This window comes from Salvelinus namaycush, chromosome 35 (genome assembly GCF_016432855.1).
Source record: "Salvelinus namaycush isolate Seneca chromosome 35, SaNama_1.0, whole genome shotgun sequence".
In the NCBI taxonomy this organism is placed as follows: domain Eukaryota; kingdom Metazoa; phylum Chordata; class Actinopteri; order Salmoniformes; family Salmonidae; genus Salvelinus; species Salvelinus namaycush.
In genome coordinates, this window is record NC_052341.1 from 10,804,949 (window position 1) to 10,877,037 (window position 72,089).

The 72,089-nt window shown below is 43.9% G+C and overlaps 1 protein-coding gene across 1 annotated transcript; it reads right to left on the reverse strand.

Moving 5' to 3' along the window:
* Positions 1-7,183: 7,183 nt before the first annotated feature.
* On the reverse strand, positions 7,184-46,256 carry thbs2a (thrombospondin 2a). Its single transcript, XM_038975176.1, has 24 exons — positions 46,204-46,256; positions 45,863-45,883; positions 45,244-45,315; positions 43,887-44,446; positions 43,041-43,125; positions 34,764-34,972; positions 32,733-32,873; positions 32,400-32,493; positions 31,169-31,339; positions 25,711-25,887; positions 24,868-25,041; positions 23,019-23,146; positions 22,254-22,406; positions 15,493-15,711; positions 14,899-15,006; positions 13,784-13,943; positions 13,201-13,319; positions 12,687-12,921; positions 10,626-10,853; positions 9,879-10,150; positions 9,610-9,707; positions 9,203-9,342; positions 8,899-8,932; positions 7,184-8,266 (listed from the first exon to the last, which is right to left on the reverse strand). The coding sequence occupies exons 1-24, from the start codon at positions 46,223-46,225 to the stop codon at positions 8,263-8,265; spliced, it is 3,624 nt and encodes a 1,207-aa protein (XP_038831104.1). The 5' UTR covers positions 46,226-46,256; the 3' UTR covers positions 7,184-8,262.
* Positions 46,257-72,089: the final 25,833 nt, after the last annotated feature.

Below are 72,089 nucleotides of genomic sequence, written 5' to 3' on the forward strand. Positions count from 1 at the left end.
CATAAAGTAAATGAAAAAGACAAAATATGCTCTTTCATTTTGAATGGGATGTTGCCTATTCCTGAGTTCCTGGCTAGTTTGCCTGGGGAAGCATGCACAGATGGTTGTGTGGAGGAGTCGTCATAATCTTGTTTGAGAGCAGTATACTTGCTGAGTTCTATTTTCTAAGGGAAAAAATGTTTTCCTCTATTTGGAATCCTCATATTTCCTTCCATGTTATGCTGTGAAGCATCAGCCACACACCAACTACATGTATTTATATCTTGACTGGCTCAGAGAAGAGATGAAGCAGGGAGGGAAGGGGAGGAGAGGAAGAGAGACAGCATGGAAAGGAGCAGCCGTGTGGCGAGTCGGGAAGAGAGATAGGAGATGGAAAGCGAGAGGGAAAGTGAGAAAGAAAGAGAGAGACAGAAAGGGAGGGAGGGAGAGAAAAAGAGAGGTGGCGAGCCTGGGGATAAGAGACTGGAGACAGGTAGGTATTTCACACCACTGTGTCTGAAGGAGAAGAACATCACACAGGGCAGTTTTCCCTTTAAACCTGTTTGGATAAGAGATTTCCCTTCCCTTTTTCTCCCTCAGTCAGTCTGGGACCAGGGCTCTCTATGTGTCCAACATGGTACTCTATTCCCTATATTGTGCTCTACGTTTGACGAGGACCCATAGGGCTCTGGTCAAAAGTAGTGCACTATGTAGGGAATAGGGGGCCATTTGGGACTTAGCCCATGGTTCTCTGCTCTTGCTGGCTGCTGTGTCTGTCTCCCTAGCCTGGGCATGTTTAGACTGACGTTGTGGTGCCAAGGCCCACATCCGTCTTACTGTAGCCGACCTAGCCAAATAGGACACGCACGCATGCACACCCACACATGATCTCACACCTACACCCACAAACACACACACACACAGGGTTGGGTAGGTTACATTTCTAAATGTAATCTGTTACGGTTACTAGTGACTAGTGACTAGTGATCAATAATGTAATTTTTGGATTACCCAAACTCAGTAACGTAATCAGATTACTTTCATTAACATTTGGTTAACTTTCTTCTGAAGACGCATTAGAAGAAGACAAAAAGGATCCATCAAAGACTCGCTCAGGTGGAACAAACTTAAACTTGTGCCTTTTTTCAATGCTGAATTGAATGTCATTAAGACATTTTTTGCAAGCATCCTTTCTGAATTTATAAGTAATCATCTAGTTTTTCAGAAGTATCTGCAATCTGATTACAATATTTTTCTACGGTAATTTAACTGATTGCAGTAATCAGTTACTCCCCAACCCTGTAAACACACTGACATGTCTGGAAACCGGCTCAGGGTTGTGGTTGAGGCTAAGGTTAGGGTCAAAATGAATGTAGACTTGAGCCAGGGTTAGGGTTGTGGTTGAGGCTAAGGTTAGGGTCAAAATGAATGTAGACTTGAGCCAGGGTTAGGGTTGTGGTTGAGGCTAAGGTTAGGGTCAAAATGATTGTAGACATGAAGCTAGGGTTAGGGTTGTGGTTGAGGCTAAGGTTAGGGTCAAAATGATTGTAGACATGAAGCTAGGGTTAGGGTTGTGATTGAGGCTAAGGTTAGGGTCAAAATGATTGTAGACATGAAGCTAGGGTTAGGGTTGTGATTGTGGTTGAGGCTAAGGTTAGGGTCAAAATGAATGTAGACTTGAAACTAGGGTTAGGGTTGTGATTGTGGTTGAGGCTAAGGTTAGGGTTGAAATGGATGTGGACATGAAGCTAGGGTTAGTCATTTGCTCAAAGGACTCTAAATTACAGCCAGATTTGAGAACACATTTCAAACAGAATACATAAATAAATATTTTGGTGATTTCAAATGGTGCTCCAAACCTCTCTAAAGAACCACCAGGAAAACTCTCTGGGCCCGGTGCCAGGACCTTGCGGCCGACCCATACCCAGGCTGTGGTGCATGCCACGTGGGCTTATTCAGTGGGCCTTAGCCCTAAGGGCTCAGACACTCAGCCACACAACCACAAATATAGCTTTTTAACCTGGGATGGGGCTGGAGAAATATAACCCCTCTCATCAAAAGTGGCAGTGTGTATCAAAGAGAAGGCCTTTATTCTCCCTTATATCAATCCATTCCCTTTATCTCCTTCCCTTTTTTAGGAGTTAACCCATATGTCTCCTTGATCTCGACACACCTCATGGACAGATGGTACAGCATGCATTTTACATGTGCTCTTATCCAGAGCAAATTACAGGAGCAATGAGGGTTAAGTGCCTTGCTCAAGGGCACATCAGCAGACTTTTCACATAGTCGGCTCAGGGATTCAAACCAGCGACCTTTCAGTCATTGGCACAACACTCTTAACCGTTAGGCTACCTACCGTCCTGCAGACTCCTCAGACTCCTGCAGACGCCTCAGTAGTTAAGCCCCCATTGTTCCACCCCTCCACCATCCTTTAGTGTTTTCCTGTTCCTACCACCCCCGACACTTATCAGATGCCACAGATTCTTTCCTGGTGCTGATGCTCCTGTCACGAAGACCTCACAAAGACCATCACACTATGCAACAGCAATAGACTGTACATAGACTTCTACCACCCCTCTGCAACACATGTACAACAGCAATGTACAACACACATAACACTTTATCTATTTTCTGCTGCTGTTTTCAAACTATTTACCCTATCACTTTGGTCCCATATACTGTAGAATAGAATATAGTAGAATAGAACGTGCTGTTTGGCTGTTAGTTAGGGTTTTTCATGGTCCACTTTGGGTTTTTCATTGAGGATATGCTGCTACTATGCCACAGAGTGCATGAGTAAGTCATTCTGTGTTATTATACTAGTGATGTGTAACGAAGGCCTGAGCAGCAACGTGACAAGAAAAACCATCTGAATCCCATTTGCTGCTGTGCATTCCATGGAACACAATTGCTTGTGCAAATGGATGTATAATTTAGTGACTGCATAATTCTCTTTTAAATGGTTACGTTGTTTTTTATTAGCGTTGAACTTGACAATGATTTGTGTGCATGCGTGTGTGTTTGTGTCTGATCTTGGAGCAAAGACCTCTTCGAACATTTCTTTGTTTGGATTTTCACAGCAAGGTCAGATAAGGAGCTTCTCTCTCAGAGATATTGTTTATTGCAGTGGCGGCCCGCCCATTAAGGCGTTAGGGGCGGCACCTCACTTGTAATTGGTGTGTACATTTTCCTGTTTCAAAAATATATTGTTCAAAACAAGCTGTTCAGTTACTTACTACTCTGCCTCTCAGTGACTCTGCAAGAAGCAGTAAGCCGTGCGAACATTGCTTGAATTGTTTTGCCAGCTATTTGCTATGGGGGGGACTGCCCCAATGAAATCGCAGGATTTTATAGCAGCAATTATAACAGCACAAAGTAAGTGCTTGGGTGCTCAAATCAGAACTTCTGGGTCTGCTCTAATCTCTTTCTCAAAAAGTCTCTCACGCCAGTAGGCTTATATCCGCACGTGAGATGAGATCTGCTATATCAGGTGCAGATGGCGCGAAAGCAAAAAGCTAATTTTAATTAACTTGTAAATAAATAATCATAACAGTCATGGCAGCCTGGGACCTGATAAACTGGACATCTACATGCAACAAGAGTCGAAGGGCAGAGGAATACACTAGCTAGAACCTTCGAATCACGGATCTGATAGGACAAAAATGCATGAATGTGGCTGGCCAATTGTATTGTTTCCCCCCATGGTGTTCATCAGGTTCTACTGTAGGTGACAGGACAACATGTTGTGTGGACTAAAACAGCATAAAACCGCGTGTATCACAAAAAAAAAATCAAATGAATTAGCCAGCTACAGTAATTTTGAGAAACGTTGAGAGATAGTTAGGTAGATTTTTTGGGTCAAATTAACCAGTTATCTACCTTTGATAAGCAGCTATCTACAGTGCAGTCAGAATGTATTCAGACCCCTTGGCTGAGGTCCTAAGTGCTCTGGAGCAGGTTTTCATCAAGGATCTCTCTGTACTTTTGACTAGTCTCCCAGTCCCTGCCACTGAAAAACGCCCCACAGCATGATACTGCCACCAATATGCTTCACCGTAAGGATGGTATTGGCCAGGTGATGAGCGGTGCCTGGTTTCCTCCAGATGTGACGCTCTGCATTCAGGCCAAAGAGTTCAATCTTGGTTTCGTCAGACCAGAGAATCATGTGCCCTTTACTGAGGAGTGGCTTCCGTCTGCCCACTCTACCATAAAAGCCTGATTGGTGGAGTGCTGCAGAGATGGTTGTCCTTCTGGAAGGTTCTCTGATCTCCACAGAGGAACTCTGGAGCTCTGTCAGAGTGACCATCAGGTTTTTGGTCACCTGACCAAGACCCTTCTCTGTAGGAAGAGTCTTGGTGGTTCCAAACTTCTTCCATTTAAAAATGATGAAGGCCACTGTGTTCTTGGGGACTTGACATGCACTGTCAACTGTCGAACCTTATATAGACAGGTGTGTACCTTTCCAAATCATGTCCAATCAATTTAATTTACCACAGGTAGACTCCAATCAAGTTGTAGAAACATTTCAAGGATGATCAATCGACACAGGATGCACCTGAGCTCAATTTGGAGTCTCATAGCAAAGGGTCTGAATACTTATGTAAATAAGGTATTTCAGTTTTTTTTGTAATACATTTGTAAAAATGTCTAAAAACCTGTTTATGGGGTATTGTGAATAGATCGATGAGGAAAATAAATATGTTAATCAATTTTAGAATAAGGCTGTATCATAACAAAATGTGGAAAAAGTGAAGGGGTCTGAATAGTTTCCAAATGCACTGTAGCTATGGCTAGCTGGTAGCTTGCTGGCTAGTTAACTCCCATGCCAATTTCAAGTCTTTCTAAACTAATATCTGACTTATATCCACGAGCCAAGTGATCATGCTTTGTGACATTATGTTAGCTAGCTATCTTCAGTCAGATAATGTGTTTTCACTAATTGCATCTGCATGCTTGTTGCATTCTCCCTAGTGCACTCGTTCGTTCGTGAGCTGCCTGCTCATTCTAAATAGTATAATCCAATCTGTTCAAAACTGTGGCAGCATGTTTTGACATGCAACAGTGAAATAGGCGTATTTATGCTGTTGTTCAAATGCACAGATCGCTTTATATATCTTCTCAATGAAACTACCAGTAGTTCAAAACTTGGCATCAAATTTCTGTCATGTTGCTTTGTTGACAACTCCAACCCCCCAACCCCCTGCGTCAATGTCGTTTCATGGAATGTGAAAGGAGTTAACTAACCTGCTAAAATGTCCCATCTTTAGCATCCAGCGTGGGACAAAAACCTTTCTATCAATGTTGACTGCCACATTTAGAGCTTTTAACAGTTTCCAAGTTTGGGAAATGGTTTACATAATTTTACATTTAGTCATTTAGCAGACGCTCTTATCCAGAGCGACTTACAGTAGAGTGCATACATTTACATAATAGCTTTGAAATGATAGTTTTCAATCTCATCTTTGTAGAAGCTAGATTCATATATCATATATATTTTCTCTTAATACTACTTAAATTATTTGATATATTCATTAAATAATGAATCGATTTAGGGTAAAATATAAACACGTTTTCATTTTCTTCCATAATTGTCATTATCTCAATGAAAAAGACATGGTGTACAAACAATTTATTTATGAAACAAGATAATTTCTTTTAAGTGATAGACTAACAAAAAATGGTTTGTAGACAATGTAGATCTAACAACAAAGGAAAAGCGGAAAAATTGACATTTATGCATTGCAAAATCCCTCACAAAATACAACAAAGCTAGTTACTAACTATGAAAAACAAAAATCGACAACAATTAACGCTATACAGACTAACAACAACCAAAAAGCTATACATTGCAAATATCCTTGATCCATATAAGTCAACCAAAAGTTACAAGAAACCTTTTTACTAGATTTTTGATAGATTCTAGAATGGCCTTCATCTGGTTACATTTTTCACTCATTCAAAGCAGAACGTTCTTTCCTCATCCATCTGTGAACAACACATTACATTTACATGAAGTCAAATGCTCCCTGTCACACCAGGCATACACACTCAAACCTCAGACCATCAGTTGTCAAGGTCAAGGATGCTGTGAACTGTTAACATAATAATCACTGTTGCTCTCTCACACGTACTACTACTACATCTAACCCCATACATGACACTCGTACCATTACATCAATGTTTCACTCTTACGTCATCTTCACTTCCTCAACACTTAAGGCTGTGTTCCAATGTCCATACTAGCTTAGAATGCATGCACAACATACTATTGCTTCATTGTAAGGGGTATGCTAGAGGGATATTGGAATAGAGTGGTACAACTATCCCAAACTATAGCTACTACAACTTCTTCTCTTAAAACCACTGCATTGTTTTGTATATTTTATCTGAGTGATTATAGGGCCTATCTTGATCATTTGGCTAACATATCCATCAAGTACACTGAACAAAAATATAAACGCAAAATGTAAAGTGTTGGTCCCATGTTTCATGAGCTGAAATAAAAGGTCCCAGAAACTTTTCATATGCACAAAATGCATATTTCTCTCAAATTGTGTGCACGAATTTGTTTATATCCCTGTTAGTGAGCATTTCTCCTATGCCAAGATAATCCATCCACCTGACAGGTGTGGCATATCAAGAAGCTGATTAAACAGCATGTTCATTACACAGATGCTGGGGACTGGGGACAATAAAAGGTGTGTCAAAAAGATGTGTCAAGTTTTTGAGAGAGTGTGCAGTTGGGATGCTGACTGCAGAAATGTCCACCAGAGCTGTTGCCAGAGAATTGAATGTTAATTTCTCTACCGTAAGCCACCTCCAACGTAATTTTAGAGAATTTGGCAGCATGTCGAACCAGCCTCACAACCGCAGACAACGTGTATGGCGTTGTGTGGGCGAGCGGTTTGCTGATGCCAACATTGTGAACAGAGTGCCCCATGGTGGTGGCGTTATGTTACAGGCAGGCATAAGCTACGGACAACGAACACAATTGCATTTTGTCGATGGCAATTTGAATGCACAAAGATACTGTGACAAGATCCTGAGGCCCACTGTGAGGCCCATTTTTTTAAGGTATCTTTGACCAACAGATGCATATCTGTATTCCCAGTCATGTGGAATCCATAGATTAGGGCCTAATGAATTTATTTTAATGAACTGATTTTCTCATATGAACTGTAACTCAGTAAAATCAATAAAATTGTTGCATGTTGTGTTTATTAAAATTTTTGTTCAGTATAACACATGGCATAACACTGCATAGTACACAAAGTTTGTGATAGTGTATTTTTATCTTGATGTTTGATACATTTTGATGTTGATATCCAACAATCTTCAATTGTGAAATTTCGTCAGTGTAAACAAATAAATAAATTATTTACAATCTCTAACAAAAAAGCAAACAAACAAAACAAACAAACCAGCAAGACATAAACTCGTGATAATAATTTACAGAAGAAATTATAATACAAACTTAGTATAAACATCTTCATCCCAAAGTACTTTAAAATGCTATAAGACGGTCTCACGGTCAACCTTTTTAGAGTTTGACAAACACTTTAAATGAGCAACTGAAGACCCTTTTAACAAAACTGCATTCCGGGTGGTATAAGAAACAATACAAAAAATAAGAACTTTGTTCAAGTTAGCGACGTACATCAGTGTGCTTTGGTATTGATTAAGAGTTTGGTGGATATTTGGCAGTTAATATTAAAATTGATCCAATGTTTCACTGTAGGGCTGAAACTGCTGAGGTCAGTACAGAGACCTTTAGTTGCTAAGCAACCTAGACGCCTTTATTGTACATTGTACTTAGTCTCAAGTTGATCTCTTTTCCAGCACAAACAATATCAATATTTATCGAGTAACAATAATTTTATATTTACTTTTGTTAATGTAAAGCTGTAGAAAGTTTGGAAGAAATCGGAGTAAAGCACATAAGTGGTTGTACAAATAATCCCTATAATATGTTGTCAACATCGGTTACTTAGTTTTTATCATTGCCAAGACCTTTTTCATTTGTCCACAAGGCCTTTTTCATTTGTCATCGGTTTTCATTTCTCAAGGATATGTCTTTTCACATAAGGCACTCAGAAAAACTGGAAAAGGCCTCGGCTGCCTCTTCAATGGAAAGTTAGAGGCAAAAATACTTTGGTCGGGCGAAGCTGAAGCTCCATTTCATTGGTTGAAATGATGAACGAATCAGCAAAAGGCTGATGATCAGGTTATGAGGTTTAGTGTCTTTAGCCATTTGAAGTTTTCACATCCAACGCTGTTCAGTTATCTAGAGAAAATAGGAGAACATGTAAGATTATTTATTCTAAGCACATTTATAACAAAAAAGCTAAGGAATAACAGCATATCCAGAGTCATACAGTATATAGAGTAATCTATACAGCCGTATACATACACAATATGGTATGGAAATATAGCCAACAATACAGCAACCGGTGGAGCATTGTGTTTATCATACAGTAAAGCGTGAACAAGCAATATTCTCGTATTTGAGATCAAAGTAGCACCTGAAACCCTTTTAGACCACACACCAGACCCCTCACACAGTGTCACACACACACACACACAGAGACGAACACACACACACCGAACAATCTGAACCACACAACCACACACATACAGTATGCACACAACATAGTCTAAGGGCTCTATTACATCCATATAGCCGAAATTCAGCATTACAGTGTGATTTAAATTGAAAGGCAATGTTCCCGCATCAGCGCATATTTCTATTGCGTAACCTGCAACGCTTCAGCGATCCAGACTGAATAGAGCCCTAAGTGTCTCGGTCATTGGAACCAGGCAAGGTGACGAGCAGAAACAAAAGCGTGACTTCTGTTTGTCTTAAAAAAAAAAAAATTGACAGCCGACACAAAACAGATACCCCTTTATGATTGTTACCTGATGGACAACACAGTTGGAAACTCCAGCTTATCTGAGTATTGGAAAAGATTTGGAAGGTTTAAAAAATACTTTTTTTTACCCCTTCATCTGCATTTTGTCTCCCAAAAAAGAGAGATCTCTTCCACAATTACCAACCAACCATTCTTTTCACAAACCATGGACTGTACTAGCCTGGTCCCAGATCTGTTTGTGCCATCTTGCCAACTCCTATGGTCATTGGCGTGACACCATAGGAGTTAGCAAGACAGCACAAACAGATCTGGGACCAGGCTAGAACGGTGTTGCTAGCGACATGACTCACCTCTACACTCATATTTGAGATCAGAGAAGAAGACCAGTTCCTGGGAGAAGACAAACAGGCCTAACCGTCCTCCAGCAAACGTCTTGTCGTACACTGGTCCTGAGTCTGCCAAGATCTGTTTCCCTTCATAGACCACAACCCTACAAAAGACAACAAGACAATACATGAATGATTGAAACTGAGTGGAGTGCTGGAGTGCTGTGCATTTGGACAAAGCACACTATGGACAAAACACCCTGGTTAACAGCTTAATCTATAGTATATTATCATAAAAAGTATTTTCAGACTGTTACTGAGGAAAGTGCGATGGGTGTGATTGGCTGGATTCAATCCAGGGTCTCCTACATACCACGAGACTGTGTTAGCCCACTGAGCTAAAGCCTAGGCATTAGGCTAGACCTGCTCACCTGATGAATCCAGTCTTGGGTCTGTGGATGAGATGCCACCTGTAGGCTGTGTAATCCTTCCAGCCAATGTTCTTTGGGTCGTGCCACAGAGTGCGCACCTGTGGACAACAGATGAGGAAACATTTTAATTATAGAAGATCTATGATTTATGATTACTTTATAAATTCGACTGGCTGATTGAAAGATTGCTTAATATAGGGTGTGGCTAAACCAGAGAAACCATATGATTTTTTTGCCTCTACAAAATTATATATTGGATCTTAGCATACCTGATTTTTTGTGTTGCCTGTGTGCCACAGGGCGTTTCTCAGGTTCTCCCCTGTGCCCGTAGTTGAGTTGACCACCTTCAGGGAGACACCAGAGATACCAAAGGCCTTGGAGGGTTTGTCTTCCCAGTAGGTCTGAGTGATCTGCTTCCACATCACCACGTAGAAGCGGCCGCTCGACTGGTAGCCGAACACAAAGCCAGCATAGTCGTCATCCCGGTCCGTGTTCACGTAGAACGTACCACTGAAGTCCACCGCGTTGAACTCATCAAAGCCTAGGACGGTGGAACAGAAAAAGTGAACACCTAGGATGGTTGGTGGGACACAAACATTTGAATAATACTTCTGCTCCTCATGATATTTATAGATCATGGAAATAGTTGGACATCTTGCATATGGTAACATATCAGATCTAAATTATCATACAACTGTATAGGGTTGCAAATCTCCTGAAATCCAGATTGCGGATTCCTGGAGTCAGGAGGGAATAAGCTGGGAGGGAATCTGGGATTTCTGAAAAATCTGGCAAAGGGGAAAGTTTATTGAATTTTGCTACCCTACAAGGGAATATATGAAAGTATCTGAGGTAAGGTTGTCCTGCTCTACTCGCCCACTTCGATGACAGGGTCAGAGTTGACATTCTGCACATCTCTAAACTGTAGTGAATTAAATACCTCTAATCTATTGCTAATATTTCTCTCTCTTTTACGGCAGTATAGGGACTACATATTGAGGTTATATCCTACTCACCAACAGCGATGCCAGGGTCAGAGTTGACGGTCTGCACCAGCTCCTTGCCCTGATGCCTAACCACCCAGTTGGGGTCGATCTGCGTGGTTCCCTTGGGGTCCAGGTGCACCATCTGAAACTTCCGGAAGTTTGTGACGCTGACGGCATTGTTCTCAGGACACACGTCAAGGAAGTCCGGGATGTTGTCGTTGTCAAAGTCGTCTTTGCAGGCGTCGCCTCTACCGTCGCCTGTTGATAGAAGAATGGAAGATGCTGGGTTAAAATACAGAGGCCTATTGTGAGAACTTTGACAAAGACTATTTTCTTAGTTTTTTTTTATTTAACCAGGCAGGAACAAATTCTTATTTACAATGACGGCCTACACCGGCCAAAGCCGGAAAACGATGGGCCAATTGTACACCGCCCTATGGGACACCCAATCACGGCCAGTTGGAATACAGCCTGGATTCGAACCAGGGTGTCTGTAGTGACGCCTCAAGCACTGAGATGCAGTGCCTTAGACCACTGTGTCACTTGCTGCGCCGAAACGTGTCACCTTTTTTTAATGAATAAAAGAGCACCATGAATTCATAATATATGGTTGTTGCTCTCCTATTCTTTTTTAATGGAACGATTGGTGAAAAATATCCATGGCGACTACAGTAGGCCTATATAACTCCCTAGTCTCTCCACACTAGCAATAATGTTGCAACATTCCTACCCCAGGGAAGGCAGACGTTTCACTCACTCTACCAAGGTTTCATAAAAAGAATCGCAAGAATTGCAATTCCTGTAGATTTTAATATGTCCGCCAAGTCCAATAAGGAGTCTCAGCCATCTGCATGCCGTGACAACTTCTACTGAAACATGTAACTATCTCAGAGCCCATAGTCTATTAGAAACAGACTCATAATACAGAGCAAAGGGAAGTTGCCAGCGAGCTGTAAAGCCTGTTTTCTCCACTTTCTCCTCGACTCTTCTGTAATTGCACAGGGGGCTGACTTGATTCTATCAAATAAACACCTTCTGATGAGGTGTTAAGAGGGTTAAGGGATCTGGCTCTAGGGTTTGTCTTTGAGAAGTATCTCATTCTCTTTCTCCCTCTCTCTTTCTCCATCGCTCTCTCTCTCGCTCTCTAGTTCCCTCTCTCTCTCTCTCCCTCTCTCTCTCTCTCTCTCTCTCCCTCTGTCTTCCCTACCTCTCCCCGTCTCCACACAGCCTGCTTCTAGTTAAAGCCAGTTACACAAACTTCAGGTAACCCTGAATGATGAAATTGAAATTGGGCACTGTGGATTAGCACAGATGCCCCCTTCGGAAATAAAACTTCATGGCCTGGCGGCTGGGTGGCTGGCGGATGATGCCCTCATGGGTTCCGCACAATAAAGTCACACGCTAATGACGTCATCAACCCTAACCCAGAAACACCCCTTTTTGTTAACTCCTTAATGTCTGACCCATCATACTTGCACAATAAAACTGCGGGAGCATTCAACAATTCAACAGTGTACAGATATCTGTATTTCTTTCATCAGTTTACTTTTTGTACCCTACACCTGCAAGTTCCTGGATGTGTGTACACTACTTCTAAACCGCCCACCATACTTCACATTTTGTAGAGAGAGAGAGGGAACTGGAACAAGGCATATTGAACTGTAAATATATGAATGAAAAGGTGGTTAAGAGGTAAAAGACACCCCATGTGTTTTTTATGGTGGGCAGATGCAGAAAAACGGTATTCCTATATCATACACAACCGCTGTTATAGTAGTAGCTATAGTTTACAGGACAATGGGACATGGCATGTTGACCTATATCTATAAAGATTCGTGTAAAAAGGAGGGTGGACAGGTGCAGGGAAGCCTCAACGGAAGATTTCTGTATCACAAGCAAGCCTCTGTGTGATGTTAGATAGTATCTATGGTAGTGTATACAGGGCTATTACAGAAGTCACAAATCAACCTACTGGATACTAATTCCTCCTCAGGCAGCTACAGCTATAGCATTCTTCACGGGCGTGAGGGTATTCAACATGCTGATGCATGGTGTGTGTATGTCTGTGTGTGTGTGTGTTGTCCCCCTTACCATCAGAGTCCAGTTGATCTTTGTTGGGTGTCAATCTACAGTTGTCCCTATCGTCAGGGATACCGTCATTGTCATCGTCGAAGTCACAGGCGTCCCCCTTGCCGTCCTTATCGTGGTCTGCCTGGTTGGAGTTGGCGACGTAAGGACAGTTGTCCAGGTTATTCTGGTGACCGTCTTCATCGATATCCTGGTTGTTGTCACACTGGTCTCCTACAAGGTCATTGTCTGTGTCAGCCTGTTAAAGAGGAGAGGAGAGGACAGGACAGGAGTGTTACAGTGGCCAGTATGATAAAAAAAATCCAACATTTTCCAGAACTTTTCCAAATGTTTTCCAAAAATCCCAGTTGCAAGACTCCCAGAGTGAGGAATAAAAAGGGTCATCCAAATCCTCCAACTGGGAATGTCTGGAAATCCTGGGAATTTGGGGAGCGTTTCTGGAATTTTGCAACCCTGATAGCGATGATGTCGTTTTTGTAATTACACAAAAGGCAAAGTGACTGTTCTTTATTCCCACCTGGTCAGGGTTGTGTAGCAGTGGACAGTTATCACACTGGTCACCGACTCCATCCATGTCAGTGTCCTTCTGGTCATTGTTGTATAAGTACGGGCAGTTGTCTTGCTCGTTTAGGATTTCTAAAGGAAAAGGGAAATGGACATTAAACAACATGCAGCGGTAATATCATGTGTGCAGGACATATCTGTAGTCATAATCCTAGATATTTGCTTGCCTGTGCTTGCATGTGGCATTTCACGTTCCGTGCTATAGAAGTAGCTAATGCTAATCAATCACTTCATAGTTGAGGGCACAAAGATTAATCGCAAATCCGTGCCAGCTAGTCATTCCTTTGCATGATTTACTATCCTGCAATAATCCATAAAATATATTCTGAGTATCCATTAAGAATTTTTTTTAAATGTCATGACTAGTTCAGAGCCAACTACTGTCAATAGCAATACAAATGAATGACTTTTAAATAATATATTACACAGAATATAAAAGTTATAAGAGTTGAAGGAGCCTTTCCCTGTTCTCATTTAATATCACTATAATACAGCAATGTATCATGTTTAGTAACATGGTAAGAAAAGTCTGGTACCATCTCCATCAATGTCGACAGCACAGGCGTCACCTTCCCCGTTGTGGTCGGTGTCGATCTGGGCAGGGTTGTGTTCGTAGGGGCAGTTGTCACAACGATCCCCCACATCATCCTTATCAAAGTCAAACTGTCTGGGGTTGTACATTAGAGGACAGTTGTCCTGAGGAGAGAGAGAGCATCAAGTCAAACTGTCTGGGGTTGTACAGGAGAGGACAGTTGTCCTGAGAGAGAGAGAGAGAGAAGAGAGAGAGAGAGAGAGAGAGAGAGAGAGAGAGAGAGAGAGAGAGAGAGAGAGAGAGAGGGAGAGAGAGAGAGAGAGAGAGAGAGAGAGAGAGATAGCATCAAGTCAAACTGTCTGGGGTTGTATAGGAGAGGACAGTTGTCCTGAGGAGAGAGAGAGAGAGAGAGAGAGAGAGAGAGAGAGAGAGAGAGAGAGAGAGAGAGAGAGAGAGAGAGAGAGAGATAGCATCAAGTCAAACTGTCTGGGGTTGTACAGAAGAGGAAAGTTGTCCTGAGGAGAGAGAGAGCATCAAGTCAAACTGTCTGGGGTTGTACAGGAGAGGACAGTTGTTCTGAGGAGAGAGAGAGCATCAAGTCAAACTGTCTGGGGTTGTACATTAGAGGACAGTTGTCCTGAGGAGAGAGAGAGCATCAAGTCAAACTGTCTGGGGTTGTACAGGAGAGGACAGTTGTCCTGAGGAGAGAGAGCAGCGAAATGGGAATGATTAGAGCGTCCGTTTTCTTGGAGAGGGCATTTGATTCCCTATTGAATTCATCTAAATACCCTGATGAAGGCATTTGCAGAAAAATGTGTTGGTTTTAACAATCAAACATTGACCTTTGAAGCAAACTTCCATTGTCATACACTCTTAGAATAAAGGGTTCCAAAACGATTCTTCGGCTGTCACCAAAGGATAACTATTTTGGTCCCAGGTAGAATCCTTTTTGGTCCCAGATAGAATCCTTTTTGGTTCCAGGTAGAACCCTTTTTGGTCCCAGATAGAATCCTTTTTGGTTCTAGATTGTACCTTTTTTTCCTAAGACTGTAGGAAGAGTTAATGAATCTTTTCATCCATCATCCATTTAACACATTTGCCTTATAAAAGGTATCTTACTCTTTCATCCACGATTCCATCGTTGTCATCATCCTGGTCACAAGCGTCTCCCTGACTGTCTTTGTCAAAATCTTCCTGTCCAGAGTTAGGCAGGTTGGGGCAGTTATCCTGTTAAATATTGATAAATAAATGGAAACAGTTTTAGAAATAGCCACAGGAAGAAAAATGTCAAAGATTGTCATACCGTAAGATTAGAAAATGTGGAAAATCTGCAGGTCTATTATTGAGGATAAAAGTTATTAGGACAGTTTCCTGGACTTAATAAGATTTAGCCTAGTCCTGGACTAAAGCGTATGCTCAATTGAGAATCTCAATTGAAAGTCCTTTTTATAGACTTAAAAATGCACTCCACAATCTTAAGCACAAGAAATGTGTAACATATTGCACGAATTGGATTGGTAACATATCACACCAAATGGATGACGTAGTACACAAAAACAGGGACCAGTTTTGGCTCGTGAGCAGCACTTTCAAAACTACTGGCTGAAATTATACAAAAGTTCAAGAGTGCATATTTAATTGGGGACTAGAGACTAGGCTTACTCTGGATGCAGGAAAGTGGCCCACAGAGAACATAAAGTGAGAGTCTGTTACCTTTTTGCAGTGATAGGTGGCGTTGGCACCACACACCAGGTTCTGATTAGGCCATCCATCCAGGTCTGAGTCCTCTCCACAGATGAAGCCATCACCAGCGTAGCCGATCCTGCACTCACACTTGTACATGGGTTCACTAAAGTGGCTGATGTAGATACACTCTGAGGACCGGTGACAGTTGTGGGTCTTGTCTTTGCAGGGGTTCTCTGGCTCGCAGACCTGGAGAGCGAGAGAGAGAGAGAGAGAGAGAGAGAGAGAGAGAGAGAGAGAGAGAGAGAGAGAGAGAGAGAGAGAGAGAGAGAGGGTGAGATCTTTCAAAGAGAGTCAGGTAGACATTAATATGGTATATTTTCATTTCCTAAGGAAGAGCATGATAAACGTTCAGTAAATCAGTGAGTCTCATTTCTTGGGGTGAAGTGTATTCTCAGATGTCATGTTATGTTATGTTCTGTCATGTCATGTCCCCTGCTCTGCCATGAACCCTGTGGATTCTGCTACAGTGTTTTATGTAGCTACGGCAAGAGAATCAAAGACAACACTGTTGTATCTCTATTGCTACAGATGCCCATCATTAGGAAGTGTCACGCCCTGGCCTTAGTTATCTTTGTTTTCTTTATTATTTTGGTTAGGTCAGGGTGTGACATGGGGGATTTATGTGTTTTGTCTTGTCTAGGGGTTTTGTATGTTTATGGGGTCTAGGTGTTTGTATGTCTATGGTTGCCTAGATTGGTTCTCAATTAGAGGCAGCTGTTTATCATTGTCTCTGATTGGGAACCATATTTAGGCAGCCATATTCTTTAGGGATTTCGTGGGTTATTGTCTATGTATTGGTTGCTTGTGTCTGCACTTTATATATATAGCTTCACGTTCGTTTTGTTGTTTTGATTAGTTTGTTTAAGATTTCTTCATTTCGTGTTAAATAAATAGAAGAATGTATTCGTATCACGCTGAGCCTTGGTCCTTCTCTCTTCCTCCATACGACGAACGTGACAGAATAACCCACCACAACCGGACCAAGCAGTGTGAAAGGAAGGAACAGCGCTTTGTGGAGCAATTAGACAGCAAGGGACCATGGGAACAGCCGGGTGAATATCGCCGCCCCAAGGCAGAGCTGGAGGCAGCGAAAGCCGAGAGGCGGCATTATGAGGAGCTAGCTCGGCAGCGCGGCTGGAAGCCTGAGAGGCAGCCCCAAAAATGTATTGGGGGGGATGCACACGGGGAGTGTGGCGAGTTCAGGTAGGAGACCTGCGACAACTTCCCGTGCTTACCGTGAGAAGCCGAAGATGGAACCAGAGCCAGTCGGGGTGGAATTGGAGGTGAGCAACGGGAGTGAAACAGAGACTGTGAAGGAATTAATGGGGAAATTGGAGGAGAGTGAAATGAGGGAGTTGCTGTGTTGGTGCATGAGGCACGACATTCGCCCGACGGAGCGTGTCCGGGATTTGATGTTACCTGAGTCAGCTCTCCATACTCGTCCTGAGGTGCGTGCTAACCGTCTGGTAATGACAGTGCCAGTCCCACGCACCAGGCCTCCTGTGCGCCTCCCTAGTCCTGCACCTCCTGTGGCAGCCCCACGTACTAGCTCTCCTGTGGCAGCCCCACGCACCAGCTCTCCTGTGGCAGCCCCTCGCACCAGTCCTCCGGTGCCGGCGCCACGAACCAGGCCTCCAGTTCCAGCACCCCGCACTCGCCTTGAGGTGCGTGTCCCCAGCCCAGTACCACCAGTGCCAACACCACGCACCAGGCTTCCTGTGCGTCTCCAGAGCCCTGTACGCCCTGTTTCTCCTCCCCGCACTCGCCCTGAGGTGCGTGTCCTCAGCCCGGTACCACCAGTGCCGGTACCACGTACCAGGCATCCAGTGCGTCTCCAGGGTCCAGTACTCCCTGTCCTTGCTCCTCGCACTCGCCTTGAGGTGCGTGTCCCCAACCCGGTACCACCAATTCCGGCACCACGCACCAGGCTTATAGTGCGCCTCGGCAGTCCAGTATGCCCTGTTCCTTCTCCCCGCACTCGCCTTGAGGTGTGTGTCCCCAGCCCGGTACCACCAGTTCCGGCACCACGCACCAGATCTACTGTGCGCCTCCAGGGTCCAGTATGCCCTGTTCCTGCTCCCCGCACTAGCCTTGAGGTGCGTGTTCCCAGCCCGGTACCACCAGTTCCGGCACCACGCACCAGGCCTACTGTGCACCTCCAGGGTCCAGTATGCCCTGTTCCTGCTCCCGTCTGTACAGCGCCGCCTGAGCTGACCGTCTGTCCAGCGCCGCCTGAGCTGCCCGTCTGTCCAGCGCCGCCTGAGCTGCCCGTCTGTCCAGCGCCGCCTGAGCCGCCCCTCTGTCCTGAGCCGTTAGAGCCGCCCTTCTGTCCTGAGCCGCTAGAGCCGTCCGTCAGTCAGGAGCCGCTAGAGCCGTCCGTCAGTCAGGAACTGCCAGAGCCGCCCGCCAGTCAGGAGCTGCCAGAGCCGCCCGCCAGTCAGGAGCTGCCAGAGCCCCCCGTCAGTCAGGAGCTGCCAGAGCCGCCCGCCAGTCCGGAGCTGCCTTTCAGTCCGGAGCTGCCCGTCAGTCCGGAGCTGCCCCTCAGTCCTGAGCTACCCCTCAGTCCTGAGCTACCCCTCAGTCCGGAGCTGCCTTTCAGTCCGGAGCTGCCTTTCAGTCCTGAGCTACCCCTCAGTCCTGAGCTGCCCCTCAGTCCTGAGCTGCCCCTCAGTCCTGAGATGCCCTTCAGTCCGGAGCTGCCCCTCAGTCCAGAGGCGTCCCTCCGTCCAGTGGCGCTCTCTACAATGGTCTTCAGTCCGGGACCCGCTGCGAGGGTCCCCGCTCCAGAGGCGCCACCAAAGCGGGTAATGACTATGGTGGAGTGGGGTCCACGTCCCGCACCTGAGCCGCCGCCGTAAGAAGGCCCACACGGACCCTCCCCTTCTGTGTCAGGTTTTGCGGCCAGAGTCCGCACCTTTGGTTTATCATTGTCTCTGATTGGGAACCATATTTAGGCAGCCATATTCTTTAGGGATTTCGTGGGTTATTGTCTATGTATTGGTTGCTTGTGTCTGCACTTTATATACAGTGGGGAGAACAAGTATTTGATACACTGCCAATTTGGCAGGTTTTCCTACTTACAAAGCATGTAGAGGTCTGTAATTTTTATCATAGGTACACTTCAACTGTGAGAGACGGATTGTTTGTATGTTTGATCACATTGTATGATTTTTAAGTAATTAATTTGCATTTTATTGCATGACATAAGTATTTGATACATCAGAGAAGCAGAACTTAATATTTGGTACAGAAACCTTTGTTTGCAATTACAGAGATCATACGTTTCCTGTAGTTCTTGACCAGGTTTGCACACACTGCAGTAGGGATTTTGGCCCACTCCTCCATACAGACCTTCTCCAGATCCTTCAGGTTTCGGGGCTGTCGCTGGGCAATACGGACTTTCAGCTCCCTCCAAAGATTTTCTATTGGGTTCAGGTCTGGAGACTGGCTAGGCCACTCCAGGACCTTGAGATGCTTCTTACGGAGCCACTCCTTAGTTGCCCTGGCTGTGTGTTTCGGGTCGTTGTCATGCTGGAAGACCCAGCCACGACCCATCTTCAATGCTCTTACTGAGGGAAGGAGGTTGTTGGCCAAGATCTCGCGATACATGGCCCCATCCATCCTCCCCTCAATACGGTGCAGTCGTCCTGTCCCCTTTGCAGAAAAGCATCCCCAAAGAATGATGTTTCCACCTCCATGCTTCACGGTTGGGATGGTGTTCTTGGGGTTGTACTCATCCTTCTTCTTCCTCCAAACACGGCGAGTGGAGTTTAGACCAAAAAGCTCTATTTTTGTCTTATCGGACCACATGACCTTATCCCATTCCTCCTCTGGATCATCCAGATGGTCATTGGCAAACTTCAGACGGGCCTGGACATGCGGTGGCTTGAGCAGGGGGACCTTGCGTGCGCTGCAGGATTTTAATCCATGACGGCGTAGTGTGTTACTAATGGTTTTCTTTGAGACTGTGGTCCCAGCTCTCTTCAGGTCATTGACCAGGTCCTGCCCCAAAGAATGATGTTTCCACCTCCATGCTTCACAGTTGGGATGGTGTTCTTGGGGTTGTACTCATCCTTCTTCTTCCTCCAAACACGGCGAGTGGAGTTTAGACCAAAAAGCTCTATTTTTGTCTTATCGGACCACATGACCTTATCCCATTCCTCCTCTGGATCATCCAGATGGTCATTGGCAAACTTCAGACGGGCCTGGACACGTGGTGGCTTGAGCAGGGGGACCTTGCGTGCGCTGCAGGATTTTAATCCATGACGGCGTAGTGTGTTACTAATGGTTTTCTTTGAGACTGTGGTCCCAGCTCTCTTCAGGTCATTGACCAGGTCCTGCCGTGTAGTTCTGGGCTGATCCCTCACCTTCCTCATTATCATTGATGCCCCACGAGGTGAGATCTTGCATGGAGCCCCAGACCGAGGGTGATTGACCATCATCTTGAACTTCTTCCATTTTCTAATAATTGCGCCAACAGTTGTTGCCTTCTCATCAAGCTGCTTGCCTATTGTCCTGTAGCCCAACCCAGCCTTGTGCAGGTCTACAATTACAGACCTCTACATGCTTTGTAAGTAGGAAAACCTGCAAAATTGGCAGTGTATCAAATACTTGTTCTCCCCACTGTATATAGCTTCACGTTCGTTTTGTTGTTTTGATTAGTTTGTTTAAGTGTTCTTCATTTCGTGTTAAATAAATAGAAGAATGTATTCGTATCACGCTGCGCCTTGGTCCTTCTCTCTTCCTCCATACGACGAACGTGACAGGAAGTGATTTGATGCCACTCCGTGAGCTCATATGGTACAACGTTACAACATTGTTACGTGATGATCAATAACAAGGCCTTTCTTTCTTTCATCAGCTCTGGGAAACAGATGAGACAATGAGACAATTCCCCTTTCCCCTTTCCTCAAATAAATTTGTACGATGTTGGCCTAGGATCAGAGCCAGTACAGTTTTTAAAAGCCAGTGACAAAGCAATGATTCACGAGGTCTGTTATGCAATGTTAGGGCAGAACAGCAGATCTAGGTTCAAATACTATTTGAGATCTTTCAAATACTTTAGCCTGTAGTTTTTTTACTATTCCATTGGTTTCATTGTGCCAGGCAAGCTCAATCAAGTCCAGATAAAGTATTGCACATTATTTTAAATAGTATTTGAACCCAGGTCTATTGGATAGTGGAGTGATGATTCAACTTTCCAACAACAAATCTGTGTGTGAACTCAATTATCATGGTTTCAAAGCAGAAACAATGTATGTATACCAAAACAGATGTTGTCAATTCTACGTCTATCCCACATTGGTTCGACGTAATTTCAGAAACAACGTTGATTCAACCAGTGTGTGACCCCTGGGAAATAGCTATTGACATGACAGTGCTGCATTAAACAGTAATACATGTGTTGCTAGAGTGGAAACGTAGATAACAACACAAACAACAACATCAGAGAGACATACACATCACTTTATAGTTCTCATTCCAGCTAAGACCTCCACTCATACTGTAACACCAAGCACAGGTGAACTATGAAGAGAGAAGTAGAGCAGATGTTTGCTATTATATATATATATATATATATATATATATATATATTACAGCTTAATAACATTCTCCCTCTCTCCTTATACAGGGTCAATGTGTGCTATGTTCATGCATAGTGGCCCAGAGTCCACCCTTGCAGCAGAGTGTACACTCATTCTAAAAACGCGGGCCACTAATAAATCACTGATGATGGGCGATTAGGCCTGGCTCACAGTTGGCGAGGTGTTCGATGGGGTTGAGGTCATGGCTCTGTACAGGCCAGTTAAGTTCTTCCACATCGATCTCGACAAACCATTTCTGTATGGACCTCGTTTTGTGCACATTGTCATGCTGAAACAGGAAAGGGCCTTCCCCGAACTGTTGCCACAAAGTTGGAAGCACAGAATCGCACAGAATCATCTAGAATGTAATTGTATACTGTAGTGTTAATATTTCCCTTCACTGGAACTAAGGGGCCTAGCCCGAAAAATGAAAAACAGCCCCAGACCATTATTCCTCCTCCACCAAACTTTACTGTTGGCATTTGGGCAGGTGGTGTTCTCCTGGCATCCACCAAACCCAGAATGTCCTTCGGACTGCTGGTGGTGAAGCATGATTCATCACTCCAGAGAACGTATTTCCACTGCTCCAGAGTCCAATGGCGGCGAGCTTTACACCACTCCAGCTGAAGCTTGGCATTGCGCATGGTGATCTTAGGCTTGTATGCAGCTGTTTGGCCATGGAAACCCATTTCATGAAGCTCCCAACGAACAGTTCTGCTGCTGAAGTTGATTCCAAAGGCAGTTTGGAACTCGGTAGTGATTGTTGCAACCGAGGACAGGCAATTTTTCTAGCACGTCAGCACTTGGCGGTCCCATTCTGTGAGCTTATGTGGCCTACCACCTTGTGGCTGAGCCATTGTTGCTCCTAGACGTTTCCACTTCACAATAACAGCACTTACAGTTGACCAGGGCAGCTCTAGCAAGACAGAAATTTGATGAACTGACTTGTTGGAAAGGTGGCATCCTATGACGGTGCCACGTTGAAAGTCACTAAGTTCTTCAGTAAGGCCATTCTACTGCTAATGTTTGTCTATGGAGATTGGATGGCTGTGCGCTCAATTTTATACACCTGTCAGCAATGGTGTAAATGCAGTCTAAATAATACACTAGACCTAAAACCGATGTTGAGTGACACAGACGTACCTGCTTGTTCTTCTTGGCAGCTTCCACCCCCATGCCGAAGGGCTGCGTTCCCTTGTAGCGGGGTGGGCAGGACAGACAGTGGAACCCTGGGTCTGTGTTGATGCAACGCGATGCTCCACCAGCTTTAAAGCATATGTCAGACACCATGTCACACTGAGGAGGAAGAGGAGCAGATCAAATCAATCAGAGAGCAGAGACCATGTCACACTGAGGAGGAAGAGGAGCAGATCAAATCAATCAGAGAGCAGAGACCATGTCACACTGAGGAGGAAGAGGAGCAGATCAAATCAATCAGAGAGCAGAGACCATGTCACACTGAGGAGGAAGAGGAGCAGATCAAATCAGTCAATCAGAGAACAGACACCATGTTACACTGAGGAGGAAGAGGATCAGAAGTAGATTATATTAAATTGATCAATCATAAAATCAATCAAATAAATTGATCTATCAGAGACCATGTGACAGAGAGGTGGAAGAGGATCAGAATGAGATAATATTCAATTGATCAATAATAAAATCAATCAAATTGATCGATCGGGGAACATGTGACACTGTGGCGGAAGAGGATCAGAATGAGATGTAGATTCTAAGTAGGGTAATAGGTCATGAATATGAATGAGTAAAGGAATATCCTAAGGTAATGGTTAGGCATAGCCTGGGGATGAAAATGTATTTAGGGCTAAGGTTAAGGTTAGGGTTAACCATTAGTTAGTGGGTTAACCAAGTATCTGACTTGTGTAACATGCTTCTTTAACCAAAAATTACCTCGTTGACGTCTTCGCAGTGGGTTCCGTTGCCGCGGAAACCGAGAGGGCATGGCCCACACTCCCAGGATCCGTCGGGGGCACTGTTACAGTCCACTCCTCCGAAGCATGGGTTAGACAGACAACCGTCTGACAGGGAACAATAACGCATTGGTTAGAAAAGAGTTTTAACAGAGTTAGAAAATAGTTAGAACTTAAGCAACCGTGTGAAGGGAAGCAATTCTCCATAGTTTGTTGGCGACTGGTTAGGAAGAGAACCAGGACATGCCTAATTGTCACGTTCCTGACCTATTTCTGTTAGTTTGTTGTATGTGTTAGTTGGTCAGGACGTGAGTTTGGGTGGGCATTCTATGTTTTCTGTTTCTATGTTGGTTTATGGGTTGCCTGGTATGGCTCTTAATTAGAGGCAGGTGTTTGGCGTTCCTCTAATTAAGAGTCATATTTAGGTAGGTTGTTTCACTGTGTTCGTTGTGGGTGGTTGTCTCCCGTGTCAGTGTTTGTCGCACCATACGGGACTGTTCGGTTTGTTTTGTTATTTGTCATTTTTATGTGTAGGCTATTTTCCCTGTTCGTGCGTTATTCGTGTTATGTGAGTCCGTCGTCCAGGTCTGTCTACACCGTTTGTTATTTTGTTAATTAGTCAAGTGATTTTCGTTTCGTGTTTTTTCCGTATTGTTTAATAAATCATGTCTTCAAACTCCGCTGCATTTTGGTTCAATCCCTGCTCCTCCTCATCGGATGAAGAGGAGGAGGACAGCCGTTACACTAATGCAGCTACGCTTGGACATTTGTGTATTGGTTTATTTAGAATATTGACATTCAGCTTCCCCAGGTTGTTCAGGTGGTTCACATCAGGTTGCTCTCTTCATTTCTCTCAAAGTTAACAGGTTTCAGTGCTTTCAAAGCTTGTTGCCCAAACACAATGTGCCTTCTACAAAGAGGCAAAACACATCCTTCCAGACTTTGTTATCAGCACAAATATTTGACAAAAATTTGCCTGGAGGCCATTCTCAGAACACTTATCACAGGAATGTTGAAATTAGAAATAATAACTCAACTGGAATGCAAGGATGAACTGGAATAACTCAAAGGGAGTGAGGGAAGGTTAAAATGACTCAAAGGGAGTGAGGGAAGGTTAAAATGACTCAATGGGAGTGAGGGAAGGTTAAAATGACTCAAAGGGAGTGAGGGAAGGTTAAAATGACTCAATGGGAGTGAGGGAAGGTTAAAATGACTCAAAGGGAGTGAGGGAAGGTTAAAATGACTCAATGGGAGTGAGGGAAGGTTAAAATGACTCAAAGGGAGTGAGGGAAGGTTAAAATGACTCAAAGGGAGTGAGGGAAGGTTAAAATGACTCAATGGGAGTGAGGGAAGGTTAAAATGACTCAAAGGGAGTGAGGGAAGGTTAAAATGACTCAAAGGGAGTGAGGGAAGGTTAAAATGACTCAAAGGGAGTGAGGGAAGGTTAAAATGACTCAAAGGGAGTGAGGGAAGGTTAACATGACTCAAAGGGAGTGAGGGAAGGTTAAAATGACTCAAAGGGAGTGAGGGAAGGTTAAAATGACTCAAAGGGAGTGAGGGAAGGTTAAAATGACTCAAAGGGAGTGAGGGAAGGTTAACATGACTCAAAGGGAGTGAGGGAAGGTTAACATGACTCAAAGGGAGTGAGGGAAGGTTAAAATGACTCAAAGGGAGTGAGGGAAGGTTAACATGACTCAAAGGGAGTGAGGGAAGGTTAAAATGACTCAAAGGGAGTGAGGGAAGGTTAAAATGACTCAAAGGGAAAGAGAGAAAGGGATGAGGGGTTGGGTCAGAGGTGCTGAATGGGACACACAAACACACACACTCACCGATAGGGCATTCTTGTTTGTTGCAGGCATCCCTGTCGTTGGTCTCCCCGGGGCACTTCTTGCCTCCGTACTGGGGTTCGGGGCTGTTACAGACACGGGTCCGACCCTTAACTCCACCCCCACAGGTTGCCGAGCAGATCGCCCAAGGCGACCATGGTCCCCAACCACCGTCAACTGCACATGGACAACAAATAAACAGTTAGTAGACCATCACAATGTTTGTTGATCTCTTAGATCACAATGGGGGCTAGTCTTCCTAGAGGATGTTTTACTACTTTACATGACTGTCTTATCAAGTCTCTTTTACTGTAAGAAGTGTAGCAAATAATTACAGTAGTAGTTGTAGGCCTACAGTCATACACAGGAAATACGCAACCACTTTGCATCCATTCTGTAGTGGCCAGTGCACTCTCAGGACTGTGTGGACAGATGACCTAAGTAGGGCAAATGTCGATTTGATTTGAGCTTGACGTTTTAGGAAAGACAGACACATAGCACTGTTAGCATGTGAACGGTGCCCCTTCTATACGAGTGGGTAGAGGTGTAAAACTCTTCTACTTCTCCCTGTTTGTAAATCCAAGTAAGTGGGTATGAATCAGACCAAAATACTTGTTCAAACTACTTTATACTGGGTTCAAACAGTATTTGATATCTTTCAAAAGAAAGAGTCTAGCTCAATCAATGTAGAGCTAAATTATTTGAAAGAAAGCTAAAATGTTGAACCCAGGTCTGGTATGGACATTGTGTCTATAGTCTCGCTCTAGACAGACTGGTTGCTTCCCAGGATGCAGGATTTCCAAGACAACATTGTATGTGTTGTCCCGCTTGGACCACCATACTCACTGGGACAGGGCTTGGCCTCACAGCGCTGTGTCTCTCTCCCCTGGCCCTCACAGTCCTTGCCCCCCAGTTGTGGTGTGGGGGCGTTGCAGTGGCGTATCCTGGTGATCTGGCCCTCGCCACACGTCACTGAGCATGATGACCAGGGAGACCACAGGCTCCACCCACCGTTCTGACGAACTGAACACACACAGTCAAGTCAGAGTATAGGGAAAAGACATACATGTGTAATATATTCAGATTAAAAAGGTCTTTATTATCGTATTGCTGGGTAATTTGGTTGCAGTATACTGGGTACTAGTGAGTCAGTGCAGGGTAGAACACCCTTTAGGGCTAATGGGATGGACACACCCTCCACAACCCTGCACGGGATCTATTTCCCATAACAGACAGACAGACACACAGACAGACAGACAGACAGACAGACAGACAGACAGACAGACAGACAGACAGACAGACAGACAGACACAGAGACAGACAGACAGACAGACAGACAGACAGACAGACAGACAGACAGACACAGAGACAGACAGACAGACAGACAGACAGACAGACAGACAGACAGACAGACAGACAGACAGACAGACAGACAGAGAAAGAGAGAGACAGATAAAGAGAGACAAACAAAGACAAGTCACAGGGTTTTGAGCCAGAGAGGGATGAGGTCTCTGTCCAGCCATCTCCACCCTAGCAGAGCAGCGCTCCTCTATATTTCTATTCAGTCACTCTGTCTCCTGTTCTATCATTACACAGCTGCTTCTACTGACATACATACTCACGTGCACGTGCACACACACAAACACACACACACTCTCACATAGCAACTGCAGGAAAATATTGTTTTTATGTTGTTGTAGCAATACCTTTTAGGTGGAGGCCCGAAGCTGAAAATTGTGAAGTTGATCGATCCCTGTCATCATTCATCATTCTTATGATGACTATAACATTTGTTGGCACCTTCAATTCTTGCACATTTTCTCATAGAAAATATATTTCAACACTATCTGCTCAGGCAAATTTGCTGAACTGCTAAATTTGCAACCAATCAGAACTCCTGTACATACCCCTCGTGACGAAGGCAGCCAACGGCCTGCTTCTATCTACGATGTAAACACAGACTCTTGTGAAAACATGAGCTGCTGTCTGATGAAGAGGAACAGATATAGCTAGCTAGCTTCCAAAGACTGAAATAAGATAAATATGTGTTTTCGAGTACCCTTGAAATATGCAGCATGCAATACGAATTGTCTTGATTGTATGAAGAGGTAACTCTGTTGACCATTAAACCAATTTATTGAAAGCTAGCCAATGTTACAGTAAATAACCATTTTTGTGTATCATTAGCTACTGTATCTCTCTGTCAGTTAACACATTTTTTTTAACCATGTTTTGGCACGATTGTGTCTAATTTCAATGTAACTAGCTGCAGGGTTAAAGAAACATTCAATCATATACTTCGCATAGAAACCCCAATAAAAGGGTGGGTGTGTGTGTCATGTATGCTAGAATAGAGGTTTAAAAAACGACAGCTGCATACACATATTAGCCAATAAATACGGCATAACCTACACATATAGGACACCTTGCAATACAATCTTCTCTAAAAACACAATGTGCTCTGCAATAAGATGACCAGAGTTTTCTAAATAACCAGAGTTGCTTTCTCAAAAAGCAGCTGCCCAACACCATGGTGGGCATGCATCACGTTGGATGCATTGGAACATAAGATATGGAGAAGGATAAAGAGTCTGCAGGATTATAGAACAAGCAGTTGGGAAATTAATGTTTGAGGTTCAGATACTACATGTTCAGTGAATGTGAGTATATTTAGGTTGTTTAAATGATACAATTTCCTACTAACCTTCTAAAAGTTGACGGTGCCAAAATCTTGGCGCTTGGTCAATCATTATTTTAGTAACTATGACTGAGTGTGAGATACAGTTGAAGTCGGAAGTTTACATACACGTTGGAATCATTAAAACTTGTTTTTCAACCACTCCACACATTTCTAGTTAACAAACTATTGTTTTGGCAAGTCGGTTAGGACATCTACTTTGTGCATGACACAAGTCATTTTTCCAACAATTGTTTACAGACAGATTATTTCACTTATAATTCACTGTATCACAATTCCAGTGGTTCAGAAGTTTACATACACTAAGTTGACTGTGCCTTTCAACAGCTTGGAAAATTCCAGAAAATGATGTCATGACTTTAGAAGCTTCTGATAGGCTAATTGACATAATTTGAGTCAATTGGAGGTGTACCTGTGGATGTATTTCAAGGCCTACCTTCAAACTCAGTGCCTCTTTTCATGGGAAAATCTAAAGAAATCAGCCAAGACCTCAGAAAATAAATTGTAGACCTCCACAAATCTGGTTCATCCTTGGGAGCAATTTCCAAATGCCTGAAGGTACAACGTTCATCTGTACAAACAATAGTACGCAAGTATAAACACCATGGGACCACACAGCTGTCATACCGCTCAGGAAGGAGATGTGTTCTGTCTCCTAGAGATGAACGTACTTTGCTGCGAAAAGTGCAAATCAATCCCAGAACAACAGCAAAGGACCTTGTGAAGATGCTGGAGGAAACAGGTACAAAAGTATCTATATCCACAGTAAACAAGTCCTAAATCGACATAATCTGAAAGGCCGCTCAGCAAGGAAGAAGCCACTGCTCAGGGGCAAGCCATAAAAAATCCAGACTACGGTTTGCAACTGCACATGGGGAGAAAGATCGTACTTTTTGGAGAAATGTCCTCTGGGCTGATGAAAGAAAATAGAACTGTTAGGCCATAATGACCATCGTTATATTTGGGCTTGCAAGCCGAAGAACAACATCCCAACCGTGAAGCATGGGCGTGGCAGCATCATGGTGTGGGGGTGCTTTGCTGAAGGAGGGACTGGTGCACTTCACAAATAGATGGCATCATGAGGGAGGAAAATGATGTGGATATATTGAAGCAACATCTCAAGACATCAGTCAGGAAGTTAAAACTTGGTCGCAAATGAGTCTTCCAAATGGACAATGACCCCAAGCATACTTCCAAAGTTGTGGCAAAATGGCTTAAGGACAACAAAGTCAAGGTATTGGAGTGGCCATCACAAAGCCCTGACCTCAATCCCATAGAAAATTTGTGGGCAGAACTGAAAAAGTGTGTGCGAGCAAGGAGGCCTACAAACCTGACTCAGTTACACCAGCTCTGTCAGGAGGAATGGGCCAAAATTCACCCAACTTATTATGGGAAGCTTGTGGAAGGCTACCCGAAACGTTTGACCCAAGTTAAACAATTTAAAGGCAATGCTACCAAATACTAATTGAGTGTATGTAAACTTCTGACCCACTGGGAATGTGATGAAAGAAAGAAAAGCTGAAATAAATCATTCTACTCTACTATTACTCTGACATTTCACAGTCTTAAAATAAAGTGGTGATCCTAACTGACCTAAGACAGGATATTTTTTACAAAGATTAAATGTCAAGAATTGTGAAAAACTCAGTTTAAATGTATTTGGCTAAAGTGTATGTAAACTTCCGACTTCAACTGTATATTTTCCATCATGTACGTTTCATGCATATACAGTCGAACAAAGAACACAATCAACAAATAGTGTTTCACCATTTATTGAGTACGGAGACAAATAGCAAAGGTGTCTCAGTAAGTATTTGAAGTATCTAAATATAGTGTAACCTACCTATCAATCTATATCAAGTGCCGTGGAGGGCACAATCTTATAATGTTGCAGTCCAGAAATGAGAGCTTTACTGTCTATGCCAATAGCCCGGACCTCTGAAGGACACTGTAGAACTGTCATCAACACATGATTCAGTATTCCCTTTTCTCTCTAGGAGTATTTGTGTGCCCAGGTCCTCTAGGCGTATCGAAAGGATCACACCCTGGTCACCAATGTAGCTGACCGATGTAGAGAGAGACAATTGCCTTAGCAGAATGCAATCTAAAGCTTGTGTGGTCCAGAGACGAGAACCCTACCATCTATGTCAAAAGCCTGGGCTCCTGACTGGGACAATAGAATTCTCCCCACTGCATGTTACAATAGTACAATTATCTGTTTTTCACCTCTTAAACTGATTCTACATTGAATGTTGTCTTTGAGATGCTCTAACAAGCATGTGTATCTGTAGTGGGTGTTCTTCAACTCCAAAATGCACTAGACTGTGTAAGACAAAACAGGCAAATGCATATGCAATCCCAATGCCTAAATAGTGTTCAAACAGCTAGTTCAAAGTGCAGTATGATGGTTCTCCTCATATGTGAGTGAATCAGCCCATGCTTGGTGAATAGCACTTGATCAATCTCTAAGAGCAGGACACAGGAGAGCTGAATAGATCACGTGAGACAAACGTGAGAGACAAGAATCAATCAAATAAATCATCACAGTAAAGAAATGTAGTTTGTGAGCTAGAAAATGAACTTACTGACAGTCTGAGGAAGGGTGCTCTGCAATCATCCTACTCCAACTATAGGATAATGTGACATTTCTTATTTGTCAGTATGAATGAAATGAGTGGGTCCTTCCTTGATGACTCTCTTAGATTTCACTACTTGTCCTATAGATTTTTGTAGTCTTCAATTATTACTGGGAATAAACTGATTGCGGAATGACATGCTAGCTAGTGATAAAGCAATCTGCTCCTGCTAGCTAGCAACATATCTACTTGTTGTAACTAGCTACTGTAGCTAACTAGCAAGCTAGCTAGATTACTAAGGTTGCTGTGTTCTAAGTTGGGAGTCATTTTACAGCTTGCATTGATGGTATCACGTTTCTCTAACTAAATAGGTACATTACAAATAAAATAAAAATACTTCACCTGATAGCAGTTTGTTGGATGGCGATCTCTCTCTAGATGTCACCAGCTTTTTACTACGTCAGATACGGATAACGTGATTGGCAGATGTGATTAGCAGAGATAGTACCATGGATAGTACACGAGTTGTGATTGGTTTACAGATTAGTACTCTGCGGCGTTAGTGTGTCCAGCTAGCGAACATAATAGTAAGTATTTAGAAAAAATATGCAAGAATTGACAACAAAAACCGAACTGTGTTAAGAAGAAATAAATATAATAAAAAACAGCTCCTCCCTCTTCAGAGATCGATCATCTCGAAATCTAAAGCGGATAGCTTGCTATGGCCCATCACCTATTTCCTGTCTGTAAACATATTATGATGCTGTTTTGTCTTGTTCTAAAACGACTCTAACTTAGTCAGTGGTAATGGTATGAGTTGGGAGCAAGCAGAGATACCATCGTGCTCACCCAAAGGTCCTTTGTTGGTCTAATCAAATCAAGTCAAATCAAACTTTATTTAAAGTGCATTTAAAATCGCAACACACATTAGAATAAAACAAGAAAACCAATAGTGTCTAATCAATAGAGTTCAGCAAACAACGAGGTAGGTTCAGACAAAGTGAACTGCAGCAGAGACGTTGAGACTCACCTCGGCTGTCACATTTTCCCAGGCTGCATTTCCTGGTCTGGATGGATGGTCCGGAGCAGGTGTTACTGGTGGCATCACATGAGCGTCCCCTCTGTTGAGTACCTGTCCCACAGGTGACAGTACACTCTGTCCACTCCGACCAGGGGGACCAGCCGTCCTCACTGTCCTTAGCTGGAGGTAACAGAAACACACAAGGGGTTATTGACAAATCATGTTTTTTTCTGGCTCTGATATTGAAACCCCACTTCCTTGAAAAATGTCTTTATTTTGACTGTTTAAGTAAGCTTTACAGGAGTAATCGCAATTACAAAACATGAAGCAAGGTGTGTGTGTGTGAGAGAATGCGTGTTACAGTAGTTTATTGATCAATGTGATGCCATTGTTTTTACAGTGCACAGGAGTCTAGTTTTCACTTCAGTATGGTTTGTAATTGCGATTACTCCTGTAAAGCTTACTTAAACAGTCATTATCTTTTTTTCCCCAATTCAATAAAATTTCAAATAAATGGAAACGTCAACAAAATAAATGTGCTATCTTTCTAAAATGAAGTCAACTCATTGTATTATTGCATCTTTTCCCCACCACACCCTCTCCTCTACAGTCTCTCGCATTGTTTGAGCTTGGAACGGTTCAAAAGCTGCAGAGAAACAAAGCTCTGGCCAGCAGTCTGCTTTGATTTGTAGGTTTTATATCATGGTTCTAATCCACAGTGACCATTTCAGAGTATGAAAGCATTGCAGCCTGTAGTACCACTGGTTTCATGTAGAACAATAAAACATGTGGTCGTCCCTTTACAGACCAACCGGTTTTACAACAATAACACTGCTATATTATTAAAGCGTAATATGCATGGTAACGTTGTTTCTCCAGTACTCAGATCTGGCATCGAAGGCCTTGTATCTAGAAAGGACTTCAGCCAAACATGAAGCAAGGTGTGTGTGTGTGAGAGAATGCGTGTTACAGTAGTTGTGTATTGGTCAATGTGATGCCATTGTTTTTACAGTGCACAGGAGTCTAGTTTTCACTTCAGTATGTTTTGTAATTGCGATTACTCCTGTAAAGCTTACTTAAACAGTCATTAAAGGTGTGGTCTGCAATTTGTAAATACATTTTTTGGCCACATTCTGCAATTTTTCCTGCTGTTCAATGGTCATGGGGCAGGGTTGGGCTGTTGAAATGGCAGAATGCGGCTTTAATAATAGAATGTTGTGTAGAATGGGTGACTACTTACACAGACACACAGGGCAACACTCTCCGTCGATGAAGGAGGGGCTAGCACAGGCCACAGGAGGACAAGTGATTTGGTGACACACGATCTTTGAGTCCTGTAATGAGAAAAAAAACTTTTCGACATTAGTTGCTATCAAGTGATAGGTGACCTATGTATGAATTAGTGTTTTGTAAGTCCATAGGAGCTGGGCACCTTTAAAAGGTGTAGGACACTGATTCATTTGGGATCAATAAATAAATCAACCAACCAACCAAATCTGTCATTCTATGAATAACCATATCCCCCTAGCACATTCTATGTCTCTCCATTTAAGGTGGTCTGTATGTCTCCTACCTGACAGGTACACGTGGTGCAGCTGTCCACCACCCAGTCCTCCTTATCTTCAAACAGCCGTCCGTCCTGCCAACACATGTGTTTCTCCTTGGAGTTCTTCATCTTCCCCAAAGCATCCTTCATTACTGTGTTCTCCTCTGTCTGGAGAGAGGAATCAGACATGCAGACATGAGGAGACAGCAACAGACAGACACATAGCTCATCACTGACACTAATACTAATCACTAATCACCGTTTTTTCCACTGTCTGAGGAGTGAAGAAACAGACGTATACAGACACAAATAGTCTAGTCTTAAACTCCTGCCTGAGTATACAACAACAGCCAGATAGACAGACATAGCCTACAGTCAAAAACCTCCCTAAAGAAAAAAAAGGACAATAAAAGCACATAGGATATGTCCATAACTCCATCCATATTGAAGGAAGATGTATGGAGCTTTATGTATCCTCTGTCCGAAGATAGAAAAACAGACAGACAGACAGACAGACAGACAGACAGACAGACAGACAGACAGACAGACAGACAGACAGACAGACAGACAGACAGACAGACAGACAGACAGACAGACAGACAGACAGACAGACAGACAGACAGAGTCCACAGTCAAAACAATAAAGGCACAAATAGCTCCATCCATATGGGAGGAAGATGTAGGGAGCCTGTTTCCTCTGTCTGAGGAGACCCCAACAGACAAATAGACGGATAGACACACCCTCAAATCAAAGAGCTTCCGCTACGGAAAAATTTAAATCTGACAACATATGGCGTAAAGATGTAGGGAGGTATAGTACTGCATATGTATCTTTTTAACCTCATCTTTTGCCAATAATTGAGAAAAAGATCAGAAATGTGCTGCCTGTATAAACGCAGCCTAACTACTTCAAGGAGGGCAACAGGGTCACATCTTTATTAAGTTGTAAAAGTTTGTGTGTGTGTGTGTGTGTGTGTGTGTGTGTGTGTGTGTGTGTGTGTGTGTGTGTGTGTGTGTGTGTGTGTGTGTGTGTGTGTGTGTGTGTGTGTGTGTGAGATGGTGGTAGTGTGCCGTGAGCTGCAGTGTTATGAGTGGTTATGAGACACCACTTGGTCTGGAAGAGCCTTGGGGACCATAACTGCTTCTCCTCCCAGTGAGCAGTTAGTGAGTTGATTCCCATGGATCACGCCAACACACACACACACACATAAATGCACACACACAAGCACGCACGCGCGCACGCACACACACACCCACACATGCACACAGGCACGCACGCACACATGCGCACACACACACACACACAAACAAAGAGGAAGGAGAAGGAAGCACATGGGCTGGTTAAACATAGCCAGACATCAGAGTGGAGAGGAGCCACTAGCTGGAGCCAATCACAGCCAAGGGAACACTTCCTATATCCACATGTTACATCCAATAAAACCCAGCCTCACTGACTCACAATCTGACTCTGACTCACACACTTAACTCAGCTGCTAAAGTAGTTTTAGAATGCCTGGCTTCATGACTTCAAACAGGGTATTTGGGTCGCTTTACCAGCAACTCTCTAGAAAGTCTCAGTTCTCTCATCTTAACCTCTAAAGAAGACTTCAACCTACACATACTCCCAATTTTCCCTAAACTTCTCGGTCACACCTAACAACGGTCTATCATTCTATAAACATTATTTTAAAGAATCAAAGTAACTAGTCAGCATTCAGTTCATTAAGTACACTAATTTGATCGCACACCCGGTTTCATAGAAAGCAGTACTGACAGTAGACATCAAAGACATATTATAAACTAGGTGGTTCGAACCCTGAATGCTGATTGGCTGACAGCCGTGGTATATCAGACCGTATACCACAGGTATGACAAAGCATTTAGTTTTACTGTTCTATTTACGTTGGTAACCAGTTTATAATAGCAATAAGGCACCTCTGGGATTTGTGATATATGGCAAATATACCACACCCCTTCGGGCCTTATTGCTTAAATAATGTACTATTTTCTTATTTTCTTGCCTGCTCCCCCTCCCGATTGGAGGACAGCTGTACATACCACTTTCTGCAGGCCGTCAATGAGGTTCCCCACTACAACCCGCAGTCCTTTGAGCTCCTGGAACATGGTGCTGAGTTCCTCACAGGATCGTTCACACATATCTGCTCCCAGCTTCTCTGTCTTTTGGCCGATGAAGTTAGTGGTGATGGCTGTGGAGGGACTAACACCCTCCATATCTGTGCTCTCACTCACCACCACGTTGGCCTCGTCTGACAGGGGGACAGGGGGTTCCAGATGGACAGCGAGAGAGGGAGATTGGATTAATGATCGATCAATACATACAGAATATGATGAACAATACATGTGATGAACACTACTGATGCCGGAGTGTGATGATGAGGAAAGCAGAAAGGACTTCATTACATAACTGAATGATTTTCCTCTCCTTTAAGATCACCATACTGAGTCCTTAAAGGAGATGTCAATGGAGCAGAAAAAGTATGGAGATTGAGGGAATGCATATGTTTGACTTTAGGAAATGAAATCTTCCATCTCAAATCAAATTCAATGTTATTGGTCTCGTACACATATTTTGCAGATGTTATCGCGGGTGTAATGAAATGCTTATATTTCTAACTCCAACAGTGCAGTAGTATCTAACAATACACAACAATACACACCAATCCCAAAATACATACAATAGAATATCCAGTATATGAATAGTAGTAGTTATTCAGCAGCAGTACTTACAGTATATAGGATGAGCCTTGACTAGAATACAGTATATACTGAAGTGGGTAAAACAGTATGTAAACATTATTAAAGTGATCAATGTTCAATGACTATGTACATAGGGCAGCAGTCTCTAAGGTGCAGGATAAAGTACCGGGTGTTAGCCAGTTAGAACAGAGATTAAGGTTCAGGGCAGGGTACTGGGCAGAGGCCGGCTAGTGGTGACTATTTAACAGTCTGATGGTCTGGAGATAGAGGCTGTCCCAGCTTTGATGCACCTGTACTGTCTCCACCTTCTAGATGGTCGTGGGGTGAACGGGCCATGGCTCGGGTGGCTGATGATCTTCTGTCAACTATACCATCAAACAGCACACAGAAACTGAGGAGGGCAGGTTGGGTTGGGTTGGGTGGGGGTGGGGGGGTTTAAAAGCACATAAAAAAGTTCTAAGAGAACTCAAAATGTGTCTGCTCACAACTTGATGAGAAAAGCAGCTTTACGTCATAATGTTTCTTTACCCCAGAGATGAGAGGGAGGGCACTCAGTAGAGTTCTCATAAGTAAAGCACACTGTTTTGTTTCATCATCCACTTCTATTTTATTTTTAACATGTGTCCTCAGCCCACCTATGGCCAATAGGGCTCTGGTACAAAGTAGGGCACTATATAGTGAAGAGGGTGCCATTTGGGACACAACCCTAGTGGGCCTTAATGGTGGGAGTCGGAGATAGAGATGAATTTTTGCAAGAAGCCTGTCACGTTCTGACCATAGTTCTTGTGTGTTTTGCTTGTTTTAGTGTTGGTCAGGACGTGAGCTGGGTGGGCATTCTATGTTGTGTGTCTAGTTTGTCTGTTTCTATGTTTGGCCTAATATGGTTCTCAATCAGAGGCAGGTGTTTTGTGTTGTCTCTGATTGGGAATCATATATAGGTGGCTTGTTGTGTGTTGGGATTTTGTGGGTGGTTGTTTCCTGTCTCTGTGTTTTCTCTGCACCAGCTAGGACTGTATCGGTTTGCCACATTTTGTTATTTTTGTATTGTTGTAGTGTTCACAGTTCGTATTATTAAATATGTTGAGCACCAACTACGCTGCGTCTTGGTCCGATCCCTGTTACACCCTCTCTTCTCGTGAAGAGAGGGAAGGCTGCCGTTACAGAACCACCCACCAATCTCGGACCAAGCAGCGTAGCAACGGGCAGCAGCAACAGCAGCAGCAGCGAGTTCAGGAGTGGACATGGGAGGATGAGCTGGACGGAAAAGGACCCTGGGCAGAGCCAGAGGAATGTCGCCGCCCCAAAGCAGAGCTGGAGGCAGCAAAAGCAGAGAGGCGGCATTATGAGGCGCTAGCAAGGCAGAGTGGCTGGAAACCGAGAGGCTCCCCCAAAAATTTCTTGGGGGGGGATAAAGGGGAGTGTAGCTGGGTCAAGTAGGAGACTTGAGCCAACTCCCCCTGCTTACCGTAAGGAGCCAAGGATGGAACCAGAGCCGGTGAGGGCGGTATTGGAGGTGAGCGAAGTAGAGACTGTGAAGGATCTAATGGGGAAATTGGAGGAGAGAGAAATGAGGGATTTGCTGGTTTGGTGCATGAGGCACGACATCCGCCCGACGGAGCATGTCGGGGATTTGATGTTACCTGAGTCAGCTCTCCATACTCGTCCTGAGGTGCGGGCTAGCCGTCTGGTGAAGACTGTGCCAGCCTCACGCACCAGGCCTCCTGTGCGCCTTCCTAGCCCTGCACGTCCTGTGCCAGCTCAGCGCACCAGCTCTCCTGTGGCAGCCCCATGCACCAGCTCTCCCGTGCCGGCGCCACGAACCAGGCCTCCAGTTCCAGCACCCCGCACTCGCCTTGAGGTGCGTGCCCTCAGCCCAGTACCATCGGTGCCAACACCACGCACCAGGCTTCCTGTGCGTCTCCAGAACTCTGTTCCTCCTCCACGCACTCTCCCTGTGGTGCGTGTCTCCAGCCCGGTACCACCAGTTCCGGTACCACGCACCAAGCTTACTGTGCGTATCCAGAGCCCTGTACGCACTGTTCCTTCTCCCCGCACTCGCCCTGAGGTGCATGCCCTCAGCCCGGTACCACCAGTGCCGGTACCACGCACCAGGTGTATAGTGCGCCTCGAGAGTCCAGTGTGCCCTGTTCCTGCTCCCCGCACTAGCCTTGAGGTGCGTGTCTACAAACCGGTACCACCAGTTCCGGCAACACGCACCAGGCCTACTGTGCGCCTCAGCAGGTCTGAGCTGCCTGCCTGCCCAGCGCCGTCTGAGCTGCCTGCCTGCCCAGCGCCATCTGAGCTGCCTGCCTGCCCAGCGCCATCTGAGCCATCCGTCTGCCCAGCGCCATCTGAGCCATCCGTCTGCCAAGCGCCATCTGAGCTATCCGTCTGCCCAGCGCCATCTGAGCCATCCGTCTGCCCAACTCCATCTGAGCCATCCGTCTGCCCAGCGTCATCTGAGCCGCCCGTCTGTCCCGAGCCATTAGAGCCATCCGTCAGTCAGGAGCTGCCAGAGCCGCCAGCCAGTCAGGAGCTGCCAGAGCCGACAGCCAGTCAGGAGCTGCCAGAGCCGCCAGCCAGTCAGGAGTTGCCAGAGCCGCCAGCCAGTCAGGAGCTGCCAGAGCCGCCAGCCAGTCAGGAGCTGCCAGAGCCGCCAGCCAATCAAGAGCTGCCAGAGCCGCCAGCCAGTCAGGAGCTGCCAGAGCCGCCAGCCAGTCAGGAGCTGCCAGAGCCGCCAGCCAGTCAGGAGCTGCCAGAGCCGCCTGCCAGTCATGAGCTGCCCTCCAGTCATGAGCCGCCCGCCAGTCATGAGCCGCCCTCCAGTCATGAGATGCCCTCCAGTCATGAGCTGCCTTCCAGTCATGAGCTGCCTTCCAGTCATGAGCTGCCTTCCAGTCATGAGCTGCCCTCCAGTCCGGAGCTGCCCTCCAGTCCGGAGCTGCCATTCAGTCCGGAGCTACCTCTCTGTCCTGAGCTACCTCTCTGTCCTGAGCTACCTCTCTGTCCTGAGCTACCTCTCTGTCCTAAGCTACCTCTCGGTTCGGAGCTGTCTCCTCAGTCTGATGGGGCCCTTTGTGAGGGTTCCTAGGCCAAGGTCGGCGGCGAGGGTCGCCACTCAAAGGACGCTAAGGAGGGGGACAAAGACAATGGTGGAGTGGTGTCCTCGTCCAGCGCCGGAGCCGCCACCGCGGACAGATGCCCACCCAGACCCTCCCCTAGAGTTTTAGGAGGTGCGTTCGGAGTCCGCACCTCAGGAGGGGGGTACTGTCACATTCTGACCATAGTTCTTGTGTGTTTTGCTTGTTTTAGTGTTGGTCAGGACGTGAGCTGGGTGGGCATTCTATGTTGTGTGTCTAGTTTGTCTGTTTCTATGTTTGGCCTAATATGGTTCTCAATCAGAGGCAGGTGTTTTGTGTTGTCTCTGATTGGGAATCATATATAGGTGGCTTGTTGTGTGTTGGGATTTTGTGGGTGGTTGTTTCCTGTCTCTGTGTTTTCTCTGCACCAGCTAGGACTGTATCGGTTTGCCACATTTTGTTATTTTTGTATTGTTGTAGTGTTCACAGTTCGTATTATTAAATATGTTGAGCACCAACTACGCTGCGTCTTGGTCCGATCCCTGCTACACCTCCTCTTCAGACGAAGAGGAGGAAGGCTGCCGTTACAAAGCCCAAGCTAGGAAATTGTTTCACTGTGACGCTCTCAGAGTGAATCACAGAGACGTTCTGATGCGGGCGCCAGGGCCCGGTGGGTGGTTGTTTGTTTTAGACAGAGCAGAGCTCAGCTGTGGTGTGATGGGGTGGGATGAGCAGGCTGGGCTGGGCTGGCAGACAGCTGGGCCTGCATCAAGTCTTCCTTTTGGAAGAGAATGGTCTTGGCTCTGTCTCACTAGTCCAACACAGACCTGGGCTCAAGTGGTATTTTTTTTCTTTCAAATACTTTGAGCGTTTGTTTGATTGAGCCTGCCTGGAGAAGAAGCATCCAGCTGCAGATTATGCTCGCTGAGGCCACCTGGTCTGCAAATATCAAAGCGCATGCGCATGTGTCACAGATGATATTTTGCATCTCAGTTGGTATGTGCGCATGCAGTGCTCTAATGCCCTGGACTAGAGCTATAATCTGTCACTCCCTCTGGTCCAGGGCATAGCTAGAAGCTCTGGTCAGCACTAGCTCTGGTCCAGGGCATAGCTAGTAACAGAGAGACAGAGAGAGAGAGAGAGAGGCTTTTGACAGGAAGGGAAGTGTCTGTTTATCCATCAGTCTCTCTCCACCTGGGGGGCTGTTAGTGTGTGTGTGTGTGTTTGTTGAAATCCCAACAATAGGCCAAAATGACCATAGGAGTTGGCAGGACAGCAAAACAGATCTGGGACCAGGCCGGGTTTTTCCCCTCTACTTGTTGGATGCTTTGTTTGTATCATAGCGAAGATAATGCTTTTGTTATACCCATTGCCTCAACAGTCCCTACAGTTTACAATCACTAAGCAATATTTAGTTATTCTATGATCCACATTGTCTCACTCATAATCCTGTGGTTCTCATGGATCCCAAAGGTCTCACTTCAAGTGTTTGACAGACTATTACCTGGTCTACAACATGATAAACTATCCACAGATATAACATACATCTGTTTAATAGTATATTGTACTGCTTTTTATTTATTTTAACTCTGATAAATGCATAAGAAAATGATAGATAGAACATCAGATAGATTAGTGGCCCCAGAGCAGAGTCTCAGACTGGGGTTCCTGGTGAGGAAAGGCCTGAGGAACGCAGTGTGTCCAGCCAAGTGTGTGTGTGTGTGTGTGTGTGTGTGTGTGTGTGTGTGTGTGTGTGTGTGTGTGTGTGTGTGTGTGTGTGTGTGTGTGTATGTGTGTGTGTGTGTGTGTGTGTGTGCCAGGTGCAGAAGTTGAGCAGAGATTAATGGGTGGTTAGGGACTCTAAATCAGGCCAGGTCCCAGTCACGCTGGCCCCGTTTAACCACAATAACCTCCCAAGTTATTATTCTACCTTTATTTCAACAAGGAACACAGACTGAGACCAAGGTCTTTTTTACAGCCCTGCGTATACATGTTACACATACAGTTTAGGTACAATGATTAAGAAACTACACAAGACAAACAAAACGATCACAGCTAACAGTGTTACTATTCCGAAGAATAGTAAACAAACAAGAATATGACCAACTGGGACATTTTGTTAGTCCCCACGATGTCAAATGCTATTTCTATGGGGTTTAGGGTTAAGGTTAGAATTAGTGTTAGAATTACGTTAAGGGTTAGGGTTAGGGTTAGGAGCAAGGTTTAGGTTTGGTTTTTGGGTTAAGGTTAGGGTAGGGGGTAAGTGTACAGGTTAGGGTTTATTGTTCGGGGTTAGGGAAAATAGGATTTTGAATGGGACTGAATTGTGTGTCCCCACAAGGTTAGTTGTACAAGAATATGTGTGTGTGTGTGTGTGAATGTTTGTGTGTGCGTGACCTTAGGACATGTATGATGAGATATTCTGGTTGGTTCACAACTCCTTTTTCCTCCTCTTTCAATTCTTTCCTCTCCTCTTTTTGACTGAGATAGAGGGGAAGAAATACAATATTTCAACTGCTTCTCATTAACTGTACAACGTGGCAGTTTTGTATGACTATGTGTGATTTTATGAGTGACTTTTGAGCTAGTGTTAGAGATATCTGATGCCAGGGTAAGACCTTGGCTGGTAGGAGCATCTAGACTTTTTCCAGTGACTCAATGGGAAGTCTTGGTGACATAACATAAAATGTGCTCACTCAGGTAGAATCGAATGGTACTTGTGTCAACAATGGAGCTACAAGCACACAAATTCTGGCACGCACGCACGCGAGCACACACACACCCACCCACACACCCTGGGGTTTCTGGATCTTCTCAAAAGCCCCTACTGAGGATTACAGGGCCCCACGCCCAGTGTGAACAAAAGCAGCAGAGAGGCTACTACCCCATCAGCCAATTCATGACCTCACTATGTGTGTGTGTGCGTGTGCGTGTGCGTGTGTGTGTGTGTGTGTGTGTGTGTGTGTGTGTGTGTGTGTGTGTGTGTGTGTGTGTGTGTGTGTGTGTGTGCATGCAGGGCAAAGCGGTGGTGACTCCCTTAATTCCTTCCAGCATAGCATTTAACTTTCTCTATTTTTCTTCCCCAGGCATTTCTTCCACTGCCAATGGAAATAAATGTAAGCATCTGTACAGTATCTCCTTTTGTGTTGACAACCACAGCAGACACACACACACACACACACACACACACACACACACACACACACACACACACACACACACACACACACGCACACACACACACACACACACACACACACACACACACACACACACACACACACACACACACACACACACACACACACACATGTGTTGGCCTCACGCAACCACACTGACACAGCTGTTTCCGCTAACATGATGTAATACTGTCAGAAATCTCCACATATCAGATCTACAAGCTTTCTGTGACCCACTAAAACTAAAGACCGACTAAAGTGATAGAATAGCAGAACCAGACACAATGGAAATAAAGAAAAACTCCATATTTTTAAGTGGTTGGAGTCTGTTGTGGAAATTTGTTACGGTTTTATCTAAATGAAACGCAGAAGACCAACGCTGTAAGAGGTTGCATGTGACTGTGGCTGCAATCTGAAATGGCACCCTAATGTTGTGCACTATAGGGAATAGGGTGCCATTTGGGATGCAGCCTATGAGGCAGAATGATGGATCGTTCAGTCACATCTGCGTTGGATGGAGCTTTAATAGGGAGTTTAAAGGAGGTCAGAGCAGGTCAGGAAAGACGAGTTAAAGTCGGTTCATCAGAATATTCAAAGCATGAAAACAATACAACAGATACCCAAAAAGAGATAGCTTCAGTCAGTCCCAGATCTGTTTGTGCTGTCTTGTCCATTTATATGGTCAATGTCGTGACAAACTTGGGATGACAAAGACCATAACAGTTTGCTGTACAGCACAAACCGGTTTTGGGAAATGCTAATAAGGCTGCGTTTACACAGGCACCCCGATTCTGATTTTTTTCCGACTACTTGGTCATTCGACCAATCAGATCAGCTCTTTTGGCCATAATTGTGTTCTGGCCACAAACACGAAGCTCTCATTGTTCTGGATTTGCAGAAGCATCTGTTTGAGCACGGGCACACTCACAGAGAGTAAATGTTCGAAGCGGATGAAGCGGGGTAGTCTGTGTCTCAGCCGCGGAATTGCTTGGTGCCCAGAGTCTTGCGTGTGATACCGCTAATATGAGAATTGGGCTTTCTGTGTAAACACAGCCTAAAGAATAATTGCTGTAACACAATACAGCACGATTTTAGACGGTCTTCGAGATGATGTCCTTGAAATAAATATCCATATCATATTGACCCCAATTGGTAGGATTCAGTCTATTCAAACTACAGCGGCATGTTCTTAGGGCACGCAATGGAAAACATTCTAAAACTTTTTGCAATGGCAAACAAAAATGAGCCTTTCTTATTGGACAAGTCCAGGTAGTCCCTCCCTGTTTGAAACATACATTTTTTTCATTTGGTGCTTAATGAACACAACCAGTGCAGTAAAGTAAGCCAAAAACCCTTACCAGCCTTAGTGACTTCACAGCCTTTGTTCCTCAGAACATCATCCACGGATAAGTCGAACATGAAGCGAACATTCTGCAGTAAGCCCTGTGTGACAAGACAAGAGATTGATCAATGACTACTTGGACAGTTGTGTGTCACATTGGACTAGCAGCTAGGAACAACTTATTTGTTATTCGCTTACCTTGAGCTACTATGTCAAGGTAAATGAATACTGAATGAGTTATTCTTAACAGTTAACATTAGACTCATCATCATGACTCAAATGGAATCCTATTCCCTATATCTAGTGCACTACTTTTCTCTACAAAAAAAAGATTGCCGTTTTGGATGCACTTCATGCCACATTTCCAGTAGGTCCTTGTTGAACCCTTGAACCCTCCTCGAAGGGAGGGCCATTGGCTTCTACATGGTCTGGAGTCGTGTAGCGTGAAGTGCGCCTAGAAGTAAAAAATGACATGCTCGGTAAAACCATAAAGGCCTGTGTAATCTGTCAATAAGAATATTCTCTCATAATTACATGGTTCACTTCTTTGTAATGCTATATGGTTTATTAACTTCTTAAACCTATATTATGACTAATACTAAGAGTAGGTTAGGACTTTTGGACATGGTGTAGTAGGGTTTTTATTTTTAACAAAGGCACACCCTGCGGAAGACCACACAAGTAATAAAGTGCAGAAGGAAAATTGACATTTCTCCCGTATAAAAATATATTTCTCCCTTATAAAAATACAGTCTAAAAGTACAGCCTACATTTAATTTTTTTTACTACTGGGAACAACTGGGAACCAAGCTTGAGTTGAATAGCATAATATAGTGGTCTATTCTACAGGACAAATTCTTACCCTGAAGTGGTTTTCGCGGATGGATCCCTTGGCGACGAACATTCGGCTATCCTCTGCCTGCAGGTGCTCGTAGAAAGGCTCATCCAAGATGAAGCTGTCGATGAGACTGCAGCCCACAAACAAATTTGCATTTTCGCCATGAACATGAAGTGTGATATTCTTCCACTGCGAGTCAGACAGGTCAACATCCTCGAAGGAGACAACATTTTGAGAGCCGTCCACCCAGTAGACAAGGTCCAGCGTGTTGGCACGACCGTTGGAGACGATTTCAAACTGCCGCTGGCCGTTGGCGCCTTCCAATGCGATGAGGGTACCCCGCGAGCCGCGGTCCTGGCGCATGCTGGCCACGAACACGAAGCCCTCGTTGTTCTGGATTTGCAGAAGCATCTGTTTGAGCACGGGCGCGCTCACAGAGGGCAAATGGTCGAAGCGAATGAAGCGGTAAGCGGGGTTGTCCGTGTCTTGGCCGCGGAATTGCTTGGCGCCCAGAGTCTTGCGTGTGATACCACTAATATCAAACAGGTCAAACGTTGTGTCGTCATCCATTGTAACCTCACCATCTTCCATGAGTCATACAGGGGATAGGTAAGGAGAGGAGAACGTGTACAGCCAATTAGCTTGATGAAACAGCATGGCATTCTTTACGAAAATCTGATCAACTGATTTTAACTAGGTCTATAACAGGGCTCTCCAACCCTGTTCCTGGAGAGTAACCCTCCTGTAGGTTTTCGTTCCAACCCCAGTTGTAACTAACTTGATTTAGCTTATCAACCAGCAAATTATTAGAATCAGGTGCGCGAGATTAGAGTTGTAACTAAAAAACCAACAGCACAGTACCACTCCAAGAACAGAACAGGGGTGGAGAGCCCTGGCTATTAGCTAACTGGGTATGCTTTTATGCACAAGCAAAAGTGACAGCATCATATTCACTCATGCTTAATTTTTTACATCTAGTTACACTAAAACCTACAGCATCTGCGCAAGCCACACAAACATCACACTTATTTATCAATACAAATGTAATTGAATAGTGGATAGAATAATGATGATGATAAGGCGAATAAACTTTATGCATAAGTAGATTTACCTTGAGGCAGCGCTGAGGAGCAAAGTAATAAACTTTATGCATAAGTAGATTTACCTTGAGGTAGCGCTGAGGAGCAAAGTAATAAACTTTATGCATAAGTAGATTTACCTTGAGGTAGCGCTGAGGAGCAAAGTAATAAACTTTATGCATAAGTAGATTTACCTTGAGGTAGCGCTGAGGAGCAAAGTAATAAACTTTATGCATAAGTAGATTTACCTTGAGGTAGCGCTGAGGAGCAAAGTAATAAACTTTATGCATAAGTAGATTTACCTTGAGGTAGCGCTGAGGAGCAAAGTAATAAAATGGGCAACAGGTTGAGGCTTCTCCTGAGTATCATATCTCCTTCAAAACACAAGAGACACAAAAGCTGATTATCATCAAAGGTAACAGCACATTGTAAGTTGTTAACTTTATCACTATTGTAATGACAATGTAATAATAAGTAAAGTTGACGAAACTTTACTTCACATCTCATAAATAAAGTTGCCTAGCCATTATAGGCTATCTAGTTTTTATTTACTCTCTGCTCTGCTGTCACAAAGTTCATTGCAACTGTGAATACTGAAGCTCTCAGCCATGCCATTACATCCCCTAATGTAAAATCCACAGATCTGCTTCAACTATAGCAACGCTGTAAAGCAGCCTAACTACTGTCTCCAAAACGAACACAGAGTTATCTAGGAAGATACACCAATTAAGCACCTTACAACGTGCACATATAGTATTTAGGCTATTGGGAAAAGAGAATACACTACTTCTAAAACAATTTCTTCAAATGCATAATGTTAACCAAAACGAATGAATCTAATAACAGAATATAGGTTTATATATTAATCATTCTTTGACTAAATGATTTTGACTAGCAGTAAACTTGAATGCAACAACTTACCTGGTGAAAGTGCAAATCCCCCTTTAAAAAAATATGTTAGATATCCAATGAAAAAGGAGGTAATAACAATATATATTATTCTAATAAGTATGAATAGTAGAATGAAAACGGAAAAACTGCTATAAACCGGTGCATAAAATGTAAAGTGCGCTTAGTTTACTTCACTAGATCCACATTACGCAGGGAGGACTTGAGCGATAGTGGCTTAATCACTAGTCTCCCTCCCTCTTATATACTTACTTCTCACTACCCCTGTCAGTCACGTTTAAGTATGAAATGTTAGGAACCGTTGCTGAGGCGGAACTACATAATTCCTTTCTGATAGCGTAATTTGCTCGTACCTGTTAGAGCGGCAGTTACCATCCACCCGTGACCCCCTCCCTCGCGCTCTCTCGTGCCCCAATCCCACTTCTCTATCAAGCCCACTTCATTAGCAAAATCAGAACGGAATCCGGTTTCGGGGAGGAGTTGTTGATAGAGAGAAAGTTATAGCGAGGTAGGATGTTAGGCTTATAGCGAGGTGGGATGTTAGGCGCGCCTTGCTTTTAGTTTTGGGAGAGCAAAGCGCTTGGTCGCGAGGACTGTACGAAGCACACACTACCCACGTATTTTCTGTGGATTCGCACAGGATGCTGAAAGACTTTGATGCTTTGTTACGCTTCCTATGTGGCTATAAATGAAAACAAAATCCCCTCTCTAGTCTTTGCAGTCCAGCGTTTTCAAAACGTTCCCAAAACTTTTACGCACACGTTTTTCTTTTGGTTTAATTAATAGCTCGGAATTTTAACTATTGTCAAGGCAAGCACATATAACATTTAGACATTTATAGTCTGTTTACATATATTTTAGAGGCTATTTATAGGCTACAGAAAATTGGTATTAAACCCTTATAATGTGTAGGCTAGATATAATTATATGACAATATTTTAGGTTGACAATAATTCTATAACATAATTTCTGATATACCACATGCCGCACTTTTATTTATGCATGTGATATATCAGAAATTGTGTAAGTAAAATCAGTGTTTGTAAATTCACCCTGGTAGGCCTAATCTACTCCAATCAGAGCACTCTGATTTGACAGTGCCAGAGCACAGAATAATTAAAGAATTTATGAACGTCCCTAAACTCTGTTGTTATGACAGTTGTAAGTAGGCCTAAACATTGGCTAAAAAAAGTATAAATTGTTGCCATAACACATTTACATTCACTAACTCTCTTGATAACATGAAAACACTCTAACCAGCTCTGCTAGGGCGAGTAAAATGTTCAGAGTGAAGTGTTCTCTCATTTGTGTTTGGAAGGAGCTAGCAAGCTAGCCAAATTTAGCCAGTTAGTTTGGGTGCTTGGTTGCTATTGTGAGGTCAGAACGGTCAGATCAACCCTACAACAACGCTCTGAATGTATAAATCCCCAGTGCGCACTCTGAGCGCACTCTGTTACGCCAGAGTGAATTTACAAACACACCTGTAATGTTAAAGCCAGACTCAGTAAGTCTAATTTACTTGATTTGTGTTTAAGAAATATCAAAATGTCGGGGCGACAAAACAAACCCAGGCAAGACATTATGTAAACAAACTCAGGCAAGATATTATGTAAACAAACCCAGGCAAGAAGCTCTATCTAAACTCCCATTTCCACTGGCACTTAAAATTAGGGCTAAGTTAGGGTCAAATTCGAGCTGGCTCGAATGGAATTCTCAAAAATCGAGCTGGATTGAGGGAATCCCAGGCCAGTACAGCCCAGTTCCACAACTGGTGCCAGCTCGATTAGAATTTGGGCTGGTGACGTCGTTGCTATCCAACCACCAACTGATCACTGCTGGAGGCTGACACCACAGCTAGCTCGTCTGGGCCTGTTGCTTTTAGCTAGCACATACTGCTGTAGTCAGACATGACACGAATTACCGCCATAGCTGGATCCTTAATTTATTTTTGCACTACACAAACTTTTATGAGAACAGTCAGCCCCTGAATGCTAAGTAGCTACCCAAAGTTAGCTTGCAAATCAGAGTTGAAACAAGCTAGCTAGCTAGCTAACATGAGCTAGCAGGAATTTTTGCTGGCCAGGTCGCATTGAGTTTATGAGTTTATTTATTTTATTTTTTACAGGGACAGTGAACATTAATCAACATTTCAGTAAAAGTGCCGGTTTTAGCCAGCCGTCTAATTTTCAACCGCAGTCCCTGGGCAGGTTATAGCATTGAAAGCTAGCTAGCTACATCATATCAAACCTGTTGTTTGGTTTGCTTGGTTAACTAGCTAGCTAATAGCAAATACCATGGCAAGCAAGGTAGGAATTTAGCTAGCTAGGTAGCTAGCCTGTTATGCTAGTAATTATGCTAACTAACAGTTTAGCTAGCTAGCTGTCACGCCCTGACCATAGTAAGCTGTTTTTTCTCTGTGTTGGTTGGGGCGTGATAGTGACTTGGGTGGGTCATCTAGGTGTTTTTGTATTTCTATGGTGGCCTGATATGGTTCCCAATCAGAGGCAGCTGTTTATCGTTGTCTCTGATTGGGGATCATATTTAGGTAGCCATTTCCTCATTTGTGTTTGTGGGATCTTGACTATGTGTAGTTGCCTGTCAGCACTATTTTGTATAGCTTCACGTTTCGTTTGTTGAATTTGTTGGTTTGTTCGGTGTTCATTCATTAAAAGAGAATGTACGCATACCACGCTGCGCCTTGGTCTCATTCTAACGACGGACGTGACAGAAGATCCCACCAACAAAGGACCAAGCACCGTGCCCAGGAGGAGGAAGTATCCTGGACTTGGGAAGAGATCCTGGATGGGAAGGGATCCTGGACTTGGGAGGAAATCCTGGCAGGACAGGATTGCTTTCCTTGGCGGGAGTCGATTAGGAGCATGAGAGGACAGCAACGACGTCGGGGAGGAAGGCCACAGAAACCCCAAGAAAACTTTTTTGGGGGGCAGTCGACGGAGCCGAGGAGTGAACCAGAGCCAGTCAGGGAGTCGAGTGAAGAGCTCGACACAAGATTCCGGAGAGAGGTGCTGGCGTTGAGAGCGCTGCAGAGCGAGCGTGCTGAGGTGCGTGCCATCAGCCCGGTGCCACCTGTACCGGTCCCACGCATCAGGTCTCCAGTGCGCCTTCACAGCCCAGTGCATCCTGTGCTAGCTTGCCACACTTGCCGGGCTGGAGTGAGCATCCAGTCAGGAAGGGTTGTGCAAGCTCTGCGCTCTAGACCTCCAGTGCGCCTCCAAGGTCCAGTACGTCCTGTGCCTCCTCTCCGCACTCGCCCTGAGGTGCGTGTCATCAGCCCGGTGCCACCTGTACCGGTCCCATGCATCAGGTCTCCAGTGCGCCTCCACAGTCCAGTACGTCCTGTGCCTCCTCTCCGCACTCGCCCTGAGGTGTGTGTCATCAGCCCGGTGCCATCTGTACGAGTCCCACGCATCAGGTCTCCAGTGCGCCTCCACAGTCCAGAGCTTCCGGCGACGGGCCACAGTCCGGAACCTCCAACGACGGTCCGCAGTCTGGAACCTCCTGAGACGGTCCACAGTCCGGAACCTCCTGAGACGGTCCGCAGTCCGGAACCTCCTGAGACGGTCCGCAGTCCGGAACCTCCTGAGACGGTCCGCAGTCCGGAACCTCCTGAGACGGTCCGCAGTCCGGAACCTCCAGGGACGTTCCGCAGTCCGGAGTCTCCAACGACGGTCCGCAGTCCGGAGTCTCCAGCGACGGTACGCAGTCCGGAGTCTCCAGCGACGGTCCGCAGTCCGGAGTCTTCTGCGACGGTCCGCAGTCCGGAGTTTCCAGCGACGGTCCGCAGTCCGGAGTTTCCAGCGACGGTCCGCAGTCCGGAGTCTCCAGCGACGGTCCCCAGTCCGGAGTCTTCAGCAACGATCCGCAGTCCAGAGTCTTCAGCGACGAGCTGCAGTCCAGAGCCTCCAGCGGGGGTTCCCAGTCCAGAGTCTCCAGCAACGATCTGTAGTCCGGAGCCTCCAGTGGTGGTTCCCAGTCCAGAGCCTCCAGCGATTATCCACGGTCCGGTGCCTCCAGCGACGAAGCCTTCAGCGACGGTCGGCGGTCCGGTGCCTCCAGCGATGAAGCCTTCAGCGACGGTCGGCGGTCCAGAGCCTCCAGCGACAATCTGCAGTCCAGAGCCTTCAGCAGGGGTTCTCAGTCTGGAGCCTCCGGTGACGATCCACGGTCCGGTGTCTCCAGCGACGACCCACGGTCCGGAGCTTCCGGCGATGATCCCCGCACCAGAGCCGCCATGGAGGAAGACGTATCTGAGAGCGGAGTGGGTACTTCGTCCCACACCGGAGCCGCTCCCGACGCCCTGCGTCATCCATCATAGATGCCCACCCGGACTCTCCCCTATTGAGTCAGGTTTTGCGGTCGGAATCCGCACCTTTGGGGGGGTATTGTCACGCCCTGACCATAGTAAGCTGTTTTTTCTCTGTGTTGGTTGGGGCGTGATAATGACTTGGTTGGGTCATCTAGGTGTTTTTGTATTTCTATGGTGGCCTGATATGGTTCCCAATTAGAGGCAGCTGTTTATCGTTGTCTCTGATTGGGGATCATATTTAGGTAGCCATTTCCTCATTTGTGTTTGTGGGATCTTGACTATGTGTAGTTGCCTGTCAGCACTATTTTGTATAGCTTCATGCTTCGTTTGTTGATTTTGTTGGTTTGTTCGGTGTTCATTCATTAAAAGAGAATGTCCGCATACCACGCTGCGCCTTGGTCTCATTCTAACGACGGACGTGACACTAGCTAACATTAGCAAATACATGGCTGACACTGGCGGGAGTATGGGGTAACGTTGGTTTCAGCATGGTGAGGGTGAATTAAATTCTTCAACATCTTGCTAGCTAGCAACATTATCGAAGACAGCTGCACAGTCAGATATTGGCTACCTAGCAACATGACATCATTTATAATTTCTGGAGATGGTGGGAATGCAATTCGATCTAGCCCACCAAGGCTAGCCTAACCTGGGTTGACATCAAAGTGCCAATGGAAACGTGGCTTAAGAGTTCTTAAGAGTTCTCAAACCGAGAGCCTAATGCTTCTTATGAGTTCTTTATGAATTTTAGTTTAGAAAACAATCTTTCTGCAGAAGCTTTCACCCCTGCTCCCATTCTCCCTCTCTGGCGCTCGAGGGCGCCAGGCTGCCCTTCATTACGCACACCTGTCACCATCATTACGCGCATCAGCGCTCATTGGACTCACCTGGACTCCTTCACCTTGTTGATTGCCCCATCTATATCTGTCTGTTCCTCCGTTGGTTCCCCGTGTCAGCATTCATTTTGTTATGTTTTCATGTCCAGATGCTGTCCTGTCCTGTTTCATGTCCGTTGTTAATTAAATGTTCACTCCATGTACTTGCTTCTCGTCTACCAGTGTCGATCCTTACAGAAGCGACAGTTACAGGGAAACTGGGCAGAAAAGGGAGTGGTCCTTCAAATACAGCAGTTAACATCTTTAATTGACCCTCTTGCATTCTCCTTAATTGCCGGCTTCAACATGTTACGGAAAGAGATTAACTGTATAGGAAGCTCTGGGACATGTCGTCTGGGTACTGGACAGCCACATATTATAATCTTGAGCGGACAACAGTTCTTGAAGGCTCAAACAAAAAAAAGCAGTTTACAATTTTGTTCATACTGGTGAACCAGCGTTTGAGATGTGTGGTTGCAACATCAACATGTGTGTGCAGCACAATGGAAATATAATGCACAATGTCTCAGGAATGACTGTCTGGGTTGTCAATACTCAGGATAGAAAAACAGTATGATGAAAACATTTGCACACAAAAATGCAGACGATGCAATCAGTCGCATACTGTAGTTACTATAGGCCTCTACATAGAAAAAAGAGAGATTGTCATTAATAGACTGGTTTTATGCATAACTTTTTACTCATAACTTTCTAGCCCAAGGACAGCTCATGTCATGCAGGTTTAGTAGGCTATGCAGGACAGTTGTATACAAAAAAATATATATTTAAAAAATCTATTGATTGCTGATTAGTTGTATCAGACATTTATTTTACAATCTGTAATGTTTTAATTTCCAACTTTAATTAATGAGCAAGTAATTACATGACTGCTGCCACCCAGCAGTCTAAATGGATGCCCTGTGACACCATGTACAGTATAGCTTTGTGAACTGTTAGGGTTAACATGACAAAATGAAGACCAAATAAGCCTATACCAATACACATTTAGGCTATCCATTAGCTAAAGAAAAGCTACATGCTACATGCCCTGGCACCACAGAAAGCCTATCACCGTTTCGATAGGCAGCCGCATAGACATTTCAGCACCATGGACAGCGATGGTAGTCTATATATAGTTTGTGAGTGACTGTCTGGAAAATGTAACAATGATATATTTTGATTAGATAAGTACAGCTGGGAGTCTTTCTGGGTAAGTCTCTAACAGGCTCCACACCACTCGCGTCGCGTGCGTTGCAAAATACATGTTGAAATCTATGTCATTCAATTATTGCACCCACATTGCTCGCACGTGCCAACGAGCGTCTGCGTTGCTGCCAATTGCTAAAATAGAAATCAGTTCTATTTCTGACGCAGATCGCGATGCAAGTCATGTCTCTCCCATCTCCTCATTGGTTTATAGAAGCAGGTACCCACGTGCCATCTCCTCATTGGTTATACCCATGTGGGTGACTGAAAGATGAACGAGGTCAGTGGCGGTAATGCACCTAATTTATGAAAGTTGCCAATCGCAATATAAAGTCAAGAGAAGAAAAAGCCTGGAAGGAAGAGAGATGACTAGAAACGATTCGGTTGACCGTTTTATGTGTGGATTAATTGGCGGAGTAGAGGACCTTGTGCATTTCAGGTAAAATAACAACTCAATGTTTATATCCAAGGACAAATTAGCTAGCAACAGCAAGCTAGCTAAATCGGACAAATTAGCTAGCAAGTGCAAGCTAACTAGCTAAATTGCCATAATTGTTTAATGCTTTTCGACCTGTCCCCAAATTAATGTAATTGGTTCAGAGTTTGTTTTGATATTTTAACCTGCGTGTCGTGATCGCGTTTGGTGTAGGGGGACAAAATAAATGTATGCACGATGGCGCACGCACACAGCCGGTTTGGGTTCCGTGTAAGAGCTTTGCAAACCTTAATGGTACAATATTATTGTTTTTTTAATTCTTCAAGCTCTGTCAAGTTGGTTGTTGATCATTGCTAGACAGCAATTTTCAAGTTTTGCCATAGATTGTCAAGCCGATTTAAGTAAACTGTAACTATGCCAAACAAACATTCAATGTCCAGTGTATAATTGCCCTTGCGTTTTAGGTTATAGTTCTGGTGAAAGGTGGATTTGTCTCTCAGTGTCTGTTGGAAAGCCGACTGAACCAGGTTCTTCTCTAGGTCTTTGCCTGTGTTTAGCTCTATTCCTTTTCTTTGTATCCTAAAAAAACTCCCTAGTCCTTGCTGATGACAAGCATACCCATAACATGATGCAGCCACCAACCATGCTTGAAAATATGAAGAGTGGTACTAAGTGATGTGTTGTGTTGGATTTGCCCCAAACATACGTTGGATTCAGGACAAAAAGTAAATTTCTTTGCCACATTTTTTCAGTATCACTTTAGTGCCTTAGTGCAAACAGGATGCATGCTTTGGAATATTTTTATTCTGTACACGATTCTTTCTTTTCATTCTCTCATTTAGGTTAGTATTGTGTAGGAACTACAATGTTGTTTATCCTTCCTCAGTTTTCTCCAATCCCAGCCATTTAAACTCTGTAACTGGTTTAAAATCACCATTTGCCTCAAGGTGAAATCGCTGAGCTGTTTCCTTCTTCTCTGTCAACTGAGTTAGGAAGGACGTCTGTGTCTTTGTAGTGACTGGGTGAATTGATATACCATCCGAAGTGTAATTAAAAGCTTCAATGTCTGCTTATTTTAATTTTTACACATCTACTAATAGGTGCCCTTCTTTGTGAGGCATTGGAAAACGTTGAATCTGTGCTTGAGTTTCACTGCTCGACTGAGGGACCTTACAGATAATTATATGTGTGGGGTACAGAGATGGGGTAGTCAAGATTATGTTAAACACCATTATTACACACAGAGTTAGTCCACCTTATTATCTGACCATTAAACATTAAACAAAGTTTTGCTCCTGAAGTTATTAAGGCTTGGCATGACAAAGGGGTTGAATACTTACTGACTCAGCTTTTTTTAATACTGAACAAAAATATAAACGCAACATGCAACAATTTCAACAATTTTACTGAGTTACAGTTCATATAAGTAAATCAGTCAATTGAAATAAATAAATTGGGCCTTAATCTATAGATTTCACATGAGTGGGCAGGGGCGCAGCCATGGGTGGGCCTGGGATGGCATAGGCCCACCCACTTGGGAGCCAGGCTTAGCCAATCAGAATGAGTTTTTCCCCACAAAAGGGCTTTATTATAGCGAGAAATACTCCTCAGTTTCATCAGCTGTCCAGATGGCTGGTCTCAGACAATACCACAGTTGATGAAGCAGATTTGGAGGTTCTGGGCTGGCGTGGTTACACGTGGTCTGCAGTTGTGAGGCCGGCTAGCAACAGCTCCGGTGGACATTCCTGCAGTCAGCATGCCAATTGAATGAGACATCTGTGGCATTGTGTTGTGTGACAAAACTGAACATTTTAGAGTCGCCTTTTATTGTCCCCAACACAAGATAGACCTGGACTCATGCTGTTTAATTTGATTTAATTTAATTTGGCACTGTATCGTCCTAGTGATAGGGCCTGTCATAAACCCTCAAAAGTGTTATTATACAATACAATGTCAGTAGGCCTACTTGTTGCATTTACCACTTGTCTACTGATTTCATCGAGTGTACTGTATGGCTGTGGATTGACTGCATTGCTTAAATGGAATATTAGCATATTCGCTGATAATTTGAGAAACATTTATGGAATCCTTCCTCTAAAACTGGCTCGCTAGCTAGCTAACAAGAATGACTGTCTCCGGTCTGGAAAGGATAGTTCCCTCCTAGCTTCTACTCCCCTCTACAGTGACATAAAGGAATGGCTTGTATATTCCACCTATTATACCTTCCTTCCTGGGGTTTCCGGTGGGTGGAGATGGGGTATAGATTTAACCTCTTGGCGCACGGATCGCTTTAACGGGATCATTTTCATAAACAACCGCTGAATTGCAGAGCGCCAAATAAAAAAAAATATATATATATATTTATTTTCATGAAATCACAAGTGAAATATACCAAAACACAGCTTAGCTTGTTGTTAATCCACCTATCGTGTCAGATTTTGAAAATATGCTTTACAGCGAACGCAATCCAAGCTTTTGTGAGTTTATCGATCAATAGACAAAACATTACGAACAGCTAGCAGCAATGTAGATTGGTCACGAAAATCCGAAAAGCAATAAAATGAATCGCTTACCTTTGATGATCTTCGGATGTTTGCACTCACGAGACTCCCAGTTACACAATAAATGTTCCTTTTGTTCGATAAATATTATTTTTATATCCAAAAACCTCCATTTGGTTGGTGCGTTATGTTCAGAAATCAACAGGATCCAGCAGTCATGAAGGGAAGACGAAAATTCCAAATAGTATCCGTAAAGTTCGTAGAAACATGTCAAACGTTTTTTATAATCAATACTCAGGTTGTTTTTAACATAACTAATCGATCATATTTCAACCGAATGGTAAACTATCAATACTAGAGAGAAAGAAAATGTCGAGCAACAACTTTCGCGCGCATGAACTAATCAAAGGACACCTGGCCATTCACTGATGCGTTTTGATAAATCTCGCTAATTTTTCAGAATAAAAGCTTGAAACTACCTGTGGAAGCCATTGGAAAATGAATCTGGTTGATATCCCTTTAAATGGAGGATAGGCAGGCAATGGAACAGGGATTTTTCAAAATAAGAGCCACTTCCGGGTTGGATTTCCTCAGGTTTTCGCCTGCAAAATCAGTTCTGTTATACTCACAGACAATATTTTGACAGTTTTGGAAACTTTAGAGTGTTTTCTATCCTAATCTGTCAATTATATGCATATTCTAGCATCTGGGCCTGAGAAATAGGCCGTTTACATTGGGAACGTTATTTTTCCAAACATAAAAATTCTGCCTCCTAGCGTCAAGAAGTTTTAATTAAACAACGCGGCGTGTTTATTGAAGATAGATTTGGATACGTCCTGTCCTATTTTGACAGGAACAAAACGCAGGGAATAGAATGGAGATAATCTTACCAAATAGGGCAGGAATACGACAAAAACATTTTTTTTACTGACAAAAATTGTAAATAACTAAAAAGATTGGCCAAGTCTGTCAGTCTTATTCCTGATTTTGAAGTGTTGGTTTCAAGTTTATATAATTTAAGTTCATAGGCACATTAGTCCAATCAAAGGATATGAATCCAGCCAGTCTTTGGCATGCCTGCCGCCGTTTCCACACATTATTGCCAGTAAAAACGTATTGATTGATGCCGGTGCAGTTGTCAAAGTGAATTTTGGTCCATTCCTCCTCACAGAGCTGGTGTAACTGAGTCAGGTTTGTAGGCCTCCTTGCTCGCACACGCTTTTTCAGTTCTGCCCACAAATTTTCTATAGGATTGAGGTCAGGGCTTTGTGATGGCCACTCCAATACCTTGACTTTGTTGTCCTTAAGCCATTTTACCACAACTTTGGAAGTATGCTTGGGGTCATTGTTCATTTGGAAGACCCATTTGCGACCAAGCTTTAACTTCTTGACTGATGTTTTGAGATGTTGCTTCAATATATCCACATAATTTTCCATCCTCATGATGCCCTCTATTTTGTGAAGTGCACCAGTCCCTCCTTCAGCAAAGCACCCCCACAACATGATGCTGCCACCCCCATGCTTCACGGTTGGGATGGTGTTCTTCGGCTTGCAAGCCTCCCCCCTTTTCCTCCAAACATAACGATGGTCATTATGGCCAAACAGTTCTATTTTTGTTTCATCAGACCAGAGGACATTTCTCCAAAAAGTACGATCTTTGTCCCCATGTGCAGTTGCAAACCCGTAGTCTGGCTTTTTTATGGCGGTTTAGGAGCAGTGACTTCTTCCTTGCTGAGAAGCCTTTAAGGTTATGTCGATATAGGACTCATTTTTACTGTGGATATAGATACTTTTGTACCTGTTTCCTCCAGCATCTTCACAAGGTCCTTTGCTGTTGTTCTGGGATTGATTTGCACTTTTCGCACCAAAGCACGTTTGTCTCTAGGAGACAGAACGCGTCTCCTTCCTGAGCGGTATAACGGCTGCGTGGTCCCATGGTGTTTATACTTGCGTACTATTGTTTGTACAGATGAACGTGGTACCTTCAGGTGTTTGGAAATTGCTCCCAAGGATGGAGGTCTACAATTTATTTATTTTTGTATTGTTTTTTTTCTTTTGATTTTCCCATGATGTCAAGCAAAGAGGTACTGAGTTTGAAGGTAGGTCTTGAAATATATCCACAAGTACACCTCCAATTGACTCAAATGATGTCAATTAGCCAATCAGAAGCTTCTAAAGCCATAACATTATTTTCGAGAATTTTCCAAGCTGTTTAATTAAAGGTACAGTCAACTTAGTGTATGTAAACTTCTGACCCACTGGAATTGTGATACAGTGAATTATAAGTGAAATAATCTGTCTGTAAACAGTTGTTGGAAATATTACTTGTGTTATGCACGAAGTAGATGTCCTAACCGACTTTCCAAAACTATAGTTTGTTAACAAGAAACTTGTGGAGTGGTTGAAAAACAAGTTTTAATGACTCCAAACTAAGTGTATGTAAACTTCCGACTTCAACTGTATTTCACAAACTGACGGCAGGGCAGCACAAAGAATTGTCTCTATGGCAGATGTGTTTATACTATTATACTAGTGTCATAAAGATAATAACTACATCAAAGAGAGAGAGTCGGGAATCGTAACAGTTGCCTGGTGGTGGTTTTCATCTTTTACCCTAGTTACTTGTATTGAAACAACTCCCATTGGCACAGCCAATTAACAGCTGGAGTCCACCAGTCACATGTCTTTTTAGTGGACTGCAGAGATCCACATTTTAAAGTGGGAAACAGAGGAACTGTGATCTGAGCAAACATCTCATCAGCAGTCTTTCTCTCTCACTCTCTTCTCGCTTTCTCTCATTCAGTCTCTCTCTCTCTCTGTTTTTCTAAGTCTATGTCTGCTTTTAACAGGAACTGGGTTAGTGTGAAACCAGAGGAGATTCCACAACAGGGAACGCTGGGACTTCGTGCTGACTTCAAGGCAGCACATGTCACTCTCTCTAATAGCCTGGTTAAACCAGACTGAACGCTGAGTCCACCATTGTTTCACTCGTTCAGTCTGATGTAACCAGGCTATTAGAGAGAGAGAGTGACATGTGAAGACACAACACGTGTGGATATTTTGGTAAACTCATCATCATGCAAGTATGAAAAAACTCCAAAACTAAGACTTGAACCATGCAATAAAATTAGATTAAGTCAAATTGTTGCCTTTTGTGTTCCCCGCAAATTGCCCCTTAATGCAGGCTACGCCAGCCATTGAGTCACACCAGTAAATTACATTTGGCGAGGACGGCAGGCATTGTGAAACATATGATTTTGCATGATCTGCTGTGCTTTGCAAAAATATCTTTATGCCACGGCTGACCTGACATTGTATACGAAGTAGTATATCACGTTGTTCAGAGCAGTGGTTCGCAACTTCCTTTGTTTACTGAACGGCCAATCACAAGTGTATTCTCATGTGCAACTGATCATTAGGGGTCTATGTTTTTATGAGTCTTCCCAGGTAGCCTACTCTCTGTGGATAGGCCAGCCAGGTATCCCAGGTTGAGAACACTGTTCTAGAGTATGTTAAATTAAATCCTTCTGAAAGAACAGAATCACATTGAATACACGGTCAGAAGGTGAGCCCCTGATTAAGACATTTATTTGTCATTAATGTAGATCAACTACAGGGGACTATCCAAATAAAGTGTGACAACCATTAGTCGCATATACCTTGAAGGTATTACCTTCAGTTAGATATAGCCAAACAGCCTCCCAAGTGGCACAGACGTCTAAGGCACTGCATCACAGTGGTAGCTGTGCCACTAGAGATTCTGGGTTCGAGTCCAGGCTCTGTCGCAGCCGGCCGCGACCGGGAGACCCATTGTGCGGTGCACAATTGGCCCAGCGTCATCTGGGTTAGGGGAGGGCTTGGCTGGCAGATTTGTCCTTGTCCCATTGTGCACTAGTGACTCCTGTGGCGGGCTGGGCGCAGTGCACGCTGACACGGTCGCCCGGTGTATGGTGTTTCCTCCGACACATTGGTGCGGCTGGCTTCCGTGTTAAGTGGGCATTGTGTCAAGAAGCAGTGCGGCTTGGTTGGTATGTGTTTCGGAGGATGCATGGCTCTCGCCCGAGTCCATACGGGAGTTGCAGCGATGAGACAAGATTGTAACTACCAATTGGATACCACGAAAAAGGGGTAAAAAAATAAAACATTTCAGATATATCCAAACACCAACTTCATGTGAATTTTAGCTGGATTTGCCTATATCTTAAATACATTAGATTTCCCAGTTTGAGCAACATGGTCTGATATTCACACCTCTTTGTGGTAATGTAGTGTTATTTAGATGGCAGTAACTTGCTGTAGGTCACCAGATATACAGCTCTCTTTATTAACTTGGAGAGCAGCGTCCCATGAGTTGTCAACACGGTGTTGTAAAAGGGGGTCGACAGGGGAGTCATGATGGAAACACTGCCCAAACCATAAAAGTTGTCCAGAACATGCCGTTAAAATGCTCCACCATGGTAGTTACAATGCGTTTTGTTAGAAGTTCCCCATGCTAAAATAGTGACTTTTGAATTTCAGTGCATGATGTCATTGGGAGTTCATTGTTGTTCACGGTATGAACTAGCCTGGTCCCAGATCTGTTTGTGCTGTCTTGCCAACTCCTATGGCCATTGTCATCACTTATTACACCACAATGACCAAAGGAGTGTGCAAGACAGCACTAACAGATCTGGGATCAGGTTAGGGACGGACATATTGTTGGAATGTTGTTTTTATTCAAGTGAGATGTTTTACTGTTCTTCCCATGGAAGGATTAAATATGACCTTAGAGAGGGAGATTTGTTGATATACAACCAAATATTTGACTGGATTTTAAAGAAATGTTGTGGGTGGATTATATTTCATAACAACAGAGTTGTTAACAGATGCGTCAATAAATCAAATCAAATCAAATGTTATGGGTCACATACACATGGTTAGCAGATGTTATTGGGAGTGTAGCGAAATGCTTGTGCTTCTAGTTCCGACAGTGCAGCAATATCTAACATGTAATATCACAATTCCACAACAACTACCTAATACACACAAATCTAAGTAAAGGAATGGAATAAGAATATATACATATAAATATATGGATGAGCAATGACAGAGCGGTATAGGCCAGATGCAATATATGGTATAAAATACTGTAACGGCAGCCTTCCTCCTCTTCACGAGAAGAGAAGGTGTAGCAGGGATCGGACCAACACGCAGCGTAGCCAGTGCTCAACATGTTTAATTACGAATAACGTGAACACTTACAACAATACAAAATAACAAATGTGGCAAACCGATACAGCCCTATCTGGTGCAGAGAAAACACAAAGACAGGAAACAACCACCCACAAAATCCCAACACAAAACAAGCCACCTAAATATGATTCCCAATCAGATTGAGAACCATATTAGGCCAAACATAGAAACAGACAAACTAGACACACAACATAGAATGCCCACCCAGCTCACGTCCTGACCAACTCTAAAACAAGTAACACACAAGAACTATGGTCAGAACGTGACAAATACAGTATATACATATGAGATGAGGTTTGCAAGATATGTAAACATTATTAAAGTGGTATTATTAAAGTGACTAGTGATCCATTTATTAAAATGGCCAATGATTTCAAGCCTGTATGTAGGCAGCAGCCTCTCTGTGTTAGTGTTTAACAGTCTGATGGCCTTGAGATAAAAGCTGTTTTTCAGTCTCATGGTCCCAGCTTTGATGCACCTGTACTGACCTCGCCTTCTGGATGGTAGCTGGGTGAACAGGCAGTGGCTCGGGTGGTTGTTGTCCTTGATGATCTTTTTGGCCTTCCTGTGACATCGGGTGCTGTAGTTGTCCTGGAGGGCAGGTAGTTTGCCCCCGGTGATGCTTTGTGCAGACCACACCACCCTCTGGAGAGCCCTGCGGTTGTGAGCGGTGCAGTTGCCGTACCAGGCGGTGATGCAGCCCGACAGGATGCTCTCAATTGTGCATCTGTAAATGTTTGTGAGGGTTTTAGGAGACAAGCCAAATTTCTTCAGCCTCCTGAGGTTGAAGAGGCGCTGTTGCACCTTCTTCACCACACTGTCTGTCTGGGTGGACCATTTCAGTTTGTCTGTGATGTGTATGCCGAGAAACTTAAAACTTTCCACCTTCTCCACTGCTGTCCTGTCCATGTGGATAGGGGGGTGCTCCCTCTGCTGTCTCCTGAAGTCCACTATCATCTCCTTTGTTTTGTTGACGTTGAGTAAGAGGTTGTTTTGTTGACACCACACCCCGAGTGAACTCACCTCCTCCCTATAGGCTGTCTCGTCGTTGTTGGTGATCAAGCCTACTACTGTTGTGTTGTCTGCAAACTTGATGATTGAGTTGGAGGCGTGCATGGCCACACAGTCATGGGTGAACAGGGAGTACAGGAGAGGGCTGAGCACGCACCCCTGTGGGGCCCCAGTGTTGATGATCAGCGAAGTGGAGATGTTGTTTCCTACCGTCACCACCTGGGGGCAGCCCGTCAGGAAGTCCAGGACCCAATTAAACAGGGCGGGGTTGAGACGCAGGGCCTCTAGCTTAATGATGAGCTTGGAGGGTACTATGGTGTTGAATGCTGAGCTATAGTCAATGAACAGCATTCTTCCATAGGTAATCCTCTTGTCCAGATGGGATAGGGCAATGTGCAGTGTTATGGTGATTGCATCGTCTGTGTACCTATTGGAGCGGTAAGCAAATTTAAGTGTGTCTAGGGTGACAGGTAAGGTGGAGGTGATATGATCCTTGACTAGCCTCTCAAAGCACTTCATGATGACAGAAGTGAATGCTAGGTTTGATACCCTTTAGTGTCTGAAGTACCCAGGTTTGATACCCTTTAGTGATGGATAACATTAGACCAGTATTAGCAGTGCCAAGCCATGATGTAGAATTATGTTACATGTGAGGTGCGGATTCTGGGTGCCATCATGGCGATTATTATATTGATTTAATTGGGACGGAGGAAGAGGGAGGAGTCTGGTATAATGGCTAATCTAGCCTTCAACGGAAAGTATCAATCAAAAGTATTTTTTTGTGAAAAAGATACATATGTGTATGTGATACTGTGTGTGGGTGTGTTTGTGTGTATGTGATACTGTGTGTGTGTGTGTGTGGGTGTGTTTGTGTGTATGTGATACTGTGTGTGTGTGTGTGTGTGTGTGTGTGTGTGTGTGTGTGTGTGTGTGTGTGTGTGTGTGTGTGTTTGTGTGCATCCGCGTTTTTGGTTTACCGGTCCTCACGGGGACCAGATAGTAAAACAAGAAAAATTCAGACAAGTGGGAACATTTCGCTGGTCCCGACAAGGAAAAAGTATATTTTAGGGTTAGTGATACAATTAGGGTTAGAAGAAGGGTTAGGGGTTAAGGTTAGGTTTAGGTTTAGGGTTTAGGGAAAATAGGATTTTGAATGGGAATCAATTGTTTGGTCCCCACAAGGATAGTACAACAAACATATGTGTGTAAGCGTAACATACGTTGCGTGCGTGAGCGTTGCAAAATAAATGTACACATACATGTTATTTAATGATTGCACCCACACTGCTCGCGCGCGCCAACGAGTGTCTGCGTTGCCAAGGGCTGAAATAGAAGTCAGTTCTATTTGTGATGCTGAACATGGTGCAAGTCCTGCCTCTCCCATCTCCTCATTGGTTTATAGAAGCAGATACCCACGTGCCATCTCCTCATTGGATATAACCCCGTGGGTGATTGAAAGATGAACTGAGGTCGGTCGGTTGTGGTAATACACCTTGTTATGAAAGTTAGATACCAATCGTCATATGAAGTCCAAAGAAGAAAAAGCCTGGAAGGGGGAGAGATGACTAGAAATGATTCGGTTGACCGTTTTGTGTGTGGATTAATTAGAGGACCTTGTGCATTTCAGGTAAAATAACAACTCAACGTTAATACCCCAGGACAAATTAGCTAGCAACAGCAAGCTAGCTAAATAGAACAACTTAGTTAGCAACTGCAAGCTTGCTGGCTAAATTGACATAAATGTTTAATGCTTTTCAACCCGTCCCCAAATTAATATAATTGGTTCAGAGTTTGTTTTGATATTTCAACCTGTTTGTCGTGATCGCTCTTGGTGTGGGGGGACAAAATCAATTTGCGCACTTCTGGTGCACGATGGGGCACGCTCGCGTCCGGTTTCGGTATAGTGTAAGTTGCATGCATGTGTGTGTGTGTGTGTGTGTGTGTACTGAACACTCAGTTCAGTCTGTCTCCTTCCCTAGAAAGCATAAACCAGCCGGCTTAGTGCTTATAAGGAAAGATGGAGAAAGAAATGTAAGGATTGATAGATGAATACCACAGGAAATACCACACAGATTTCAGCTTCACTATACATTAACTGTCTTTTCTTGTCACTGTGGGGCTACACCCCATGCTTGGTGCATCCTAACAGAACATTAACCACACACACACACGTGCACACACACAGACACACACACACACGCACACACACACTCAAGCTGTCTGAGCCCCTGCATGCCTAGTGGAAGAGCTATGTTTGACGATGGGTATATGACTTCCATGGTTACGCAACAAAGCCAGGCTGCTTGTCAAAACTATGTAACCACACATTGGGCTCCATTAGACTGTTTGAGTAAAGTGAATGTTCCGTTGTGATGAGGGAAGCACGCATACACACACACGCTCACACCCCCCACACAAGCAGCTCAATGGGAAGGAATGATTGAGGAGAGGAAGGCTTCTTTCCCAGATGGTGATTCAGTTCTGCTCCTTGGACTTGAACACGAGCAAAATGTCCAGCCGCTCTAAACCTGTCTATGGGTTAGTGAAATAAACCAGGTGTGGATGAGGATGAAGGCGTGGAGCTCTGAGCTGAGTGCTCTGGTTCATAATATGAATAATTCACTTTTGGAGTAGGACAGGAAGACATAGGCTGCTTCCAAATGGAGCTGATAGTTGGAACTGTATTGCAAGATTTCAGTGCAGCCTTTGATGTTATTGATCATATATTGTTATTGAAGAAACTCACTTGCAATGCCTTTACATGATGACTCCTTGCTGTCCCCAGTCCACCTGGCCTTGCTGCTGTTCCAGTTTCAACTGTTCTGCCTGCGGCTATGGAACCCTGACCTGTCCACCGGACGTGCTACCTGTCCCAGACCTGCTGTTTTCAACTCTCTAGAGACCACAGGAGCGGTAGAGATACTCTTAATGATCGGCTATGAAAAGCCAACTGACATTTACTCCTGAGGTGCTGACTTGCTACACCCTCGATAACTTCTGTGATTATTACTATTTGACCATGCTGGTCATTTATGAACATTTGAACATCTTGGCCATGTTCTGTTATAATCTCCACCCGGCACAGCCAGAAGAGGACTGGCCACCCCTCATAGCCTGGTTCCTCTCTAGGTTTCTTCCTAGGTTTTGGCCTTTCTAGGGAGTTTTTCCTAGCCACCGTGCTTCTACACCTGCATTGCTTGCTGTTTGGGGTTTTAGGCTGGGTTTCTGTACAGCACTTCGAGATATTAGCTGATGTACGAAGGGCTATATAAAATAAATTTGATTTGATTTGATTTACATCACCTGCCATCACATGGTTGGGGAGTTACTTACCCAATAGAACCCAGAGTGTTCTTCAATGGAAGCTTCTCTAACATCAGATATGTACAGTGCGGTGTCACTCAGGGCAGTTGCCTTGGGCCATTACTCTTCTCTATTTTGAGAAATGATTTGCCACTGGTCTTACACAAAGCTAAAATGACTTTGTATTCGGATGATTCCACACTCTACATGTCAGCACCCAAAGCCAGTGAGCTCACTGAAATTCTAAATAAGGAGTTACAGTCAGTATAAAATGGTCTTAAATTGGTCTTAAATACATCTAAAACTAAAAGCATTCTATTTGGTTCAAAACATTCTCTAAGATCTAAACCTCAACTGGAGTTGTGCATAAAGGGTGTCACCATTGAGAAAGTTGAGGAAGCTAAACTCCTAGGTATACCACTGGATGGTCAATTATCATGGTCAAGTCATACTGACAAAGTTGTTGTGAAGATGGGGAGGGGTATGTCTGTTATAAAAAGATTTCACACAAAAAACTGTACTAGTTGTTCAGGCTCTAGTCTTGTTCCATCTTGATTACTGTCCTGTAATATGGTCAAGTGCAGCAAAGAAAGACCTAGCAAAGCTGCAGCTGGCTCAAAACATACCTTGCCCTTAACTGCACATACAGAACTAACATCAACAACATGCATGCCAGACTTTCCTAGTTGCGGGTTGACGAGAGATGAACTGATACTCTTCTAGTTTTTATGATACGTATTACTGTAATGAAAATGCTAGATGGTCTGTATAATCAAATAACATTCAGCTTAGACACCCATACATACCCCACAAGACTTGCCACCAGGGGTCTCTTCACAGTCCCCAAGATCCCAGCAGCAAACCACCCTGCATACCACTGCTGGCTTGCTTCTGAAGCTAAGCAGGGTTGGTCCTGGTCAGTCCCTGGATGGGAGACCAGATGCTGCTGGAAGTGGTGTTGGAGGGCCAGTAGGAGGCACTCTTTCCTCTGGTCTAAAAAATATCCCAATGCCCCAGGGCAGTGATTGGGGACACTACCTTGTGTAGGGTGCCGTCTTTCGGATGGGACGTTAAACGGGTGTCCTGACTCTCTGAGGTCATTAAAGATCCCATGGCACTTATCGTAAGAGTAGGGGTGTTAACCCCGGTGTCCAGGCTAAATTCCCAATCTGGCCCTCAAACCATCATGGTCACCTAATAATCCCCAGTTTACAATTGGCTCATTCATCCCCCTCCTCTCCCCTGTAACTATTCCCCAGGTCGTTGCTGCAAATGAGAACTTGTTCTCAGTCAACTTACCTGGTAAAATAACGGTAAAATAAATAAATAAATAAATAAATAAAATCCCAAAAAATCACAGCAATGCACAGTATTACACAGAGCCATGATCACATGGAACTGCCTTCCATCTCCAATTACTCAAGCAAGCAGAAAAAAAGATGAAACAACATTTTATGGAATAGCAGGGACTGTGAGGGGACACACACACAAACATACGCACACACATGTTTTTAGTTGTATTGTTTGTACTATTTTTATTATTATATATTGCTTGTATATCATTGTATTTTAAACTTGTGTGACTATCCTTGTCTATTAGTGCATCAGTATTTTGTTAATTGTCATGTTTTGTGTTTTTTGCAGCTGTGCCATTAATAAGGCAATGATCTGAGACTAAATGAACGTTAATGGCTGGTGTTACATAATAGCGATCAGTGTCCCTTCAACTATCCATTCTCTCCCCTTTTCCCTGCTGTTGTATTTTCATTATTGAAATGCAATCATCTGATAATGACTTCCAGACTCGCAGATTCACAGTGGGCTTCTCAGTAGAGGAACTGAGTTGAGGAGCAACAGAAATTACTCAGCTATTCAACACCAATATAGACCCTGGAGAGCTTGGGAATCTTTAATTGTTTCATGAATTATACTTCGCTTATTTTTGAGTCATTATTTCAATTGTTTTAATTAACCCACTGATATTCCTTTAAAGAGTGTCAATGCATGAAAATACATTTAATAAAGAAAATGTATTTATGACTGAGTCTAATGTGGTAAGAATTGACCATTAGATTAAATCACAAAATAACAATTCCCACAGGAATCACATACACATTCTAAAAATGTATACACTCACTGTACAGTAAATCACTTTGGATTAAAGCATTTTCTAAATAGCACATATTAACAGGAGAAAAAAAGGAGGGAAACCACTGAAGCAACCACAATATGGCAGGGAAGCTACTCCCTTTATTTTATTGTGGTGTGACTCATTCTAAATGTCATGCCATTGTGATGACGAGATGTGAAAGAGATGGGAAAGGGAGCGTTTCGACATAATAAGAGAGACGGGGATTAGTGAGGAAAATCCACAGTGAAAAAGACTGCGATCTGCAGAGAGAAGATTGACAAAGGATTAGACTGAGTGTGTGTTAGAGAGAGAAAGAGTGTGATAGTGAAGAGACAGAGTGAAAAATACAGAGAGTGAAAGAGAGAATGTGACAGATAGAAGACAAAGGAGAAAGAGAGAGATGAACAGATTGAGCAAAAGAGTGTAAAGAGAGAAAGAAACAGAAAAAGAGAGAGAAAGAGAAGAAAATAAACAGAAAGAAACTGTGAAAGAGAAACAGCGGTGCATACATAGGCCTACTCAAAGCTGTCCAGAGTAGCTAAGAAGACGACAAGGAGGGGGAGGAGCTTTGGCCTTGGGTCCCTGGGCACAGAAGGTGCTGCATTGCTGCTGGTGCAACACTGATTTAAAGCTCTACTGCTGCTCTACAAATAGTTTTAAACTCTATATCTAATTTTTGGCTATAGTGCCATTACAGATTTTTGGGGGGGTAAAAGACAAAATCTGCAATGGCACTATAGCCCAAAATTAGACATGCCCCAGCTGTGTGTGAAATTTGGTGGCTCTATATCACAAAGTCTCTGCAGTAGAGCAGCAGTAGAGCTTTAAATCAGTGTTGCAGCTGCAGTAGTTTAAGCCTGGGGTAAGTTTAACCTTGGATTAAGTATAGCTGGTAGAGTTTAAAACAATTTGTACAATATGACCACCAACCAGCTGGATGGGGACATATTGGACTAGATTCACATGGCCAAATGTCCATAAATAATTGGTACAAATATTTTTATGGTGAGACCTTTCAGCTTTTACACAAAGTAAGTAAGTCCAGGAGTGAAAGTAAGCCGGTCCGGTATGGCGTCACGGCAAAATAAATAGTGGGGTATGCCGTACCGGTAAAACGTGAACCTATCACAATTAACACAAAATGCTGAAAAAAGATAGGCTATTACACCCCTATATAACATTACTGCATGTCAGCCGCATGAAACGTGTGAATTGACTTGAAACAGGGTGGTATACGCTCCAAATTGCGCTGTGGTTTGATGAGAACACTTACATTCTGGCAGAGATGAGTGGCTAAGACGCACACGGACAAGGCGGAGATGATTGGCTGAGGTGCGCACGGACAACAGTAGAGGCATCAATTCAGGCTACAAGTGTAGGCCTAATGACAATCACAGAATGTCATTACAATACACGTAGGTGTTGTGTAACAGATGTCTCTTTCCATTCATCAAATTGCAGGTGCACAGTGCACTGTTGGGGTTTGGATGCTGGAATTATTCTGTGAGTGGACGAACGTGCACGGGTAGCCTACAGGAATGCCTTTGTTAAGCGATTGTTTGACAATCAGATAAAAACATCATGACTGGTTGTATTTATGACACGTTAAAAAAGCAGAGAGACCCAGGCAGGCATATCGCAATATTTAAAAATACAATGACGGAAAAAACGTTTGAAAAGCAAATAGCTATTGTTGTAAAGAGATGACAATGAAAAGACTCCAATCTGTCTTTTAGTTATCAAAATCCTCAACTTAATTGAGCGAACAGCAGCGGAGAACATTGGCCATATTCCCAGTGAGTGTACATATTCACTGTCTTTATCATTGGGTCAGTGCCACTTTTGTTAGATTTTTTGGACAATTATTTCCTCCTTCAGGTTAGATGAACGTCATATTTGTGTCTCCCCTGTTTGTAAGCCGATTATATGGATCAGACAAGGTAGTTTTTATTGATCTGTTGGTCAGTGTCAGCAGAGTAGGCTACCCTGTCATTATCATAGTATTAAAAAAGATTCTGCTATTATCTCCATTCATTCAAATGTAGTAGAATTGCATGAAATGTGTTTATAAAAGGCCAACAAGAAATGTATCTGATAGGCCTATAGCCTATAACTACTCCAATATGTGCTGCATTGAAACGTCTTTTTTGCAAACAGTGATGAAGATATATTATTAGCCTAAATTATGACTATCCAATCCAATCATCATATTAGAAATAGTAGGCTATCTTGCATACACTGAATGTAAAAAAACATTATGAACACCTGCTCTTTCCATGACACAGACTGACCAGATAAACCCAGGTGAAGCTATGATCCCTTATTGATGTCACTTGTTAAATCCACTCAAACAGTGTAGATGCAGGGGAGGAGACAGTATAAAGAAGGATTTTTGAGACATGGATTGTGTATGAGTGCCATTCAGAAGGTGAACGGGCAAGACAAAAGATTTACAGTGCATTCGGAAAGTATTCAGACCCCTTAACTTTTTCCACATTTTGTTAAGTTACAGCATTGCTCTAAAATGTATTAAATATTTTTTTTCCCTTCATCAATCTACACACAAAACCTGATAATGAAAAACCATAAACAGGTTTTTGGAAATGTTTTCACATTTCTTTAAAAATGTTTTTTAAAAGAACTACCTTATTTACATAATATTCAGACCCTTTGCTATGAGACTCGAAATTGAGCTCAGGCGCATCCTGTTTTCATTGGTCATCCCTGAGATGTTTCCACAACTTGATTGAATTCCACTTGTGGTAAATTCAATTGATTGGACATGATTTGGAAAGGCACACACCTGTCTCTATAAGGTCCCACAGTTGACAGAGCATGTCCGAGCAAAAACCAAGCCATGAGGTCGAAGGAATTGTCCGTAGAGCGACCAGCATGGTCAAATAATAATAATCACAGTAGTTGTCGAGGGTGCAGCAAGTCAGCACCTCAGGAGTAAATGTCAGTTGGCTTTTCATAGCCGATCATTAAGAGTATCTCTACCGCTCCTGCGGTCTCTAGAGAGTTGAAAACAGCAGGTCTGGGACAGGTAGCACGTCCGGTGAACAGGTCAGGGTTCCATAGCCGCAGGCAGAACAGTTGAAACTGGAGCAGCAGCACGGCCAGGTGGACTGGGGACAGCAAGGAGTCATCATGCCAGGTAGTCCTGAGGAATGGTCCTAGGGCTCAGGTCCTCCGAGAGAGAGAAAGAAAGAGAGAATTAGAGAGAGCATACTTAAATTCACACAGGACACCGGATAAGACAGGAGAAGTACTCCAGATATAACAAACTGACCCTATCCCCCCGACACATAAACTACTGCAGCATAAATACTGGAGGCTGAGACAGGAGGGGTCAGGAGATACTGTGGCCCCATCCGATGATACCCCCGGACAGGGCCAAACAGGAAGGATATAACCCCACCCACTTTGCCAAAGCACAGCCCCCACACCACTAGAGGGATATCTTCAACCAACAACTTACCATCCTGAGACAAGGCCGAGTATAGCCCACAAAGATCTCCGCCACGGCACAACCCAAGGGGGGGCACCAACCCAGACAGGAAGATCACATCAGTGACTCGACCCACTCAAGTGACGCACCCCTCCTAGGGACGGCATGAAAGAGCACCAGTAAGCCAGTGACTCAGCCCCTGTGATAGGGTTAGAGGCAGAGAATCCCAGTGGAGAGAGGGGAACCGGCCAGGCAGAGACAGCAAGGGCGGTTCGTTGCTCCAGAGCCTTTCCGTTCACCTTCACACTCCTGGGCCAGACTAAACTCAATCATATGACACACTGAAGAGATGAGTCTTCAGTAAAGACTTAAAAGTTGAGACCGAGTCTGCGTCTCTCACATGGGTAGGCAGACCATTCCATAAAAATGGAGCTCTATAGGAGAAAGCCCTGCCTCCAGCTGTTTGCTTAGAAATTCTAGGGACAATTAGGAGGCCTGCGTCTTGTGACCGTAGCGCACGTGTAGGTATGTACGGCAGGACCAAATCGGAAAGATAGGTAGGAGCAAGCCCATGTAATGCTTTGTAGGTTAGCAGTAAAACCTTGAAATCAGCCCTTGCCTTAACAGGAAGCCAGTGTAGGGAGACTAGCACTGGAGTAATATAATATAATTATAAGAATTTTTTGGTTCTAGTCAGGATTCTAGCAGCCGTATTTAGCACTAACTGAAGTTTATTTAGTGCTTTATCCGGGTAGCCGGAAAGTAGAGCATTGCAGTAGTCTAACCTAGAAGTAACAAAAGCATGGATTAATTTTTCTGCATCATTTTTGGACAGAAAGTTTCTGATTTTTGCAATGTTCGTAGTTGGAAAAAAGCTGTCCTTGAAACAGTCTTGATATGTTCGTCAAAAGAGAGATCACGGTCCAGAGTAACGCCGAGGTCCTTCACAGTTTTATTTGAGACGACTTTACAACCATCAAGATTAATTGTCAGATTTAACAGAAGATCTCTTTGTTTCTTGGGACCTAGACCAAGCATCTCTGTTTTGTCCGAGTTTAAAAGTAGAAAGTTTGCAGCCATCCACTTCCTTATGTCTGAAACACAGGCTTCTAGCGAGGGCAATTTTGGGGCTTCACCATGTTTCATTGAAATGTACAGCTGTGTGTCATCTGCATAGCAGTGAAAGTTAACATTATGTTTTCGAATGACATCCCCAAGAGGTAAAATATATAGTGTAAACAATAGTGGTCCTAAAACGGAACCTTGAGGAACACCGAAATGTACAGTTGATTTGTCAGAGAACAAACCATTCACAGAGACAAACTGATATCTTTCCGACAGATAAAATCTAAACCAGGTCAGAACTTGTCCGTGTAGACCAATTTGGGTTTCCAATCTCTCCAAAAGAATGTGGTGATCGATGGTATCAAAGGCAGCACTAATGTCTAGGAGCACGAGGACAGATGCAGAGCCTCGGTCTGACGCCATTAAAAGGTCATTTACCACCTTCACAAGTGCAGTCTCAGTGCTATGATGGGGTCTAAAACCAGACTGAAGCATTTCGTATACATTGTTTGTCTTCAGAAAGGCAGTGAGTTGCTGCGCAACAGCTTTTTCATTTTTTTTTTGAGAGGAATGGAAGATTCGATATAGGCCGATAGTTTTTTATATTTTCTGGGTCAAGGTTTGGCTTTTTCAAGAGAGGCTTTATTACTGCCACTTTTAGTGAGTTTGGTACACATCCGGTGGATAGAGAGCCGTTTATT

What these genes read in the sequence shown, in the direction of transcription:
- thbs2a (XM_038975176.1), bottom strand. Translation starts at nt 46,225, where the DNA reads ATGGTAACTGCCGCTCTAACAG. An exon ending in GCACCACGTGTACCTGTCAG is followed by an intron (nt 32,494 to 32,732) that starts GTAGGAGACATA and finishes TTCTCATTACAG; the next exon opens with GACTCAAAGATCGTGTGTCA. An exon ending in CTGCCAAGAAGAACAAGCAG is followed by an intron (nt 15,712 to 22,253) that starts GTACGTCTGTGT and finishes CTCGCTCTCCAG; the next exon opens with GTCTGCGAGCCAGAGAACCC.